Genomic DNA, 69302 nt, shown 5'->3' on the forward strand with positions numbered 1-69302 from the left:
TGTGTTCCTACAGCTCAGTATAGTGCCTGGCACACAGTTGCTTAATAAATGCATTATCTATCATCTGTCTTTTTATCATCTCTTTATGCATATCTCTCTGTCTCTGTCTGTCTGTCTCTGTCTGTCTCTCTGTCTCTCTGTCTCTCTCTCTCTGTCTCTCTCAAATTGTTCATACCCTGTTACTCAGTGTGATCACGGATGAAGTATACATCCCAAGGAGGTCAAGAACACAAAGTTCCCATGTAAACTAAACTATCCATAGCAGCAATTTTTATTGTCACAGCAAAAATCTGGAAAGAAAGTGTGTTCCCATTGACTGAAGAATAATTGAGCCAATTATAGCATATGCTTATAAAGGATTATATTCAGAGAACCATAGGAAGACTTGCATGAGCTGATGCATGGTGAAGAGACCAGAACCAAGAGAAAAATACACACAATCACTTCAATGATAGATATGAAAAGAAACATGCCAGAGGGTATCACCATTCAGATAAGGGCCATGACCAATCTTGACTCCAAAGCACTGGTGATGTAATATCTTCTCTTCTGCTTCGGGAAGGTAGTATCCTAGGGATGGTGAATGTTTTGCATGTTACTAAATATGATCGATGTGTTGGTATGTTTTGTTTAACTGTTTCTATTTGCTCTGAGGGCGGGTTCTATCCTTGTGAAAGGATACTAGACAGTAATGATGATGATGAAAAAGATAGAAGGCATCAATAAAACAGTTCTGAAAGGTTCTTTCAGTTAAGGCAGACACTAACATGACCCTCCCTCCATACAAGGCTTCAGAGACAGCAATAGTCTGTTCTGTTTTTGTATAATTATGGAAAAGGGGCAATGCTATGTCTGTGAAGGCTATGACTTACTTTCTTAACCAAAACAAAATGTTAAATTGACAAATTACATGTCTCTGAAGTGTTTTGTGCTCCAGATACTGAACATAGGGCTATTTTGATAGGAATTATGATTAGATGTGTAAAAAGCTTCTCTCATACAAACTTACTACTTAGAAATTCAGTGATTTGTGCACATCTAGTCAGCATTTCACAATGTTGCTATCTAAATATGAAGGGTTCAGGATTGGTTCCAGTTCATCATCGTGGACCCTTGGAAGTGCTTTTTTTTATTAGAGGTGATGGATTCAGCTGAACATTTACAGAGCACTAATAGAAGTGCTGAGTACTAAGGAGGGGCACAGAAAGGTGGAGCAGATGGTGCTTCCCCTCAAGGAAGCAAGAGATTTGTTGTTGTTCAGTTGTTTTAGTCCTATCTGACTCTTCGTGACTCCATTTGTGGTTTTCTGGGCAAAGACCCTGGATTGGTTTGCCATTTTCTTCTCGAGCTCATTTTACAGATGAGGAAATAGAGGCAAACAGGGTTAAGTGACTTGGCCAGGGTCACACAGCTAGTAAGTGTCTGAGAAAGATGAGTCTTCCTAACTCCAGGGTTGGCATTCTATCCACTGTACCACTTAGCCACTCCAAAAAAAAAGTCAGTCAGCCTAAAAATATTTATTAAATTCTTAAGTCCCAATCATTAAGCTAAGCTCTGGGAAGACAGAGAAAGGTAAAAACATGGTGTGAAAGTTTAATAGAACAAGACCAGTAATGTCAGAGATGTCAAAAATTAATAGACACTGACTGACATGCCGTAATTAATTGACAAATGAGGAACAGGGAACGTGCTAAGAATCAAGAGGAAGGAAAGAGCACTTTTCGCTGAACAGTTTGAGAAGACATTCTGGAAGGGGCTTTCTATAATTGAGAGTCTCCGTCTCCCGTGCCATCTTCTTTTGGCCTTCAAGGCATATGGAAACACATTTAATTTGGTATTAAGTCCAGAATAAAAAGAAAGAGTGAAAAATGTTGAAATTTTTAGAAAGGCTTCATGAATGAGAGGAACTTTAGCAGAGTTCTGAAGTACAGAGGAAACCCAGATGCAGTAAAGAGACACAAAGAAGTCATTAGAGATGAGGAGAAAGGCACAAGCCGTGTTTGAGGAACCATGAAAAAAGACACAATTTGAAGGAGAGTTTGTTTAGGGGCTATTGGAAGACAAGGCTGGAGAAGAAAATTTAGGACCAGATCATGTAGAGTTCAAATGCCAGGGTAAAGACTCTGGATTTTTATCTTGTATAAAACTGAGCCATTAATTTGTTTTTTTTTTTCCTGAGGGAATGACACCAATAGGGAAAGCAGAATTTTAAGAAAACAAGAGCTGCAGAAGCATACAGAGGAAAAGCCTGGAGGAAGTGAAGCCTGTTAGGAAGTCATTGCAATGAAGTGATAAAGGCCCACACCAAGGAGGTGGTGGGGGGGGAAAGGAAAGGACAGGTCTGATAGAGTCACTGGAAAAATAGACAAGCATTTCTGAATGTGGGGAATGAAGGGGAGGGAAGAGTCAGAAATGTCTGTGTAATTTTAAACTTGAATGTCTGCCAGGCTTGTGGTACCGTGAACAGAAATAGGGAAATCAGAAGAAGGAACTGGTTTGAGAGGGAAAATGCTAAACGCAATCTTAGTCACGTAGAGTTTGAAGTTATGGTGAGACATCCAGGAAGGAATACCCAGCCCACAATTCCTTAGAAGAGGCACTCTGGCTCAAGAGGAGGTCAGAGTGTGGGGAACAATGGACACAAAGTGTTTAAAGAGCTAGCCTCAGAGTTACGGAGATCTGGGTCCGAGTTCCACTCCTGACTCATACTGCTCTATGATCCAGGACAGGCCCTACACAATGCTCTAGGTTGCCCAAAAGGCACTGACCTGAATCAGTAGCAATAGTCAGAGTTCATCCTTGAGAATTCACAGGTCCAGCCCCTATTTTGCACAACAAGGTGCAGTATAAACTTGTTCAAGCGAAAAGACTGATGAGGAGGGAATGTAAAGAGAGCAAAGAAGGATGCCAGTGTAAATGTGGGAAACCTGCATGTTGGGGGGGGGTGAGGAATCTACAAAAGAGATAGAGAAAGATGTAGTGAGAAATGGGGAGGAGAACCAAGGGTTGGTGATGTCATGAAACCAAGGAAGGTGAGAGTTTCAAGAAGGAGTTGGTGTTCAGCTCTTTGAAGAGCTACTGACGGAGGGTAGTGATAATACCACCCCTTCCTAATTACTGGGGCCAAGGGGAAGATGAGACATGAATGGCTATGTTGTTACTCATCTGGAATCTAGAAAGACATTCTCCAGGGAAGGACTACAATGGGCTCAGAAAGAGAATGAGGAAACAAGAAAAAGTCTTCCATCTTGGCTGAATTCAGGATGTGCCTCTTTACAGAGTCCCACACTGGATGTAGGCACAAGGAGGGCACAATCAAAACCGGTGAAAGGATACTGCTTTTGAATCAGGTTGATGGCAGTATAGTGATATTAAAATTAGGAGAAAACAAAATGGAGACAGACAATGGGCAGAGCCTTCAGGGGGAGAGATAAAAGACTCTAGTCTAAGGCCAATTCAATAAAGTCAACTTAAAACCATGTCAGTCACATGAGTGGCTAGAGGAATCACATGAAACCAGCCAGAATAAAGAGGATGGATTAAGGGGAGAGATCAGCTTGCTAACCCTAACCCAGTACCTCAACATATCAAGGTTATAGAATGAGATAGGTATGTCAGTTGGCACAAATAGCCTGGAGCCCAAATGGGAAATTCTTAAGTAGATCAGAGAGAGAAGATTCCTTTTTATCCAAGGAGCTAGTGACCTGATGATATGCCCCTTTCCCATCTGCCCCTAGAGAAGTCTTGAAGAGACTGGAAGGAGCATCCTGCAAGGCCAGAGAGCTTCCTGAATCAGAGATAAAGGTTAGGGAAGTGGTTTCTAGAGGGTCTGAGTTAAAAAAAAAAAAAAAGCTTTGCCAAACTGAATCAACTGATGAGATCGAGAACTGACATATTATAGACTAATTTTAAGACATTTTTTTAATGGGGTCAGCCAGAAAGAAGGAAGCAAAATTAAGAATGCTCAAGACAGTTTCCTACCTTGCACATGGGAGACTCTAGACACCTTGTAACTTCGCTCTGTTATTAAAGATGATATTCCCTGTATGTTTCTCTGCAGTGCTTTGTGCTGAGCCCTTGAAAGAACCTAAGAAGAATGAGATGCTTCTCTAAGGGAAGAGGGAAAGAGTAGAGCCCTCCTGCTCTTCTGCAGCTGCACCAAAATTTAGGAAAATCCAAACTGTGAAGGGAGGTGGTGGCAGCTGGTACTTGGTTGAAGAGGGAGCAGTAGTTTAAGCAATTCCGAACTTGTTGACACAAGAAAAAGTCCTGTTGCCAGCTTAGGGTCATGGATGGCATTAATCAGTCCATAAGTGCCAGAGCTACAGATATCCAGAAGAGTAGGGGTCTTAGAAGAGCTATGGGAGTAGATGACCTTCACCACATGTCATTGATGACCTTCAAGAATATAGCTCAAGAATATAGTGTAATGATAGAGCGCATGACCTGGAGTCAGGAAAAATTGGTTCAAATCTGACCTGAGACGCTTACTAGCTGAGCGACCCTGGGCAAGTCACTCAGCCTCTGTCTGTCTCAGTTTCCTCACCTGTCAAATGGTGATAATAATAGCACCTTCCTCCTAGGTTATTGAAAAGATAAAAGTAAGATGATATTCGTAATGTACTTTGCAAACCTCAAAGCACCATATAAGAGGGAGGTCTTATTATTTTTAGTTTCAGAAAAACGTTAGGAGTAACAGATTTCAAGTAATTAAGAAGATAGTACACAAAGAGTCAGTGGCTATAAATATTTACCTCCAAGGGCTTTGGGCAGATTAGATTTTGCCATTATAAAGAGTTATGGAAAAGCGTTTTCCTGTGGAAAATTTTCTACCTTCTGGTAAACAATGAAGATACTCACAATTTATTTGTGATCAATTATCCATTAATATTTTATTCTTTTTTCAGAATATTCTAAGCCCCTCCTCCCTCCACTGAATCTCTGAGCTTCACTCACTTAATTGTACATTTGCTGTCTTTGGTCAGGATTTCAGTCATGTCTGACTCTTAGTGGGCCCATTTGAGGTTTTCTTGGCAAAGATACTGGAGTGGTTTGCCATTTCATTCTCTAGGACATTTTACAGATGAGGAAACTGAAGGAAATAGGGTTTAGTGACTTGCCCAGCATCACACAGATAGAAAGTGTCTGAGGTCAGATTTGAACTCAGAAAGATGAGCCTTCCTCACTCCAGGCCCAGGACTCTATCAACCATGTCATTTAGCTGCCCCTTGCTTTGCATATTTTCATTACACTCCCGACTTTGTATACCTTCATTCATTTCCTAACTCTGTACCACCCTCAGTTCAATGTTTGTCTTCTCCAAAGATCGTGAAGACTTCAGTCTTTCTATAACTAGGTGGACAAAGTCTTCCCTGCACTAAGACTCTGAGTCTGTAGCCAAATGTCTCTTCCCTAATGGACGTAAGAAATTAGGAATGTACTTGCTTAAGCAAGTATTAGGTTCAATCCTCAACAAATATAAAGGGAAAAGTATTAATTGAGGCAGCCAGCTGGCATAGTGGATGGAGTCAGGAAGACCTGAGTTCAGATCTGGCCTCAGACACTTGTTTGTTAGCTGTGTAATCCTGAGCAAGTTACCTAAGTTCTATTTGCCTCTGTTTCCTCAATTATGAAATGGTGGTCACAATAGCACCCACCTCCTAGGGTTGTTGTGAGGCTCAAATGTGATAATAATTGTCAAGCACTTAGCCCAGTGCCTGGCACATAGTAAGTGCTGTAATAATATAACAGACTGTCAGCTATTATTGAGTAACAGCCATGTGTAGACAGGCCCTGCCCTCAAGGACCTGACATTCCAATAGAGGGAGAACAGACTTACAGGGGAGTGGCGGCCAGAGAAGGGATTTTGTTCTAGGGATTCCTATAGATTATGAGTGGAGCCACAAGGCCTCTGATTATCATGCCCTTTCCAGAATTAATGGTTGTATTGATCAGATTATAGTTGCCAGAAGTGGAATGGGGAGTGTGAGGGACACACATGAAGGCCCTGGTCTCCTGGTCCATGGTTAGATGGGATTAGGAGCATGGTCTGTGGCCTTCTAGATATAGAGGGTCAGATGAGTCTTTGCTCACTTGCTTATTCATTTGAGAATTATTACCACTCAACTTAAGAAGGATAAATTCACTCTGCTTGGGGTGGGGGACAGGTGGAACATGTGCCCTGAAGGAGAGGAGAGGGAGTCAAAGGATTAGCAAATAGCAAGATGTTCTATAAGCCCTGGTTCCATGTGGCTGGATTGGATGTGAAGCACAGTGTGGGGCCAGCCATACATAATGGGTCTTCAATCGTATCTGTAGATAGAGATTTGTTCTGCTTGCTGTCAGAGAGAATAACTAGGAGTAATGGGCAAAATACACAAAAAGGTAAATTTTGCAATGACTGCTAGCCACAAGTGCAATGGGCTGCTTCAGCAGACAATGGGCTGCCCTTCAAGAGGAGACTTCCAAAAAAATGCTAGATGGACTCTTTGTGGATGGATCACAGAGAAGGTCTTCCCAGCCCAGGCTCTGTTCACAGCAGCAGCAGCTGCCACTGATATACTGATGCCCAAGAAGATCCAAACTGTCATTTACAAATGTCTTTTTAAAGAGAAAGTAATGATAACACCCTGAGCTGGCAGACCAGAATGTACCCAGCTTCCATGCTATGAAGGTCATGCAGACTTAGAAGTCTCAGGGCTGTATGAAGGATAGGTTGCCATGGAGACTCTTCTGCTGGTCCCTTAACAAAGAGGGCGTTGAGTACTTCTGGAGTTACCTTCACCCACAGCCTTAAGATTGTAGTCAGAAGCCATTCTGAGACAAGCAGACCAAGACCTTAAGGGCTGCAAGGTGAATGGCCTGGACCACCTACTCAGGGATATACTGACAGAGACACATAGAAACTAAGGGATGCTGGCCCCTTCTCCCTTTTCTAACAAGGCTGAGGCTGGTGCTGGCTCAGCAATAGCATTTCATTATAAAGGTGTACTTGGTCACAGATGGGGCAGCTAGGTGGTACAATGGATAGAATGCTGGGCCTAGAGTCGGTAGGACCTGAGTTCAAATCCAGCATCAGACACTTAATAGCTGTGTGACCCTGTGAAAGTCACTCATTCCGGGGGCAGCTAGATGGCACAGTGGATAGAGCACTGGCTCTGAAGTCAAGGGGACCTGAGTTCAAATCCAACCTCAGACCAAACACTTGACACTTACTAGCTGTGTGACCCTGGGCAAGTCACTTAACTCCAATTGCCTAAAAAAAAATAATAATAATAATTAAAAAAAGAAAACCACTCAATCCTATTTGCCTCAATTTCCTCTCCTGTAAAACGAGCTGGAGAAGGAAATGGCAAACCACTCCAGTGTTTCTGCCAAGAAAACCTCAAATGGGGTCACAAAGAGTCAGACATGACTGAACAGCATTTGAATTTAGTCATGGATGAGACCAATCTTGCCCCAAAAAACTGTATGAAAATCTATTCATGTTGAATAAAATTTGGGGGGAAAACCTATCACATAGAGAAGTTCTTATTCAGTTACTAGTTGAACCAGCTAGCCTCTGATGTTCCTTTTTTGCCAAAGAATTTAGTGATTTGATGTTCTCCATTATCATCAGGGGAGTGATGGTAAATGTTTAACAACCGGCTCTCTGGAACAAAAACTATATGCAGGAAAGACTTTAAGTTTAATATGCATTATTAACATTTTCTCCATCACTTCATTAAGTCTAGACAATCAACAGGATAACAAATCAAGCCCCAATTTGTAGCATCTGCCAACTCACGAGGTGTGAATGCTCACCCTGAAAATTTAACAATTGACCCTGAAGATCTGGTTCTAGTTGGCTCCAGCACACCTCAACCAAAAATAGTCACAAAGGGCAGTCAGGATGCATCACTGTGATAGGCAATCCATTGATGATGCTTAGGACCTTTGTATTTTCCTGTATGGTGAGTTACCAAAGAATCTAAAGATAAAGATGGTAGTACAGGAAGGAATGGACATTTGTGAACACATCACATTCAGTCACCCCCAGGGGGAAGTGGCTTCTGTCTGAGCAAATGCAGTTTAATTGGTTTGGGCCTCCCTACCTGGGCCCACAGTTTGAAACAAAATGAAAGAAAGCATTTTTCTGCCACCTAGGCAAGAAAGGCTGGGAAAGCAAAGACTGCCAAGGAAAGATAGCAGGGAGAAGAGGGTAGGAACAGCATCTGGTCTCTGGTAACATTACCAAAAATGTTTATTCCCTATAATTAGTCACAAACAAATACTTATTTCACCATTGTTTTCTGGGAACCTTTTTCCATTATAACAAAGGCTCCCAAAAGAAATCTGTTTTGAAAGGATTAAAAAGATGAGAACAAAATGGACTGAGTTGGGGGAGGAGAGTCTTGGAAGAGCACCTACTCCCACCTTTTCATTTTAGGGATGAAGAAACTAGGGCCCAGAGAAGTTAATGGACTTCTCTTGGGTTAAAAAGTGAATAAGTTGTAGAACTGGGATGAAAATCTAACTCTCTGAATCCACACCTTGGGCACTTTTCCCTGTTTCCACCATATAGCCTCATCTTAATTCACCTTAGTGTTTCTTGTGAGAATGCATAGCATGGATAGCGTCTGTCCTCTGCCAGATTGTGTGTGATATTTATGTCATGTATCCATGTATATTACATTTATGTTATGCATGTGTGTTTGTGTATACATTCCTTGGGAGGAAATCCTCCCTTTGCCCCAATTTTAAAGTGCTCAAATCTGCATCCTGTGAGTCAGAAGGTGAGCTCATATATTCCTTCATTTACACAGTCCTTCATTCCATAAACATTTATTGAGTACCTATTATAGGCAAGGCACTGTCCTAAGTACTGAGAAATGCCCAGAGATAACATAGTCACTCTTTACAATCTGGCAGAGGACAGAAAGCGTCCATGCTATTCATTCTCAAAAGAAATACTAAGGTGAATTAGAATTATTGAAAAATGTGAAGTGTTATGAAACTTTAGTAGAGGGAGAGATGATTCCAAATGGAGAAGATGAAGTAGGATTTCACCAAGAAAAGAACACTTGAATAGGATCTTTGAAAAGATTTCTTCACTCTGTGAAGATAAGGGAGAGAGTTTTCCAGGTCAAATGAATGTTGTGACAGAGACAAAAGAATGGAAGAGCAAAATTCTTGTTCTCAGAACGGTGGTTAAGTTAGTTTGACTAGAAATGAAGGAATAGTGTAAAACCATGCTGGAAAGATAGGTTGGTAGAACTTGCTTACAAAGCTAGGGAGTTGGACATTATTCTATAGTAACAGGGAAACACTGATGGTATTTGAACAGGCGGAATGACTCAATCAGCTCTTTGAATTAGGAAGATTAATCTGTTAGTAATGTGGATTAGAATAAAGAAGAATTAGAAGGAAAAGATGATGAGAGACTTTTTAAAAAGTTATAGGATGGGGGGGCAGCTAGGTGGCACAGTGGATAGAGCACTGGCCTTGGATTCAGGAGGACCTGAGTTCAAATCCGACCTCAGACACATAACACTTACTAGCTGTGTGACCCTGGGCAAGTCACTTAACCCCCATCGCCCAACCAAAAAAACAAACAAACAAACAAACAAACAAAAAAAAAAGTCATAGGATGGATTGTTCAGGATGTTGGATAGGAGGTGGAATTGAAACAAAGCATGACTGGGGCTTTCCTGAAATAGTATTCTAAGTGAGACAATCACCTTGCCAAGGGATCATAATGAAGTTAATAGCAGCTGAGTTCTTCAACACTCAATTGATTACCTCTACCTCTAGCAGTCTTGAAAAATCTTTCGGTTTCAGGAGACTTGGGTTCTCATTGTGACATGGACTTACTACTGGGAGATAGTAATTTCATCGATACATAAAAGGAGAGGAATTTTTAAGAGGGTGACTCCATTTGAGTAATGAAGAATCTCAGTTGGAAGAGATCATCTAATTTATTAGATTGTGAGCTCCTTAAGGACAGGAACTGTCTTTTGCCGCTTTTTGTAAGCCTAGCACTTAGCAAAGTGACTGGCTCATAGTAGATGCTTAATAAATGCTTATTGATTGGTAGGTTAATCCAAATCATACCTGAACAAGAATTCCTTTTGAAGCATTTCCAATGAGTCCCCATCAAGAGACATCTGTCCAGGATAGCTGCCTAAAGAGGAGAAAGATCACCCAGCTCCCACATACCTACTCCAGCAAAATCCTGAATTTCCCACTAGATGGAAAACCAATGAGAAACTACAGTATGTGACTTTTTTCTCTAAATAACTAAACAGAAAGTCTTCCAGAAGTCCATTAGGAATAGAAAAAGGGGCCCCCACCAACAAAGATAGTACCAGCTTCTCTCAGCACAACCAGAAATAGGACATGTGTTGCCTACAGGCTACAAAACAAAAAGAGTGAAGGATCCCAACTGAAAAAGCCTCAGGGTGAAAACCTTGGAAGTGCCAAAGCACGGAGAAAGCAAGCACCTGCAGCACTAATACCAGGGCAGCCCAGGTTAGCTCCTTAACTGTCTGTCCTGAGACACCAGAGAAGACATTGATCCAGCACTCTGAACCTCCAGGGTCACCTAACACTGGGAAATGGAGATCAAGGCAAGAACACTCCACCAATCACTCCACCCAAAAGTCCATGGGGAAAACAACCTCTCTCTAGCCTCAATTCAGGAACTAAAGCACAAGAGTTCGGTAAATCAAAGAAAACACAGGCTGGTATCCAACACATTATTGCCAATATAGAGGGCCCCTAAAAGGACAAGTGAATAACTCTACAAACTAAAACCAGAAGTTTTGAGGAAGAAATGAGTTTTTCACAAGGATTACATGAATACCTATGAAAAATGAAGCAAGATTTTTTTTAATTGGGAAAGGGGGACTGGAGGAAAGAATTGGAAAGGGAATAAGCAGCTGAGAACAAAAAGTGGTAAAACTTGTTCGAGAAATGGACTCTAAAAACTAGAATAGACCAACTAGAATAAAATAAATAAATGACTCCATTAGAGAGAAAGAATCATTGGAACAAAATGAAAGGTTTGAAAAAATCAACAAAGATGTAAGGTACCTGATAAGAAAAACAACTGACAGAAAATTTGTCAAGGAGAAATAATTCAAAAATAATTGGGCTCATTAAAAACCTTGTTGTTATTCTTTTAAAGGCTGGATACTACATTTAAAAAACATAATTAAAAACTACTCAGATTTATTAGAACCATAGGTCAAAATAAAGATAGAAAGAATCCACAAATAACTTCCTGAAGATCCTCAAGAATGTTATAGCCAAAATCCAGAGATCCTACATCAAAGGATAAATACTGCAATCCAGAGAAATGCAGGTCAAGTGCCAAGGCTCTATGGTCAGGCTCACACAAAACCTAGTCAATTCTACTATAAATGAGAGATCTTGTAATACAATATTCCAGTAGGTTTTTTTTTTCAGCCAAAGACAAGTTTTATTAAAGATCCGCCTTATTAGCCAGACTCTTAAGGAATCTGAGCACCTGTGAGCTATTGGCTGGGTTGTAAAAATCTGAGCAGTGGCTAGATTATAAGAATCTAAGCCAGAATACTTTATTCCAAGAGGAAAAAGATAGACTTGCAACCAACTTACCCCAAAAGTCTGAGTATCACCCAACAAGGAGAGTGTGTGTGGGGTGTGTGTGTGTGTGTGTATGTGTAGGGGGATCAAAAGTGGGGACAGAACAAATACGTAATGGAATAGAAGACTTTCAAGTATCTTTAATGGTAATATCAGAGCTGAGTAGAAGCTATTAAACACAAACACAAGTCCAAAGAAACCTAGATAGGAAATGATGAAAGAGAACCCTTAGTATGACCTGATGCATGTTGGTGTAAGCAGAACCAGAAGAATAATTTACACCAGTAACAATGTAAAACAACTTTGAAAGCCTTGCAAACTCTGAACATTGCAATGAGCAATCATGTCTCCAAAAGACCTTTGATGAAGGACTTCCCACCAAGAAATTAAAATATATAGCTTTGAATACATTAAACTGAAAAGTCTTTAAACAAACAAAATCAATGCCTTTAGCATGAAAGAGGAAACAGCCAATGGAGTGGGAGAGGGAATCTTTGTAGCTAATTTATCTGATAAAGATCCAATAGCTAAGATACATAAGAGATTGATGGAAATATATAAGAAAAAAGAGACTCATTCCCTAAAGACAAATGGCTAAAGAAGATGAATAGACAGTTTCCTAAAGAATAAGTGTTAAGCTATCAAAGCCTAGGCATGAAGTAAGAAGAGCATGATCTATGATGGTGATGGATGGATTTGGAATTCATTCCCCAATACCTTTCTTCAACTCATCTTAAGAAGTAATAGCCCACTCATTTCAGTAAACATAAAACCACATTAAGTCCACTTTTCTGACTTTCACAAATGATTCTTTGTTCAGACTTAGTATGTCTAAGATAAAATAGAATATTTAGAAGGGAAGTATTCTCCAAGATCATAAGGGAATCCAAACAAGTTAAAAATGGATTCTAAATACAGAAAATATCTTCAGAATCTTAGTGTTTGGACAGGATGTTGGCAACGAGACATCTTGATCACTTCATTTTCTGATAGACAGATGTTTATCTACGTTCTATATAAACTAAGAACTTGTTTCTTCTTGGTAAGGAAATTAAGGACAAAACTTACAGTTTCAGTTAGACCACAAGAAACCTGGGGCCTCTGGTTAAAAGGACTGGAGAAATTTTACTTCCCTTCTTTCAGAAACCCAAACTGGATCATATGTTTTTATGTGTGTGAAGCTTAATATAAGGAAAAACTATAGAGCCATCCAAAAGGGGAAATAGTTGCCATGAGAGTTAGTTTCCTTTCACCTGAAGTATTCAAGCGAGGACTAGATGATCACATGTCAAGCTTGTTATTCCTGTGTGGCCTAGACAAGATAGCCATGGAAGTTCCTTCCTCACTATTATGTAATTTGTTTTAAAAATTATTAAACATGTTCTAAGTAACCAAAACATTGAGAATTTGCCCCATGTTTTGTTTCCTCTAATTATTTTTGGGGGGGGTTGGCCTAATGAAGAGCATGGGTCTAGAGGATCTCTAGGATCCCTTTAAACATTCTACATTTCTACAATTGGCATTTTACGGTTCCATGAATGGGGTAAAAACTAAGTGAGCAGGGATTGGAAAGCAGAAAGTGCTATCTAGGTTAGAAGGTGTTTAGCAAGGGCATGACAGCAGCTGCTCAAACTGAAACTGGGAGTGGGAGGTGTGGTCTTCTGGAATGCTGGAGGGGAAGGTCAACACTGGGCTGTGGTATTGGAGGCACCCAGGAGAGCAAGGAGAGATGACTCAGACCTCGCAACAGGACAAACCATAGATCTCGGTTGGTAGGTCCATCAGGTTGGGGTCAGGATGAACAGTTACAGTCTCTAGGAAGAGCCACCTTTATTCCTGTGCATGGGATACCTATGCTAATCCTTACTTCTAGAAATGTTGCTGGGCTAACAAGTATTTCAAACAATAATTGTCAGAGACTAATAGTAATGACATAATATTTACATTCAGCTTTAATATTTTTAAAAAAAATTGACATGCCTTACCTCATTTGATCCTCACAACAATCACTTGAGGGTAGTATTATGCTCATTTTGCAAATGGGGAAACTGGGGCTCAGGGAAGCTACTTGCCAGCATCACACAGCTAATAATGCCAGAAACAGGATTCAGACTCATGCCATTCTGCCACCAAGTTTAGCATTCTTTTCACTACAGTATTGTCATGGTCTCAAAGAAGAAAGGCATCATGGTTTAGTAGTGGATAGAGGACCAGTTTTCAGATTAGAAGAACCTGACTTCAAGCCCTGCTTCTCACACATGCCAACTGTGTGACCATGGGCATTCATTTAACCTCTAAGTGTCTCAAACAACTTCCTGCTGACTTTATGTTACAAAGGGAATTTCCACAAAAGAGCTCCCCACTTCAAAGAAATTAGAAGTCTAGACCAAAATATCTCCATATCTTGTTGCATTTAGCAGAATCTTCTCTGTACCCTAGGAGAACAAGTTTCCCTCATTCTCATGGAAGCTCTAAATCTATGTTAATACATATATATTTTCTTGCAATGCATATAGATGTATATGTGTGTGTGAGTTTCAATAACTTAAAACTACCCTAAGACTTTTGGTACTCTGTATGTGGGTACACACATATACATCTATATGTATTGCATCTATAGACAAACACACATGTAAAATTTATATGTGTATAAGCAAAATTTAGAGCAAGAAGGGACCTTAAAGTTCCAACTTCCTCATTGGAAAGATGAGAAAACTGTGTCCAAAAGAGGTGAGATGACAAGGTCTTATAAGTGGTAAGTGACAGAGACAAAATTCAAAGCTTAATCTCATGACACTAAAACCATCCCTCTTTCCACTATACCATACGCTCTGTTTATTCTGTATACATATATATATATATATATATATATATATATATACCCATGGGGCCCATCATCTTCCCTGATAGAATGTAAGCTTCTTGAGAGTAGGGATCATTTTTGTCTTTGTACACCCAGTATCTAGTACAACAACTGACACGTGGTAGGTATTTAATAAGTGCTTGCTGACTGATTGAGATAGACACATGTTATATACATATAAAATTATATATATATATATACATGCATGTATATACTGATTGTATATTTCTAGACATCATAGCACCCATTCAAACCATCACACAACGTTCACTTTTCCTTTGGGGTTGCCATTTGAAAATTTCCTCATGGTTATACTTCTCAGAGGGCAGCCACAGGACCGCTGTAATTATAAAGAAACTTATAGGAGAGAATGCACTCTATAGCCTGATCTTTACAGATTTACATTTGACAGACTTTACACCGAGGTTATCAGTGTTATCAGAGTTAATCAGAGCATTATTGACTCCATTAGCGATTTCTTTGCTGGTGAGCTACATTTACTTGGAAACTTATTCATTTCCTGTGTTCTGTGTCGCTGACAGCCAGCCCACCATGCCCATGTTACACTGTCTCCCACCTTCACAAACCAACTTTGTTTCCCCAGAAAGGTTCTGTGGCTCATTCCATGTGAGCTGTCAAGAAAAATGTCCTCCAGGCTACCACTTTTCTTTCACCATATTATTTCAACTCTGTTTTAGAGGCCAGATGTTCTACAACCTCAGATGTTGCTGTGAGCTATTGAATTGTTTATGGGAGCTGGCCAGGCTCTGCACAATGTCTGCACACCCAATAAAGACTAAAGAAAATCACTCATTCCTTCATTTTGCAGTTAATCACTGTCCTCTGCTGGCAGCTCTGCGCAAGATTGTAGAAAATCATATACTCAGGTTGCTAGGGCCAGAAGACACCCTAGAATGTCTCTTGTCCAGCTTCCTCATTTTACAATGTCATTGCTGTTCAGTCATGTCTGACTCTCTGTGACCCCACTTGGGGTTTTCTTGGCAAAGACACTAACTACAGTGCTTTGCCATTTCCTTCTCCAGCTCATTTAAAGATGAGGAAATTGAGACAAATAGGGTTAAATGACTTGCCTAGGGTCACACATGTAGTAAATGTCTGAGGCCACATCGGAACTCAAGTCCTCCTGACTGCAGCCCAGCACTCTCTCCATTGTACCACCTATCTGCCCCATTTTATGAATAAGAAAAACTAAGCCCAAGAGAGGCTCAAGGACTTGCCCAAGGTCATGCAGCTACTTGGGGGCAGAGCCAACCTTAGAAGGTCGGTCCTACTGGACCTGTCTCTCTCCTTTTTGACTTTTCACGTACTTTATGCACATTTTGTGTAGAGAGTTATTTGGATTTTTCTGAATTTTCCTTTTTCTGGTGAGGAGAAGGTATCAAAAATGAATTCAATTAGAAAGGTGCCTAAAGATTCATCTCTGTGGAATTGCATGGGGCAAATGGGTCCTGTGTCATCATGGATCACAGGGTCATAGATTTAGAGCTGAAAGGGACCTTGGAGAGCCTTTGTCCAAATCCCTCGTTTCACTCATGAGGAAATTAAGGTTAGGCAAGTAGAAGGGTTTGTAATTAGCAGCCCCATGCAGAGGCACAAACCATTAAACTCTAATGAGAAAAACCTGTTACCTCAGGGTACAGAAAAGACACTGTTGCAATAATCAAGACATATATTGTAGCATATGCATTTATACACACAGACAACCACATGTTTTGCATACTATACATGTAAACATATGTATACATGTATACATAACATGTGCACAATACACACAAGTCCCAATGAACACACTTATTCAAATGCACATGCATGCACATAAATATACACACATATGTCCCCCCACACACAGAGACAAGTACATTCTTACATGTACCTATTACACAGTGATACACATTCATAACATCGCATCGAGGGGATTGAAAGAACTCTTCAAACCTTACCATACTATGTACTTCTCTGGTACTAGTATGTTCTTGTTATGTGGACATATGCACAAGGCGTGTAGTCACACACATGAAGAAGTGGAGCAGCAACCAGCCAAGCTTTGGTGAGGGGTGCTAGGAAGCCCAGATGTAGGAGGAAGATTCTTGCAGTGAACGTGCTTAGTATCTGCTTGTCGTGACCCTTTAATCCCGATGGAGCCAGCCTTTGCTTTTAGCCAGCATTTCTAGCTCTGGAAGCCAGCAGCAGTTTTTTTTAAGGGAGGTCACAGGTTTCCTAGTGGCTCTCCATTAAGTAGCCACGATTTCCTTCAAGACTCAACTGGAGTCCCACCTTCTGAAGGAAATCTGTCCCAGTCTCCCATGCTGCTGATGCCTTTCCCTCTCAGATGCCTCCCATCTACTCTGTCTATATCTTGTATATACCTTGGAGGAAGAGGAGAAAAGCCATTCCATCATGCACATCTCTTGCCTCTGGGGAAAAGGAAGAAAACATCTTTCCATGGTTCCCCAGCTCTTGTCTCCCTTGGAAAGAGGAGAAAGGCCATTTCATCATGCACAAGTTCTCTGCCTCTGGAATAAAAGAAGAAAACATCATTCTATGGTGCCAAGTGTCTTGCTTCCCCAGGGGAAGGAAAAAGACCTTCTATCAAGTATCAAAGTCTCCCACCTGGTATCTTGCCTTGGGGAAAGGAGAGCAACACTATTTCTTCAGCTCCCATAAGTCTCCACTTCCCATCTGCTGCTGTGCTTGGTTTGAACTCCATGAAATAAGATGCCCCTCCTAAGACAAGCAGATCTTTTGAAATGTCATCACCATGCTGTTCACTCAGTCTTGGATACTCAACCCTTTCCCCATTCCCTCAGCCTCCTTTCCTCTCTGATTGGAGGAACACTCAACTCCTCCCGAAGCTTTCCTTTAGAGAGGGCAAGATCTGGACCTTGTAGCTCACTGTCACTTTCTATCTGCAGGTCTGCTTGAAACTCCATGAAGCAAAATACCACCCCCTCAATAGAGTACCCCCTTATGCCCCCTTCCCTTCTTTCCATATTTCATTTCTGTGTTGTCTCTCTCATTAGATTGTAAGTTTCTCGAGTACAGGGACTGTCTTTTTTTTTTGTATCCCCAATACTCAGTACAATTCCTAGTACATAGTAGGCGCTTAACAAATGTTTATATAGATGAATTTAATTGAATTGTCCCCTCACTTGAAACACCTGAGGTCCTAAGGGGATTCTACCCTGAGGCCAAACCTCTATGAACAATGAAAACCTGCCTGAATTTATTCCTTAATGAGGAATGACAAATTCCCCCCCCCAAGTCATACCCTCCCCATCCCAATGATTCTGTAACCCTGGCTAACATCATTTAAACACCATTGTCTGTCCCTCAAGACAGGATCCCTTATTCTCATTCCCTTCAACCCAACCGTTCCCCCAATGTTCAACTAAAAGCCATCCACCCTTTCCAATGTGTTCTCTGGAATACCTGCTCACACACATATGCTGCTGAACAAAGCTGGAGAAAATCACTAAACTATGCTCACTGTGTCCACTATAAATTTATGTTATATTACTTCAGCTGAGCCCTCACCATGGCAAGGAACAAAAAGTTCTAGCTGGGGCTACCTCTCCTGATTCCCTAAACATGACCACAGAGTCAGAACTATCAAAACACACATAGGTACCTTAAATATAAATGAAGTGAGGAGTTTCCATAGCAATGGAGCTTAAGCCAGGTTTGGAGGTGCTGTGGATGAAACTCTGAGAGACAGAGTTCCAGGTATGATAAATCGATTTATTAGTAAGGCTGGCAAATCACCATAAATTAAGGTCAGTGGTTGCTGTCAGTGACCAAACACTCCCATTGAGCATCCCAGGCTCCCCTTAAATTCAGGTGCAAGTAGCACACAGGCCACTGGGGGGCGGGCAGAGAGCAGGCCAATTACTGGGAGCTTCCCAGAGCCTCCTTAAGCTGGTGGTTTCTATTCCAAGTAAATGTGACTGGCCCTTTTAACCTTCCCTATTGCTGAGTTTAAATAGTTTTTTTCCACATCTGTGGCAAATTGTAGCGTTTCTTTGCCCAACTATGGTGATACCAACTTTATTCCACATTTAAAGGTCAGTGGGACATTCTGCTGTTTTAAATTTCCATCCCACTTCCATTCATAAAATGTGGTTAATAGTTTAATTCTTTTGGATGCAAAAATTATAAGTTAATTAAAAATAAAACTTTTTAAAATAGTCAACAGGCCTTAAAATCCCTTGAGTTAATAGCTTCATGTCTCTGTGCCTCAGTTTCTTGATTTGTAAAATGAAGGTGTTGAAATAAATGACTTCTGAGGTCCCTTCCAGCTCTGGATTTATGATCCTATAAGCTTATTTTCTTATTTTGTAGGATCAAAGGGCTAGTTTTAGAGTTGGAATTTTCCTCATAGATAAGGGAAATAAGATTCAGATTGTTCAAGGGACTTGCTAAGGATCACAGAATTTAGGATTTGCAAGAATGTGGGAGGTAGTAGTGGGGGGTGCTGTGATTTTAGGTCCTCTGATTTCATCCTTAAGAGAAAATTTCTTTCCTGGGGATCTTTAGCTGCCAGGTTCAGTCACCAATGTAACATTGATCAGGACAGTAAGTCTTTAGAACAGACTGAGGAAGAAAGGGCACAGAATCATAGAATTTCATCCAGCCTAACTTGCACGGGGACAAAAATACCTTCAAGCACCTCCCCCTCCCCCAATAAGTGGACCTGCAGCCTTTGCTGGGAGGCCTTCAAGGCAGCCCATTCTATTTTTAAATTCTCCAATAAATAGGAAGGTTTGTTTTCCTTGACATCAACCCCAAACTAAGCTCTTCATAGCTTTCACCCATTGTTCCCAGGGTCTCCCTCTAGAGCCAAACACCACAAGTTTAGTCCTTCTTTCTTGGAGAAGCCCTCCAAATACCTGGACAAAATGATCATGTTCCCACTAAGGCTTCCCCCTTCCCAGAGTAAGCGTTCCCAGTTCTTCCATAGGATCTCCCAATGACAGAGTGACTTGTCCTTCGCCATACTGATCATGATGGAGAGCTGGACGGGACCTTACAGATGAGCTATCCAATTCCCTCTTTTAAAAGATGAAGAGGGGCAGCTAGGTGGCAGAGTGGATGGAGCTCCCGCCCTGGAGTCAGGAGGACCCGAGTTCAAATCCGACCTCAGACACATAACATTTACTAGCTGTGTGACTCTGGGCAAGTCGCTTAACCCCGATTACCTCATTAAAAAAAAGATGAAGAATGTGAGGCCCAGAGATATGAAGTTACTTGCCCAAGGTCACAGTTAGTTGTAACAGAAAACACAGAATTTAATTCAGATCCCAGCTCTGTTACTTCTTAACAAGATACTCTTAGGGAAGTCACTTTATCTCCCTGACCCTGAGATTCCACAACTATAATGTCCTGGGATTGGATTAGCTGATCTCTGAGGACCCTTCCGCCTCAAACACTCTGTGATTTCCCAGTTTATGATTTAGTCAGTAGATATTATAACCGTCCCCTGGATTTTTAGGGGAATCATGCACAGAAATATCAGTCTCAATTTGCACAAAACTCAGGAGAGAAAAAAATGACATCTTCCATCCCTTTCAGGGAAGACTTCATTAGTCATTAGCCAATTCTTTTCAGTTTTAAAATAATAACTATCTTGTAATAATAACCCAGATGAGATGGCGCACAGTGTTCTATTCAAGTATGGCGCACGAGGGAGAGTCGCTGTGCTGATATTGTCACCTCATTCTGTTGTCATCTTAGTATGTAGAGGAATGTTCAAGAGCTTCATTGCTAATGAGATAGTTCCTTGATTTCATATAAATGAAATTAATCCACTCGTCATTCCACATCAGGTTTCAATCAATAATGGAAATCACTGAATAATTTAAGAAGACAGGGTCCTTGCCTTGTCCCTGAAATACACTGTACTTAATTCAATTCAATTCAATTCGACAAATACCCATGGTAAATCTACTAGGAGCAGGGCACCCACCGCACTCGGTGTTAGGGATACAAAGAAAGATAAAAATACATCTTTGCCTGCAAGGAGCCTCTGTTCTCCTGGGGAGGAAGTTACAACTTAACTATAGTGAAATAACCACAAAGTCATTTAAAGAAGGAAAGAGTTTCAACATATGGGAGATGAGGTGCTGGCTCTGAAGCTAAGCAAAAAAGGGAGACAAGGACGCCGAGAGCTGAAGAAAAATCAAAAGTGCATTCTGCACACCGGACATAGCTTGGGTCGTTAACACGGTGGTGGGGAGTTCAGGAACAACAAGTAATTCAGTTTGTTTGAAATGCAAGTACAGAGTGTGGGAAAGATAGGGCAAGTCCAGATAGTGGAAGGCCTTGAAAATCAGACTAATGATGTGAAATTTTATCCTAGAGGTCAGGCAACTAATGAAGGGTTTTCAAGAATGGGATGATACAATGAGGCTTGTGTCTTAGGAAGACTATTTTGTCAGCTCTGTAGAGCAAGGATTGGAGAGGGGGCATGGAACTAGAAGGAGGGTAACTAATTAGGAGGCTAGGACAGTAGCTCAGATGAGAAGTGATGAGTTTCTAAGCCAGGGTGGTGGCTATGGAGGTGAAGAAAAGTGGACATATGTGAGGCACGCTACGGAAGGAAAATTGGCAAGACTTAGTAACTGATTATTTTTTAATGTTTTTATTCAATTTAATTTTAAATACAAAATGAGAAAAGAAAAAAAAACATTTCCATGGTCACAGCAGAACATGAGAGAAGATTCAATATAGAACAATAAATTTCCATTTCAAATGGTTTACTTTTTTAAAAACCTACATAATAAATACTATACCTTTTTTCAAAGCTGTTCAGCTTTTCTGTGCTTCCTTCTAAATTTCCTCATTCTCTGCTATATATCATTTTTATTTTTCTTTTTTCTCCCTCCATTCCCACCCAGCCCTACAGAAGGCTACAACTAAACACAAATGTACACACACACTCATATCTACTGTTTGGTTGGTGTCCTTCATTCTCAAAGAGGACTCAAATGATATCACTATGGTAGAGTCAGGTTACAGTGTGTCCAACTGTGGCTAATCAGACCAATTGGAGCTTAGAATGTTCTACCACAGGTCGGGCACAAATAGCCCAAGGGAACCTTTGGGGCGGATTCTATAAATCTGTGCAGCTCACATTTATTTTGAGCTACTTCAATTCTGCTTTGCTCGTAGAGCACAGCACCTTCTCTGATGAGTGCACCATGCTGGGCCATCCCGTGCCAGTTATCTCCCATGTCACACAATCAATTCCAAAGTTCTTAAGACAATCCTTCAGAGTGTCCTTGTATCACTTCTTCTGACCACCACGTGCACATTTGCCTTGTGTGGGTTCTCCATAAAATAGTCTTTTTGTCAAGTGTACATTTTGCATTCAAACAATGTGGCCAGCCCGTTAGCATTGCACTCCCTGAAGCAGAGTTTGAATGCCTGGCAGTTTAGCTCTAGAAAGCACCTCAGCGTCTGGTATCTCATCCTGCCAGATGATCTCCAGAATCTTCCTAAGACAATTCCAATGGAAGCGATTCAGCTTCCTGGCACGGCGCTGGTATACGGTCCAGTTTTCACAGGCATACGTCAATGAGGTCAGCACAATGGCTCTGTAGACCTTCAGTTTGGCAGTCAGTCTAATACCTCATCTCTCCCACCCTTTGCTTCAGAGTCTCCTAAACACTGAGGTTGCTTTAGCAATGCATGTGTCAACCTCATTAAGAATGTGTACACCCTGGAGTTGGATTTGAACTCAGGACTTCCTCACTGCAGATCCAGCTCTCTATTTACTTACTATGCCACCTAGCTTCAGTGGTTAAGTAAATGTTAGGAATATTGCCTGGCATACCATTAAGCACTTAATAAATGTTTATTAACTAATTATTGAAGACTAATGTTAATTTGGAGATCAAATAGATGTTCCCATAACTAACACTGCATTAATTTCTAGGAATCTGACTTACATTGTGAAGTTCTTGTGATGTCAAAATATAGATGTTTACAATACTAATCTTTGTAATTGTACTTAATATTTTGCTATCGTCAAGGTCCATTCTTCCAATGCTTCCAGCATTTGGCCATTGCTGTTGGGGTGCAGGTGATATGTGGAACATAAGTGTCTCCAAAGAATTAAAAGTGAATATCCCTCAGAAAGCCATGGAGAGGTTGGTGGTGGTCATGAGCAGGCTGCAACATGACCACCATAAGGAATTTTGAAGAACAGGAGTAAAAGAGGTCATTAGGGAGATGTATGCAAGGAAGGGCATATGGCCTCGCCACTTGACAAGAGTAAGGCATGACAAGTGATTGTCCCATCGATCCTTTTGTAGCCTCTGGATTTCAGGAGAAAACAAGGAAGGCTTCCAGCAATGGGGTCAACCCCATAGCAAATTAGGGAGGGAGCACACCCAAGAGGTGAACAGGACTTTCAAACATGGGGAATTTTTGACCTGCTTTGTTGGAGGGAACAATCACATCATTGAATTCCCATTTCCTTTTCATATGACCTTGGCACTGTACTAAGTTCTGGAAAGACAAAGACAAAATAAAATAATCCTGGCCATTGGAGAGCTTTCGTCTTATCAATAAAAACAACACATGCACATATACGTATAATAAAATATTTATATCTGTAGTCCTTTTTTGACTCTAACCTGGGCAGATTTTTGCTGAGGGACAGCCTTGGTAACGTCTGCTGTGCACATGCAAAGGGGACATGACCCTTAACTGGTTAAGAGAATGCTGAGCCGTACACTGTATGTAAAGAAATGACTTCCATTTTGTTGGAGTCAACTTGAAAGAGCACCTCAAGAGAGACGGCCGAGAGATAGGGGAGGCATGAATTTTTGAATAGCTAACAAAAGCCTTTAAAACCAAAGATAAGTGGGAAACCAGCCTTCATCATGTCCCTTGACTTCTAGCACTTATAACATTAAAGAGTTAAGGCTCTCCTTGTAAACTCCCTTGTTAAGACTATTCCTGCCTCCTTGGCTGCATGGAGGTTCTATCCTACCCCTAGCAAAAGAATCCATTCATTCTTCTGCATTCTAATCTGAATTCTATTTATTTGTATAAATGGGTCTAGTTGCAATTTGCTATTGGAAATAATCTTTTGCATAACCAGCTTTTGGTGGGAAGGGAATAAGCTTGGTAGATGTGAGATACCTTCAACCCTGCCCCTTGAGAGACAGGATTATAGCCCTACATTAAAGATATTTGAAAGTTGCAGATAGACATCATTCTAGTCCAATAACATCTTGGAGACTAGAGAAGACATTTCTCTGCCTCAGCGTCCCTAGCTCCTGCTTGTCCCCCATCCCAGCTTGACTGTTGACAATGCCATTCTAATTCTCCTCCTACTCTTTACCAAAGTGTCCAGACCTCAGATTCTATCTAGTCATGTTAGAGAAGTTATGTAGAAAAGAGGACAATGATTCCACTTTGGGACCTGTTGGGTTGGAGGTGCCGGTAATAACAAAAATCACTACTACACCAATAATCACTGACATCCACACAATGGTTTAAGGTTGGCAGGATCTGTTTATATTTTCTTCTTTGGGCATCCAGGTTGCCATGTGCAGTAGGCAGTTGGGAGCATAGGCTGGGTGCTCAGGGCAGAGACAGGAGCTTCACTGATCATTCTCTGGACCCCCATCTCACCTGGTTTAACTTCTCCCAAGCACTTAGGACATCTGACTTGGTAATATGTCAATGCATGTTTTCTCCCCTTCACTTCAGTTTCTATTGCAGCTATTTGTGCAGAGATTTTCTGTCCAGGCAGTCAGAACCATGTCTTAGTCCAGTTACTAACCCCTACTCCCACCCCCGCCCAGCCCCCCCCCGCCAACAGCCGATACCGTGACTTGCACACACAAGGAACTGGCTCTTGGTGGAATGGAACAGCTGAATTATCACTAGAGATTCTCCTCTAGCCACTTCAGATACTTGTTGAGTTCCCTTTGGCCTGCTTTAAAATTCATACTGAATGCCAGGATTCCATGGAACCCATCTTCCACATGTTCATGGACTACCTGGACCCCTGCAGCCCTAAGGCGGGAGACATACATGAGCCCATCATCTCTTAAGACATCATACTGACAGGTGAGGATATGGGTCAAGGGTAAACCCTGTAACTTAGAATCATCAGCTAAGAGGGGGGATGCCCTGACATCTAGAAATCCAGGGTACTTTTTTGCAAGGTCAGAGTGTCCATGAATTGGACTGGTATAGAGATGTCCTTTTTGAAACCTCTCAGGAAGCAGGGCACGCCAGTTGACAAACTTGAAGAGGTGGCTTGATTCCACAGATGTATGTTGGTTAGCGAGCATGGCTTCCCTTAGCGCCTTGTCCGAGGTGAAATACAGGCTCCACATCATAACCATGTCATATTTTTTCAGGATGGGCATATGGGCATTTTCTCGATATGATGGTAAATCCATATCAAGAGCCTGAAGAGCAGGATAAATTAAAGACTGAATCTTGACTTTGATCTTGACTTCTGGGTCATCTAGGAGCTGAAAAAGAAAGAGACAATACCTTACTTATTTAGAATTCATAGCAGATAGGACTTTAGTGGTCATTACACCCTTATCAATTAAGAGAGAGAGACACTAAGACTAAGGAAGGAAAAGCAACTTGGTCATGATCATAATATTCCGTCTCTTACCACCAAGCCTTGGCATGGATGGTTCCCAACATCCCATAAGGGATGTCTGCGAGACACTCTTCCTCACCTCTACTTCTTGGGAATTTTAGCTTCCTTCAAGATACTGCTAGAGACCCTCCTCCCCAATAACTGTTTTCTCCTTCTTGCAATTCTTTTGAATCAATTTTCATATACTTTGTATTTGCCTATCTGTGCAGCTCTCATTTGTTTCTCTGAGTGTTGAATGTAAGCTCTTTGAGGCCAGAGATTTTTAAAATCTTTGTCTTTGTAGCCCCAGCAAGCCTAGTACAATGCCTTGCAAGAACTCAGTGAATGACTGTTTGATTGATGTGGAATGAAGTGAGTTAACCTATCTGGCAAGGTGGCCCAGCTGGCCCATGAACCATTCACTGCCTCCATGATTGTAAGGCCCTATTTTGGAGCCTATGTCAATTAATTTTATTATATCAAAATATGTTTTCAAAAGAAGATATTTATGAAATCAAAGTTTATTTTAAGACAAACCATATCTAGTTAGAGGCATAAAGAATCTAGGGGACAAAGGGAATAAATTAAATCTGCAGGGCTTTGTTACACCTTTTCCTTTGCTTGGTAGGAAATGCGGCAATCCTCAAGAATTAATTACTGGCTATTTGAATGAATGAATGACAGAATGATACCGAATTTATTAAGCATTTATTTACTATGTGCCAAGCGCTATGGTGCACTGGGGATATAGATACAGAAATAAAGACAGACAGTCCATTCAATCAGTTACCTGGGCAAAAATTGTTTGTGTCAGTTTGTCCAATAAGGTATCATTTCCAAGATATAAAAGGATATGATTCAAATTTACAAGACTAAGAGACATCCTCCAGTAAATAATTGATCGAAGGATATATATATATATATATATATATATATATATATATATATATATATATGTCTATAGACAGGGAATTTCCAAAAGAAGAAAGCCAACATGTAAATAACTATATAAAAATTTGTTCCAAAACACTGATAGAGAAATGTGAATTAAATCAACCTGAGGTTCTACCTTACACCCTTCAGACTGACAAAGTTGACGAAGAAGGAACATGACAAATGTTGACAAGACTGCATGAAAACAGGCCCATTGATATACTGTTGGTGTAGCTGTGGATTTCTCCTGCTATGGTGAAAAGCAATTTGGAACTATTCCCTAAAAATCAGGAGCTCTGTTTGCCCAGAGACACTAATGCTAGGCCTGTATTCTAAGAAGATCAAAGAAAGAGACCTTTAAGTACAAAGTTTTTAAATGAAAAAAATTAAATCTTTTTTAAAAGGCCAATCCTGAGGTCAAGAAGTTTATATTCTAATGGAGTGGATGACACAGATAGACATACTGTGGATGAGGAGGGGTACTTTTTATTTGGAAAGTGGCAGTGACAACAGAGCTAAGATAATAGAGTGGAGTAAGCTCTGCTCCACAAACTTCTCCAAATAGGTCTAGAAAATGCACCAACTTAAATCCTAATGGTGAAAACCAGAAAAAGTCACAATGAGTTTGCAAAGGGAGACAGGAAGAGAGGTCTGCTGACAATGAGGTGGGGTCAGCCCAGGATCATGCTTGGCTCTAAGCACTCCAGTGCCCAGAGAGAGGCTGTGTGCCAGGGCAGAAGGAGGTTCCAGATCCAGAGCAGACCACCCCAAGACCCATACTGGGGCCTTGCAACTAGGACAGATAGGAACTGGCAGCTTTGTCACCCACTCTCCAGTCCTAGGCTGAAGATTGAGGGCAAAGGAAGAAGGTGACCTGCACACAGGCATGGCATCCCCAGGCAGGAAAGCCCTGGGCCACATATGAAGAAAGGAGGAAGTTCGGAAGCCAGCAATAGCAGCAGTTGTGACAGGCAGGAAGGCATGACTCAAACTCCAGGAGCAAAGCAGGGCCTCCCTTCCAAAGTTTAACCCAGTCTGCAGAGGAATCACCAGGGTAGGAATTCCAGATCAAAGGGAAGCATACAATTGTGCTGCTCTAAGACAATGGAGCTTTCCAGCTGACTGAGAGGGTGGAGTCCAGCAGCTGTATCTGCTCATGCTTAGACCCAAACCTGGGTCAGAAAGTTGCAGAGCTCAGAACAGGGGGCAGCAATCAGACTTTGCCCTTGATCAGTCCATTTTGGGAGCACCGAAGGCTTGCAAGCTTCCAACCTGTCACTGAGATCCTACAAAAGCAGAACACTCAATACCCCAAGAAAGCAGCATCAGGAGGCAGCCCAGATGTTCCCTCCAGAAGTACTGTAGAGGGGCAGCTAGGTGGCACAGTGGATCAAGCACCAGCCCTGGATTCAGGTGGACCTGAGTTCAAATTCGGCCTCAGAAACATAACACTTACTAGCTATGTGACCCCGGGCAAGTCACTTAACCCCATTGCCTAGCCAAAACAAAACAAAACAAACAAACAAACAAACAAAACGAACAGAAATGCTGTAGAGCAAAGCCTTGACATCAAGTCCAGAGTCAGGAGATAAGCTGAAAGAATGGGCAAACAAAGAAAGACGCCCCCCCCACCACAAGGAGCTCAGAGCCAATGGTGGCAGGGACACTCGAGACACAAATGGAGAAGAGAAAGACCCTAAAACATCTACAGGCAAAGCCTCAGACAAATTCACAACTAGAATTCCTAGAAGAGATGAAACAAAAGCTTTGGGTTTTTTTTATAATGGAATAAAATGGCTTGAGGAAAATTGGAAAAGAAATGAGAGCTATGAAGAAAATTGGGAAAGAAGTTAACAGCTTGGCACAAGAGATACAAAACCTCACCCAAATAACAAACTCCCCGAAAATTCAAATGGACCAAATAGAAGCCAATGAATTTTGACGCAAAAAAAAAAAGTCAACAGGCAGGGAAAAAATAGAAGAAAACATAAGGCATCTCATAACAAAAACAACTGATGAAAGAGAAAAAAACTAAAGAATCATTAGACTATCTGAATGCCACAACCAAAAACACAGCTAAGACATCATATTTCAAGAAATCTTAAAAAGAAAACTGTCCAGATATTTTAGAACCAGAGGGCAAAGTGGAAACTGAAAGAATCTACAGGTTACCCCAAAATGAAAACTCCCAGCAATATCACAATCAAAATCCAAAGCTTTGAGGTTAAAGAAAAAATACAGCAAACTACCCAAAAGAAAGAATACAAGTGCTGAAGAGTCACAGTCAGGATCACACAAGCTTTAACAACCACCAGTATAAAGGAGCAGAGAATTTGGAATATGTACATTCCCAGAACCTACAAAGCCGAGTATGATGTTACCAGGGGTGGGGGAAATGGATCTTTAATGAGAGTGCTTGTTCTAAGGACCTTTTAAGTGCTCTTGATGAGAGATGCAGAGAAACTTTGAAGTTCAAACACATAAAGAAAAACATAAAAAGGTATACATGAATGAATAATAAAAAAGGACTACATAAGGATAAACTGCTTACATTCACATATGGGGAAATGATACATGTGTTCTCCCCTCCCCTCGATCCCTAGCATTATCAGGGTTAACAGAAGGAGTCCTATTAGATAAAGCCTAGGGATGGTTCTGCTATGTCTTGATCATCTTAAAAAAAAGAATAGAAAGAAGAGGAAAAGGAGGGTGGGATGGGGGAGGGAAAGGAAGGTTAGGGAAAATTATCTCATATAATGGGCAGCTAGATGGTGCAGTGAATAGAGTGCCAGGCCTGGATTCAGGAAGACTCATCTTCCTGAGTTCAAATCTGGCCTCAGACATTCACTATCCATGTGACCCTGGGTAAGTCACTTAACCCTGTGTGCCTCAGTTCCTCATCAGTAAAATGAGCTGGAGAAGGAAATGGCAAACCACTCCAGTATCTTTGCCAAGAAAATGTTCAGTATTGGTGAGCTGTGGTCTGTGGGGTCACAAAGAGTCAGACAGGGTTGCACAACAAGATTTAGAGAGCAATTAGTCCTAAGCAAAATAAAATCTAAGGACGTACAAAAATATTTATAGCTCTTTTAGAGGTAGCAAAATATAAAAATCTAAGAGGATACCCATGAATTGGTAATGGATAAACAAGTTATTTCACATAAATATAATGGAATATTATCATTCTAAACTTACAGGCATAAACATCAACAAAGATTCTGATGATGAATAATGAAACATACTATTTGCCTCCAGATAGAGAGTTGAAGAACTCAGAGTGCAGAATGAGACAATTTTTTGTGGACGTGGCCAATGTGAAAATGTGGTTTGATTTGATGTTTGTAATGGGGGAAGAAAGAAAATAACTTACATCTTTCTTATAAAAGAAAGAAACAGCAGCGGCAAGTGAAATCATAGGGGAGCCACTTGATAGGCCCTTTCCAAAAGTGAAGCTAGAATTTATTTGATGATGTCTCAAGAACCGGAAGGAGTAACAGGGATGACCCAACTCATCTGAGTTGACAAACTCAGTGGGGAAGGACAGTGGCAAGAGATGTTCAAGCTGGAGGCCATCATGCTAATATGCTTCTTTTACAAATGAGGAAGCAAAGGCCTACATTGTTTGGGAGACTTGCCAAGCCACAGAGATTAGGATCTATCAGAGTAGAGAATTTGTCTTGGGGTCTTCTGATTTTACCTTGTTTCCCTAATGGTCTTCAATCACCAGTCTGTTACTACTCAGGACAGTGAGTTTTTAGAACAAATCCAGGTAAAGAATATTTACAATCATAGAATATTATCTAGCCCAGCCTACTCCAGGACAAAAATCCTTCCCAGGACATCTGCATTGAGGGGCCCTCCAGCCTTTGCTGGAAGGCTCTTGAAGGAGCCCATAACACCTTTAGGTAGTTCCAATGAATAAGAAGCTTTTTTAAAGCCTAAATTGGCCTCTGAAGCTTCCACTCTGCTTCTAGCTCTGCCCTGGAGGCCAAAACACTGAGTGTATTCCCTGGCCATGGAACAACCATGGACAGATACTTGAGTAAACTATCATGCTTTGTTTGTGTTCACTAAGTCTCCTCCCAATGTCTTCTTCCAAGTGATTCCCATAGGACAAGGGTGAATGGCCCTTCAATATCCTGGTCGTCTTCCTTGGGGTTCTGTTCTCCTTATCTGTATCCTTGCTATAATACGGTACCCAGAAATGAACACAGTCTTCCAGTTGTCATCTGAGCAGGGAAAGAGTCCGATGAAAGGATCACACCCCCTCTCCTGGATTCTCTGCCTCCTTTAATGTAGCTAAAGTGGAATCTCATTCACTTCTTTGGTTGCCAGAGCACATTGGAAAGTGAAGTGATTCAGCAATCAATTTTCTGGTCCTCTCTTTTCCTCATAGGCTGAATTTGCTTCTGAATGGCTCACCTGTGCCAAGCACATGTTCTCTAGAGAGTGCTAGTGGGGCGCAGCAAAGAGGCCCCTGGACTTGGAGTGAGATGTCCTGAGTTTGAGTGATAAGTGCGCGTGATGTGGGTCTGGAAGACACTTTGGAGATAAGCTCATCATAACTTCAGCAATTTACAGCTCTAAGAGGTTTGAGGTTATTCTACTAATCCCATCTCTGCTTTTCATAGATGGGGAAACCGAAGCTCAGAAAATGAAGTGATTTGTTCAAGGTTAGAGTCGTTGAATGTCAGAAAAATCCAAATTTGAACTCAAGTCCCTTCTCTGTGCTCACCCAACCTACATTCTCCATGGAGGAAGAAGAGGAGATATGACAGTAACAGCTAAGTTAATTATAAGATGATCTGTGCAGTGAAAAACTCTAGGAACCATGGGGATTAGAAAAGGCTTCCTGGAGTTTTTGGAACTGAAACTGAATGAAGAAGGAAGACAAGGAAGCAGACAGCTGAAGATGAGGAGAGAGTATATTCTACACCTTGGGAAGGGCCTGGGGTCACTATGTGGAAATGGGGCTCTCTCAAGGAGTGCAATGAGCCTGATGTGTTTGGGATTGAAGCATAGGCAGTGGGAAGGAGAGGTCAGACCCAGATGACAGAAAGCATTAAAGATCAGATTGAGCTAGTTTGTCCTAAAGGTACTAGGGAACCAATGATGGATTTTGAGCAGAGGAGGGACACTGTCCGATATGGGTCTTCAGAATATAATTTTGTCAACTCTATATAATTTTGTCAGCATGGATTTGAGAGGGGAAGAAACTGAAAGGAGAGTAACCAATTAGGAAGCTGTGACAGTAGCTCAGGTGAGAAGTGATGAGTGCCTAAGTCATTGGGTGGTGGCTACGGGAGTGGAGAAATGAGGACATATGTGAAACATGCTATGGAAGAAGAATTGGCGAGACTTACTAACCGATTAATTGTGAGAGGTCAACATGGACAAAGTGCCAGAGGTGACACAGTTATAGAATGGGACAGTTTCAGAGGAGGAAGATAAGATTTCAACTTTGGACACACTGAAGTGTTGAGAGGACACACAAGTGGAGATTTCCAGCAGGTAGCAGAGAAAAACACCCGGAATTCTAGAGAGAGATTAAGGCTGGACTAAAGATTTCAGTGGTGCATTGGTGTAGTGGTGATACCAGATGAAGGCAGAAAAAAGGAGACGGGGGAGGGGAAGGGAAGAGAGAAGAGGAAAGAAGAGGAGGGGAGGGGAGAGCAAAGTATTGAGGGTCAATCATGATTGTAGGAAGAGATGTCCTAGAAACCAGCTCAAACCCAAGAATTGTTCAATTTTAATGAGCATTTGCACCTCAGAAATTTGCAAACACTACAAATCAAGGTGTGATTTACTGTTTTGTTGATCGTCTAGATTTAAGAAAGTCCAGATGGATGTTAATAATGCAGATTATACTTAGAGGAACGCTGCCTGTATTTTCAATGTTCTAGTTATTAAACATTTACCAGCACAACCCTGATTAGAAGGTAGCAAAATGGATGAAGAATTAACAAAGCAGACTAAGGTGTGGTCAAAAAGTCAGGAGAATCAAAGTGCAATTATAACCAAAGGGCAATGTTTGCAATTTGATTAGTACATGCTCCAATCTACAGGCCTAAGACTTGGCTATGCAAACCTGTTTGGAAAATCTCAATAAACTTATAACAGGCTGGTGAAAGTTATCTCCTCCCCTCAACAGGAAAACATTAGCCTCTTTCAGAAAGACAATGATATCTTTATTCAAGTACATTGAGAAAATAAGCTTGGCAGCACCAAGAAGGATGGATTGGAGAGAGGAAGGCTGGAGGCTGAGATATGAGAAGGGAAGGGATAGCAATAGTCCAAATGGAAGTCAATGAAGGACTGGCCTAGAGTGGTGGTAGGGAATTAAGGGAGGAGGAGCTGGGTGGGAGAGATGAGGAGGCAGAATCAGCAAAACTGGGCAACTGCTTGGATGGGGATGAAGGAGAAAAGAGAGCCAAGCCTGATCTGGAAGTTTCTAAGCTGATGGGCATCCAGGGATGGCGGAAGCCCGGGCAGACTTGAAGAAAAGAGGACAATGATTCCACTTTGGGACCTGTTGGGTTGGAGGTGCCGGTAATAACAAAAATCACTACTATACCAACAATCGCTGACATCCACACAATGGTTTAAGGTTGGCAGGATCTGTTTATATTTTCTTCTTTGGGCATCCAGGTTGCCATGTGCAGTAGGCAGTTGGGAGCATAGGCTGGGTGCTCAGGGCAGAGACAGGAGCTTCACTGATCATTCTCTGGACCCCCATCTCACCTGGTTTAACTTCTCCCAAGCACTTAGGACATTTGACTTGGTAATATGTCAATGCATGTTGGCACGAGGAGCAACTCTGAATGACTTAGCTAGTCGCAAAAATACAACAATTCAAGAAAATCCCAAAGGATTCATGATGAAAAATGCTATCCACCTCTAGAGAAAGAACTGACTGAATGTGGATCAAAGTATACTATTTTTCTCTTCCTTACTTCCTTCTTTCCTTCCTTCCTTCCTTCCTTCCTTCCTTCCTTCCTTCCTTCCTTCCTTTCTTTCTTTCTTTCTTTCTTTCTTTCTTTCTTTCTTTCTTTCTTTCTTCCTTCCTTCTTTCCTTCCTTTCTTTCTTTCTTCTTTCCTTCCTTCTCAAGTTTTCATACACAAAATGATTAATATGGAAATATGTTTTATATGACTGCACATGCATAGTTTATATCAGGTTGCACACCATCTCAGGGAGTGGGAAAGGGAGGAAGGGAGGAACAGAATCTGGAACCTAAAATATTTTTTAATTAATGTTAAAATTATTTTTACATGTAATTGGGAGGAAAATATTATTTGAGAGAAAGAAAGAAAAGAAAGGCTAGTTAGGCATGCCTTTTTTTCCCTTACTATATTGATCCTGTATCAATCACTACTTTCTTTATTAAATGTTTATAAACCCTGCATTTTATAATCTCTTCCAGAATATCTCTGGGGGTTGATGTCAAGCTATTGGGCCTTTAGTTTTTGGAGCTCACTATTTCCTACTTTTCTGCCTTTGAAAAATTGGGATATTCATTGGCACCTCGCCCCCTTCTCCCTCTGTCTAACAGTTCTGTCATTCACTAGAGTTCCTCAGAGATCACTGAGAACTGTTCAACAATCACATCCTAAGTGCTTTCTGCACTGTATGAGGAAATTGGCAAAGAAATTTGAAATGACTGTTTGATTTGTTGTTTGTTCATTTCAGAAAAAGAATACTACTCATAACACCAACAGAAGAAACTTGGGCTCATTGAAAGTAGCTAGATACTTTTTGACTATTTTTCCAGTTCTGTCTTGAGGTTCACTTCTTTTTTTTTTTTAACTTTAAATTTATTAGTTTTTAACATTTAATTTTAAAAAGTTTTTGAGTTCTGAATTCTCTTCCTCTCTCCCACTTTTCCCCTACCCATTGAGAGGCAAGAAATGTGATATCAATTATATACGTGAAATCATGCAAAACATATTTCCATATTAGCCATATTGGGAAAAAAAGCAAGGTAAATAAGGAAAGTGAAAAAAGTATGCTTCAATTTGCATTCAGACATTTCTTTCTTCGAAGGTACATAGCATTTTTCATCATAAGTCATTCAGAATTGTCTTGGACCATTGCATTGATCAGAATAGCTAAGTCATTAACAGCTTGTTGTCATTACAATATTGCTGTCACTCTATACAATGATCCCCTGGTTCTGTTCACTTACTTTGCATCAGTTCATATAACTCTTTCCAGGTTTTTCTGGAATCACCCTCCTTGTTATTTCTATTTTTTTTTGTAAATAGTATTTTATTTTTCCAATTACATATAAAGATAATTTTCAACATTCATTTGTAATAAGATTTTTGGTTTCAAATTTTTTCTCCCTCCTGCTCTCCCATTCCCCCCTCCCCAAGATGGCAAAGAATCTGATATAGGTTATATATGTTCAATCATATAAACATATTTCCACATTAGTCATGTTGTGAAAGAAGAAACCAAATAAAAGGAAAAAACCACAAAAAAGTTAAAATAGCATATTCCAATCTGTATTTAGACTCCATAGTTCTTTCTCTGGATGTAGATAGCATTTTGCATCATGAGACTTTTGGAATCATCTTGGATCATTGTACTACTAAGAAGAGCTAAGTCAATCATAGTTGATCATTGCACAATGTTGCTGTTACTGTGTATAATTTTCTCCTGGTTCTGCTCACTTCACTCAGCATCAGTTCATATAAGTCTTTCCAGGTTTCTTTTGAAATCTACCTGCTCATCATTTCTTATAGCACAATAGTATTTGATAACATTAATATACCACAACTTGTTCAGCCATTCCCCAATTGATGGGTATCCCCTCAATTTCCAGTTCTTTACCACCACAAAAAGAACTGCTATAAATATTTTTGTACATGCAGGTCCTTCTCTCTTTTTTATGATCTCTTTGGGATACAGACCTAATGGTAGTATTGCTGGATCAAAGGGTATGCACAGTTTTATAGCCCTTTGGGCATAGTTCCAAATTGCTCTCCAGAATGGTTGGATCAGTTCACAACTCCACCAACAATGCATTAGTGTCTCAATTTTCTCACATGTTCTCCAACATTCATAATTTTCCTTTTCTGTCATATTAGCCAACCTGATAGATGTGAAGTGGTATCTAAGAGTTGTTTTAATTTGCATTTTTCTAATCAATAGTGATTTAGAGCATTTTTTCACAAAACTACAGATAACTTTAATTTCTTCATCTGAAAACTGCCTATTCATATCTTTTGACCATTTATCAGGTGGGGAATGACTTGTATTTTTATAAATTTGACTCAGTTCTTTATATATTTGAGAAATGAGGCCTTTATCAAAAACACTGACTGTAAAAATTGTTTCCCATATTTCTGCTTTCCTTCTAATCTTGGTTGCATTGGTTTGTTTGTGCAAAACTTCTTGAATTTAATATAATCAAAATTATTCATTTTGTATTTTATAATGCTTTCTATCTCTTGTTTGGTCATAAATTCTTCCCTTCTCCATAGATCTTACAGGTAAATTATCCCTTGCTTTCCTAATTTGCTTATGATATCACCCATTATATCTAAATTGTGGTCCCATGTTCACCTTATCTTGGTATATAGTGTGAAATGTTGTTCCATACCTAGTTTCTGCCATACTACTTTTCAGTTTTCCCAACAGTTTGTGTCAAATAGTGAGTTCTTATTCCAGAAGCTGAAGTCTTTGGGTTTGTCAAATAGTAGATTACTTTGATCATTTACTACTGTGCCTTGTGTACCTAATCTATTCCACTGATCCACCACTCTATTTCTTAGCCAGTATCAAATACTTTTGATGATTGCTGCTTTAAAATATAGTTTTAGATCTGGTACAGATAGGACACCTTCCTTGCATTTTTTTCATTAATTCCCTTGATATTCTTGACCTTTTGTTCTTCCAGATGAATTTCATTATTATTTTTTCTGGATCTATAAAATAATTTCTGGTAGTTTGATTGTATGGCATTCAATAGGTAAATTAATTTAGGTAGAATTGTCATTTTTATTATATTATCTCAACCTCCCCATGGGCAATTGATATTTTCCAATTATTTACATCTAACTTTATTTGTGTAAAAAGTGTTTTGTAATTGTGTTCCTATAGTTCCTGGGTTTGTCTTGGCAGGGAGACTCCCAAATATTTTATATTGTCTACAGTTATTTTTAAATTGGAATTTCTCTATTTCTTGCTGCTGGGCTTTGTTAATAATATATAGAAATGCCAACGATTGTATATGGGTTTATTTTATAACTTGTCACTTTGCTAAGGTTGTTTATTATTTCAAGTGGTTTTTTACTTGATTCTCTAAGTATATCATCACATCATCTGCAAAGAGTGATAGCTTTGTTTCTTCTTTGCCTATTCTAATACCTTCAACTTCTTTTTCTTCTCTTATTGCTAAAGCTAACATTTCTAGTACCACATTGAACAACAGTGATGATAATGGACATCCCCATTACATATAGTGCTTGCCGAAGATTTTAGGTAGATGCTACTTATTATTTTAAGGAAGATTCCATTTATTCCTATGCTCTCTAGTGTTTTTAATAGGAATGGGTGTTGTATTTTGTCAAAAGTTTTTTTCCGCATCTATTGAGATAATCATGTGGTTTCTGTTAGTTTTGTTGTTCATATGATCAATTATGCTGATAGTTTTCCTAATATTGAACCAGCTCTGCATTCCTGGTGTAAATCCTACCTGGTCATACAACATCAGCAAGCATTATCTGTAGTGGTGATAAGCTAGAAGCTTTCCCATTAAGACCAGGGGTGAAACAAGGATGCCCATTATCACCACTATTATTCAATATTGTACTAGAAATGTTAACTTGAGTAATAAGAGAAGAAAAAGAAATTGAAGAAATTAGACTAGGCAAAAACTATCACTCTCTGCAGATGATATGATGGTATACTTAGAGAATTCTAGAGAATCCACTTAAAAACTACTTGAAATAATTAACAACTTTAGGAAAGTTGCAGGATATAAAATAAACCCACATAAATCATCAGCACTTCTGATTTATATAGTATTAGAATTAATTGTTCTTTAAATGCTTGGTAGAACTCACTTGTAAATCCATCTGGCCCTGAAGATTTTTTCTTAGACTTGTTCAATTTCTTTCTCTAAAATGGTGTTATTTGAATATTTTATTTCTTCTTGTGTTAATCTGGGCAATTGTAATTTTTGTAAATATTCATCCAGTTCACTTAGATTGTCAGATTTATTGGCATACAGTTGGGCAAAATAGCTCCTAATTATTGTTTTAACTTCTTCTTCATTGGTGGTGAATTTGCCCTTTTCATTTTTGATACTGGTGATGTAGTTTTCTTCTTTCTTTTTAAAAATCAAATGAACTAAGGGTTTATCTATTTTATTATTTTTTCATAAAACCAGCTTCTAGTTTCATTTATTAGTTCAATAGCTTTCTTACTTTCAATTTTATTAATCTGTCCTTTGATTTTGAGAATTTGTAATTTGATATTTAATTGGCAATTTTTAATTTGTTCTTCTTCTAGCTTTTTTAATTGCATGCCCAATTCAATGATCTGTTCTTTCTCTATTTTATTCATATAAGCATTTAGAAATATAAAATTTCCTATAAGTACTGCTTTGGTTTCATTCCATAAATTTTTGTATGTTGTCTTATTATTGCTATTCTCTTTGATAAAATTATTTATTGTTTCTATGATTTGTTGTTTGATCCATTCATTCTTTAGGATTATGTTGTTTAGTTTCCAACTAATTTTTAATCTATCTTTCCATTGTCCTTTTTTACATGTAATTTTTATTGCATTATGATCTGAAAATGATGCATTTAATATTTCCATCTTTCTGAATTTGATTGTGAGGTTTTTATCCTTCAATACATGGTTAATTTACGTGTAGGTGACATGTACCACTGACAAAAAGGTATATTCTTTTCTATCTCCATTCAGTTTTCTCCAGAGGTCTATCATATCTAACATTTCTAAAATTCTATTTACCTCCTTAAGTTCTTTCTTGTTTATTTTGTGGTTAGATTTATCTAGTTCTGAGAGGGGGGGGTTGAGGTCCCCCATTAGTATAGTTTTGCTGTCTATTTCTTCTTGTAACTCCCTTAGCTTCTCCTCTAAGAATTTGGATGCTATACATCTTGGTGCATATATGTTTAGTATTGATTCATTGTCTATGGTACCTTTTAGCAAGATGTAGTTTCCTTCTGACCATCACCTCCCTCAATCTGCCCTCCCTTCTATCAGCCCCCCTGCCTTTTTCTTTTTCCTTTCTCCTCCTACTTCCCTCTACCCAACTGAGTGTGTATGTTACTCCCTCTTGGAGCCAAATCTGATGAGATAAGGTTCAAACAATGCTCACCCCCTACCTTCTTTCTCTCTACTGTAGTAGGTCTTTTATGCCTCTTCATGTGATATAATTTATTCCATTCTGCTTTCCCCTTTCCTCTTCTCCCAGTGCAATCCTTTTTTTACCTTTTAATTTGTTAATATCACCACATCAAAGTCAATTTATACTCACACCCTCTGTCTATGTATACTCCTTCTAACTGCCCTAATAGAGATACCTTTCTTAAGAGTTATAGGTATCATCTTCCCATATAGGGATGTCAAAAATTTAACTTTATTGAATACCATGTTGTTGTTGCTTTTTTCTTTCTTGCTTTTATCCTTTTTATCCTTCTCCTGAGTCTTGTATTTGAAGATTAAATTTTCTGTTCAGCTATGGTCTTTTCATCAGGAAAGTTTGAAATTCACCTATTTCATTGAATGTCCCATCTTTTCCCTTGAAAATTTATGCTCAATTTTGCTGGGTAGTTGATTCTTGACTGTAATCCAAGCTCCTTTGCCTTCTTGAATATCATATTCCAAGCCCTCCAATCCTTCAATGTAGAATCTGCTAAGTCCTGTGTAACCCTGACTGTGGCTCCACAATATTTGAATTGTTTCTTTCTGACTGTTTGCAGTATTTTCTCTTTGGCCTAATAATTCTGAAATTTGGCTACAATATTCCCTGGAGTTTTCATTTGCAGATTTCTTTCAGGAGGTGATTGGTGGATTCTTTCAATGATTATTTTATCTTCTGATTCTACAATATCAAGGCAGTTTTCCTTGATACTTTCTTGAAAGATGCTCTCCACAAGCTTTTTCTTTTTTTGATCATGGCTTCCAGACAATCCAATAATTCTTAAATTATCAATCCTGGATCTATTTTCCAGGTCAGTTTTTTTTGCAATGAGGTATTTTATATTTTCTTCTATTTTTTTCATTCATTTGATTTTGTTTGACTGATTCTTGATGTCTCATAGAGTCATTAGCTTTCACTTTCCCAATTCTACTTTTTAAGCAATTATTTTCTTCAGTGACCTTTTGTACCTCCTTTTGCATTTGGCCAATTCTGCTTTCAAAGGAGTTGGTTTTTTTCAGTGGATTTCTTTTTACATTTGGTAAATTCCAATTTTTAAGGAATTGTTTTCTTCAGTCAATTTTTGTGCTTCCTTTTCCAAGCTGTTGGTTCTTTTTTCATAATTGTCTTGCATAACTCTCATTTCTTTTCCCAGTTATTCTTCTACCTCTCTTACTTGATTTTAAAATCTTTTTTGAGCTCTTCCAAGAGGACTTTTGGGGCTTGGGACCAATTCATCTTCCTCTTTGAGGCTTTGTATGTAGGCATTTTGACATTGCTGTCCTCTTCTGAGTTTGTGTTTTGATCTTCCCTCTGCCATCATAGCTTTCTATGGTCTAGGCTCTTATTTGTTTTTTGCCCATTTAAAAAAAAATGAGCTCTGCTCCTGGGGCACAAGGGGCACTGTCTCAAGCTCCTTGCACTGGGGACCAGGGGCCTGGTCACTGGTTATCTGCGCCAGGACCTCTGGAGCTGGTGGCTTGCCCACTGCACTAGGGTGACCTGGCCTACCTGTAATGCCCTAGATTCTGGGGCTGGCAGTTTACCTGCTGCACTGGGGCTGGAGGCTTCATAGCTGGTCTGCTGTGCCACTGGCCTGCTGAGCCAGAACAGCTAGGCCTCAGGTGCTGATCTGTGCTGTGGCTAAGAGCCTCCTACTGGCTTGCCCAGGCACTGCCTATACTGGGTTGTGCTCCCCTTTTACCCAAGTTAGACAGACCTTTCCTGAAGCACTTCTAAGTTACCTTGGGCTGGAAAATTGTTTCATTCCATCATTTTTGTGGATTCTGTCACTCCGAAATTCTTTTAGAGGCTTAATTTAACATTGTTTCTGATGGAAACTGAGGAGGACCCAAGCAACTTCCTAGCTTCTCTCCACCATTTTGTCTCAGCCTCTCAATTCTCTCAATGATATTTCTTCTTTCCTTTTTTGTCCTAATATTATTCTCCTTTATAAGTAAATCAGAAGCAACATAAAAGTGGTTGATTATCTTCTTGTCACACAGGGCTGTAGGGAAATGTCCATCTCTGATTTGTCTCTGTCTCTCTGTTTCTACATCTCCATCTGTCTATCCCTCTTTGTGTGTGGGTCTCCTCCCAGTAATCAGTTTAAGGAGGTCACCTCAAGGACAATGTACTGGGCCAGCACAGACTCCTTGTGACAAGAATAACTAACACAGGTTTCGCATCCAAGGCAAAGTAGGGCTGTCATAGAAAGAGATTATCTAAACTGAGTTCACATAAGAATTTAACAAGCATTATTACTGAGGGATGCAAAGAACCCTGATATAGGAAAAAGTGTGGATTACATACATAGAATCCAATAAGAAAGTGGAAGGAGGGAATCTCCATTCCTGAACATCTAGGGAACCAGTTCCTTGCGGACATTCAAGGGTGTGCTAAGCTCATAAAATATTTCTTTACATTTCAATATTCCAAGCTTGACTCCATCTTTTGAAATTAATCCATAAATTCATAAATATAAAGCTAGAAAATAGATCAGATAGATGAGGAAACTGAGGCCCAGAATGTTAAAGTGATTCACGAAGGTCACACAGGTAGTACACATCAGAGTTGAGTTTGATCCAAGGTCCCATGACTCCATGGAGTGGAATCACCCACCACCACAATGTCTCCTGTGCTTGGATCAATGATGGTTTTCCCCTCAATGCAGCCTCTGGATCCTCATTTTTCCATGAAGCAGAAGTACTACTTCTTTCTTAGAATACCCATTGCTTAAGGTTTCTTTGTGTTTACATTTTTCTCTGTCATGTCTGTTTTCCAACCACCTGACCTTGATTATGGCTCCCTCCCACCTCCTTAGAATATTTTTCTTTCTCAGTTCCTTCTTGCATATTCCACTTTCTCATCATATGTGGGAACTCATCATTTTTAGTAAGGTATGGAACAAAATTTCTGTGGCTTTTCAACTTCTTAAACAGGAAAATCAGCTTTCATTTGACCACACTCATAGTGAGAACCTCTAGCAGAAAGACAAATATAACACAATCTCGGGAAGTCAGTGAACTGGTTCCATTGGGTTTCATACCTTTGGGGATGGAAGGGTTAGTGTTTGGGGTTTCAAAGATCATGAGGAATTCTTTTTATCATCCAGTTGGTTGTGCCACTGAACTAAAAGCTCATTCCTATTATGATGCATGGGCAGAGCATTCTAAAACCGCTGACCTCCATGGTATTGCCATATCATTTTAGAAAGAAAAGAAGTCAATCTAACAGGAGGAAGGGATACATTAAAAAAAAATAGATTCATTCTCCCTGATTATTCCTATAACATTCTTAGGGTGAAATAATTTTTAAAAATTTATGATACAAACATGACATTGAAAAGGACATTAAATAAAAAAACCATAGAAATATTGATCTAATACCTTCTGAGTGGCGGCTGCAGCTAAATTCCCACCAGCACTGTCTCCAGCAATACAGATACGAGCAGGGTCCACACCATACTCTTCAAGGACTTTCTTCCTCAAGAACCACCTTAAGGCATCATATACATCTTCAAATTGAGTTGGAAAGTGATACTGGGGGGATAATCTGTAGCTTTTTAGAGAAAAACAAAATATTTATTGAATAATATGAGTTCTAGATAAATACTAAAGGCATATGCTATATGGGATTTCTTTTTTTTTTTACTTAAAAGCAAAATTATGTATATGTGGGTTTTTAAATAGTTTTTTGAATCATTTGTATAAAGAAAAAACTTTGCTTCCATATTGCATATTGAAATATGGTCTTTAAAAGCTGAGTTTTTGCAATCTTTACCCATACACCTCAGATCATGAAACATGCAGGATCACGAATGATGATTATTTAACAAGTGGGAAGGTGATGGTGCATTTAGCTTTGAAATGGGTCAGATAGGACATGGCCCTTCCATGGTTTGCTCTCACACTTTTGGTGGTTGTCCTTTTCATTGACCTATCTGTTTGCCCCCTTGACTTTATCTCTTCTCCCCCTCCCTCCACCCATTGTGCTAGTACCACAGTGAGTAGATGGCTAATGTTTCATATAATATTTGACGATAAATTAATTGAGGGATGATGGTTATTTATGTATTAAGTCCAAACAATTACACCCTGCCATAGCCTTATCCAAGATTTCTGAAAGGCAATGAATCTATGGGATGAAGAGTCAGAAGATCTGGGTTCAAGCACTGTCTCTAACCCATACTGGCTGTGACCTTGGGCTACTTTTGTAAAGAGAGTTTCCTGACTGAAATTACAAGCCCGGGGGGAAAAACTGATTTGTTCTTTTTAAAATTTTTATAAAAACTCTAAATAAACCATCTTTTCATCATATAAAGTTTCTCATACAAATAATGTTCAGTTTTTGTTTGTTTTACCATTGAACATATTATGGAAAACAAATAAATTTGATTATGCACCTACAGACATGAAACAATTGGAATACTTTGCAAGGACCTGTCCAATAAAAAAAAAAAGTTGATTTAATTTTTAAAAGCTTACCTTTATCATTTTGGGCTAATTTAATTTGCTTTAGTCATCATGAGAGCTACTTGAAACTTTTCAGTTATATAATCATTTTATTCATAGGTCTCAGAGTCATTCCAAATCTAAGCTGATTTCAGGTTGCCATTTCCTCACACAGCAATCAGTTCCTGGATTGTGGATAGAACATAACTGGAAGAGGCCTTAGAAATGCCATCTAGCCCAATTTTCTCATTTTATAGTTGAGGAAGTGGAACCCCAAATAATAGAAGGGATTTGCCAATCTCTACCTCAAGGACTCATTGAAATCATCTACTAAATATTGAGAAGTCTCTTTCCACCTCATAGGTCTGTCAAGTCATGGTGGATAAACAGGTTTTGGCTAATTCAGGGAATTTATCTGCTCCTTACACATACTCTTCCACCTTCCCTATCCCCTCTTCCTTGATTGACAGCAGAAAGTCTCATTCTTAGTCCTCCTACACTCTAAGCCACCAGTTGTTGAGTTAAATTGAATTAGATTGGATTCAAGCCACCACTTGGTGGCTCTCGGCCCTTTACCCTGACCTTTCTCAAGCTGGTGGATCTTTTCCCTGCTGGAACATCTGATAAGTGATATGACCCTATCTGGCAGTCTAGTCCTTATCTGTGGCCATTAAGTGGCTTACCCAAGATAGGTGACTTCCTGACTCCAACCCCCCCCCCCAAGATCCCCAATCCACACACCACACTGCCTTGGAAGCAACTGAGAGGTGTTAAAAACAAAACATAGCCGTGGAAGGTGATGTACCCTTTGCCTTAACAGATCTGGCCCCAAACTTAAATCATTCTTACTTAGTTGATACGACCACAGCATCAAGTTTGTTGACCACCCGTCTTGCTAAATTATCATAGGGCATCCAACCTAAAATACAAGACATCACATCAAGTCAATTAGAACTGACAAGGAAAAAGGTGCCTGCTTCTCTCACAAAAATCCTATAGTTATTTCCTGATATTCATAGATCACTCTAGAGGGAATTGCATGGGCTATCAGTATTGATCTGTCTAGAGAGAAAAATGAAATACGTCAGTCAAATGGAACACACTCTCCCTACACATGTACACGTTTCCACAATACACAAGGCACAAGGTTGTCTGAAATTTTAAAGATACAAGGTTGATAAAGGAGAATTATTGAACTTGGAACCGGGTTGCAAAGTGCTAAAGGAGGGGTAAAATACAAGTGAAAATGGTCAGTCCCCTGTGAACCAGGAGAAGAAGAGATGGAGTACGCTATTTTCTCTTCACAGACAAAATAATGTTCCTTTGCTTCACAGGCCACCCTATGACGTGAAACCTCAGTGGAGCAGAACTGATGGGATTTTGGTTCAAGAAGAGGCCAGACTAATGTTTATCTCTCTCTCAGAGGTACCTGGGCATTTGATACAGGCTTCAAATCAATCTTTCCCTTCTAAGAAGCTTTAAAGATTTCTGAATAAACTTTCCCAAAAGTTAACATCATTCTGTTTCTGATTTTGAAGGCAATGATATATGCCTCTGAGACTTCTACAGTTATGATAGGAAATGACTTTGGAGGAAATAAAATCCCAGAATTCAAGTTGGATGGGACCCCAGCAGCCATCTAGGCCAACCCATCCCCGAATAGAACCCTAGCATAACATAGCCAACAAGTGGTCCTCCGGTCTCTGATCAAAGACCTTCGAAAGGGGGAAGCCAGCACCTCTCCAGGCAGCCCTTTCCATTTTCGGACTACTCTGGTTGGTAAGAAATTTATTCCTGACAACAGACCCACACTTTTCTCTTTGGGTTTTGACTCACTGCTCCTACTTCTTCCCCTTGGGGCTGAAAGGAACAAGACTAATACAGCCTCTAGGGGAGAGCTCTTCAAATATCCGACGTTAGCTGTCACATACCCCTCTGAAGGAAGAGGTAGGTTTTCCTGACTCAGGACCAACACTCTCACCACCGCACTACTTATCAACAAAGTTATTGTACCACCTGTTGGATATTCTCAAATACTAAAGAAGATGTCACCTCCTTGCTATCCCCTTCAAGGGATATCTCCTTCAACAATGCTATTTGCCACCCATCCAAGAGAGCTCATCCTGGAAAATGCTTCCCTATGTCCTTCCATAAATTCATCACCAGGGATCAGCCAATGTGCCAGAGGCATCTTGAGGGCAGCATGGAACACATGGGCCCTCCATTATGCTTTGTCCTTGCCATGGCACCAGCCCATCCTTTCTCATTCCACATTTTTCTTTGATGACATGCTTTATTCTAGGTACTCTTCATAATCCCTATCTTGTTACTTATTATAGCCAGCTCCTACCCACTATGTACCTGAGGGATATTCATTTTGTATTCTTCAGAGAAGGTAACTTCCATGACTCATACAACCCATGAAATAAAATTACTGAAGACACAATGGTCTGCACTCAAGGAGTTTATATTCAACATGAAACAAGCCATTCCTGTGCTTTGTTTTTTGAAAATTAGATATGTGGGTGCTTTAAAAATAAAATGAGATGTTATAAAAATACAATGGGATAGAATAAAGATAGAATGCAGACCTTACTAGAGGTAGGACTGCCTAATAGTGCAGAGAATTAACCTCAGAGTCAGGAAGAACTGAGTTCAAATCCTCTCTCTGACACATACTGTGTGACCCTGGGTAAGCTATTTAACCCCTCAGTATCCCCAGGAAATTTTAAGACTTTAAATTCACGAAACAGAGCAGGTACCAGTCTCTGTTGGGAGAGAAGGTTTCATTACCAGGGCTTCCCATACCAACACAATCATAGGTCCACTGACTCAAATGGGGGAAGCCTATTGACTTTCAAATTATAAGCTCCCTATTCTTTTTGTCTTTTTTTCTCCCTATTATTTTTGCAAGTGGTATGATCACTCATATTTCTATAGTGCTTTACAGTCTATACACCTTGTTTTAGTCCTATAAGCTGTGTGAGGTAAGCAAAGCAGGCATTATTTTCTCTGTGTTACAGATAGAAAGCTTAGGCTTGGAAACATTAAGCAGGTGGCTTGTAATAATATAGCTTCTGCAAGTATAGGCCTTCACCTTGGGATCTTAGACTCAGAGTTTGGAGGAGTCTTACAGGTCTTTGAGTCCAATCCTCCCATTGTACAGTGAGAAAAGGGAGGCCCAGAAAAACAAAGATTTATGAGGGAATTGTATAGCATTGTTCAAATACCAGAACAGCTATTGTTATGAGAGGGCAAAGCCAAAAGCAATGGGTAAAAGTCTCAAAGAAGCCAAATTAGGCACAATGTCAGGAAAAAGCCATCCTCTTAATGAGAGTTAGCCCAGGAGAATGGCCTGCCCTGGAGGGGCGGGTTCTCCCTCCAAGGAGGTCTCTAAGCAGAGGCTGGACAACCACAGGTCAGAAATGCCTATGTGGGGATTACTTTCATGTAGAGGTTGGCCCAGATGGCCACTAGGGCCCTTAAAACTCTCCAATTCTGTGGATCCTTGGGGAGAATCAGCAGAGGGGCCAGGTCTGAAAGGACCCCTCATGCTAAGGCCACAAAACTAGGGATGATTCTCTGGGTGATCCCAGGAGGTTTCAGGGGGCTCTGCTGCAAGATCTACACAGTTTGTTGCTCTCTTTCCTTCTGGTAAAGCTTCTTTTTAACTTGCAGTCAGAATCCTTGCTAATGCAAGTTGGTGCCTGATAGGTGGGCTGCAACATGGGCCAGGTTTGTGGATGTGGACTTCGATGGAGACTGATGGGATGCACTGGAAACACAGCTGGGCTGCTTTGTGATGTCAGGCTTAGAGGGTTCTTCAGGCTGAGACCTCTGACTCTAAAACTGTACATCTGTAGAGAATAGAGAAAGAACAGCAGAAGGTACACATGCTGTTGGTGTGTCCTTAGAACGTACACACACTGTTGGCATGTCCTTGGAATGTACACACACCTTTGGTATGTCCTTAGAATGTATGCATGCTGTTGGTGTGTCCTTAGAATGTACACACGCTGTTGGTGTGTACTTAGAATGTACATACAGTGTTGGTTTTTTGTTCTTTTTTAAAATCACATTTAAATGTTTACTTTTTTACGATTATGTGTAAAAAGTTTTTAATTCTTTTTTTCAAATTTTGAGTTCCAAATTCTCTTCCTCCCCATCCCATTGAGAAGGCAAGCAATTTGATTTAGGTTATACATGTGTAGTCATGCAAAAAAACATTTCCATGTAAGTCATTCTGTGAAAAAAAATACAGACCAAAAAAAAGAAAAAAAGAAAAAGAAAGAAAGAAAAAGCATCTTTGATCTGCATTCAGGCTCTACCACTTCTTTCTTTCTACCACCTTTCTCTGGAGATTGACAGCACTTTTCATCATAAGTCCTACAGAACTGTCTTGGATCACTATATTGCTAAAAATAGTTAAGTTATTCATAGTAGAGCCTCATCCATTATTGCTGTTACTGTGTACAATGTTCTCCTGGTTCTGCTCACCTCACTTTGCATCAGTTCATGTAAATCATTCCAGGTTTTTCTGAGAGTATCCTGCTCATCATTCCTTAAAGCACAAAAGTATTCCATCACAAGCATATACAACAACTTGTTCAGCCATTCCCCAGCTGATGGGCATCAATTTCCAATTCTTTGCCACCACTGAAAGAGCTGCTATAAATATTCTTGTACACATAGATCCTTTTCCTTCTTGCTTTTTATCTCTTTGAGAGATAGACCTAGTAGTGGTAGCCCCTTGGGCATGGTTCCAAATTGCTTTCCAGAATGGTGGAATCAGAATACAACTTCACCAATAGTACATTAGTGTTTTAATTTTCTCACATCTCCTCCAACATTTGTCATCTTTCTTTTCTATCATATTAGTTCATCTGACAGATGTGAGGTAGTAGCTCAGAGATGTTTTAATTTTCATTTCACTCATCAATAGTGATTTAGAGCATTTTATATGATTACTTTGATTACTTTGTCTGAAAACTGCCTGTTCATATCCTTTGACCATTTATTAATTGAGAAATAGCTCTTATTTCTATGAATTTGACCCAGTTCTCTATATGTTTGAGAGAAACTCACTGTAAAATTTTTTTTCACAGTAATGATTACCAATTATATATTTCCCTCCATCCCATTTCCCCTGTTTATCCTATTTTCTTTCCCATTTTACCCTGTCCATTCTCAAAAGTGTTTTGCTTCTGACTTTTACCTCCCCCAAACTGCCCTACCTTCTATCAGCTCTCCCTCCCTTCTCTATCCCCTTCCCTTCCTACTTTTCTTTATTGCAAGATAGATTTCTACACCCAATTGAATGTGTATATTATTCCTTCTTTGAGCCAATTCTGATGAGAGTAAGGTTCATGTGCTCCCCTCCATGCTTTCCCCATTTTCCCCTCCTCTGTAAAATCTCTTTCAGGCCTTTTTTATGTCAGATAATTTAACCCATTCTAATGTTCCATTTCCCTTTCTCCTCGTGCATTCTTCTTTCTCATCCCTTAATTTTTTAGATAAGCATATCATCACATTCAACTTACACCCTGCTTTTTATCTATGCATATTTTTTCTAATTGCCCTAATAACGAGAAAGTTTTTAGGAGTTATAAATATTATTTTCCCATGTAGGAATATAAACAATTTAACATTATCTAATCCCTTATGGTTTTTCTTTTCTGTTTACCTTTTTCTGCTTCTTTTGCATCTTGTATTTGAAAGTCAAATTTTCTATTCAGTTCTTGTCTTTTCATCAGGAATGCTTAAAAGGCCTCTATTTCATTGAATATCCCTTTTTTTCCCCTGAAGAATTATGTTCAGTTTTTTCTGTGTAGGTGATTCTTGGTTGCAGTCCAAGCTCTTTTGCCCTCCAGGGTATCATACTCCAAGCCCTATGATCCTTTAATGTAGAAACTGCTAAATATTGTGTTATCCTGACAGTGGTTCCACAATATTTGAATTGTGTCTTTTTGGCTTCTTGCAGTATTTTCACCTTGATCTAGGAGGCCTGGGATTTGGCTATAATATTCCTGGGGGTTTTTATTTTGGATTTCTTTCAGGAGGTGATTGGTAGATTCTTTCAATTCCTATTTTACCCTCTGGTTCTAGAATATCAGGGCAGTTTTTCTTGATAATTTCTTGAAAGATGATGCCTAGACTCTTTTTTTTTGATCATGACAATAATCCTTAAATTATCTCTCCTGGATCTATTTTCCAGGTCAGTTGTTTTTCCAATGATATATTTCACATTTTCTTCTATTTTTTTCACTTTTTTTATAGTTTCTTGATGTCTCATAAAGTCATTAGTTTCCATTTGTCCAAGTCTAACTTTTAAGGAATTTATTTTCTTCAGTGAGCTTTTGTACTTCCTTTTCCATTTGGCCAATTCTACTTTTTTAAGAAGTCCTCCTCTTCAGTGAATTTTTGTATATCTTTTTTTTCCATTTGGCCAGTTCTGCTTTTCAAGGCATTCTTCTCTTCATTAGATTTTTGTGCCTCTTTTACCATTTGGCCTATTATGTTTTGTAAGGTGTTATTTTCTTTAGTATTTTTTTGTGCCTCAACCAAGATGTTGACTCTTTTTTTCATTATTTTCTTGCATCACTCTCATTTCTCTTCCCAATTTTTCCTTTACCTCTCTTACTCAATTCTTAAAATCTTTTTTAAGCTCTTCCATATTCTGAGACCAATTCATATTTTTCTTCGAGGCCTTGGATGCAGGAATTTTGACTTTGTTGTCTTCCTCTCAGTGTGTATTTTAATCTTCCTTTTCACCATAGTAACTTTCTACGGTCAGAATTTTTTCTGTTGTTTGCTCATTTTCCAACCTATTTCTTGACTTTTATCTCTATGCTAAAGGAAGGCTCTGCTTCCCAAGTGCAGGGGAAACTGTCCCGAGCTTCAGATATTTTTGTACAACTGTTTTCAAAGGTAATTCTGGGGACCTGTAAGTTTTTTATTCTTCCAAAGTGGTATGATCTAGGGAGAGGTGCATTTACTACTCTCCTGTATCGCGGGCTGGTTTGTGAGCTATCACAGGCACTCTTTTAACCCTAGAACGGTGAACAGGGTCCCTGCTCTTCTGTGGTCACAACTTCTGCTGTTCTGGCGCTCCCCCTTGTACTGGGACTAAGGCCCAGAACTGTGACCCAGATCCAAGTATAAGCAGTGTAACAGAGTCCTGCCCCTGGACCCCCATAATCTCCTTCTGACTTGTTGTCTGATCCCATTATCATCCGTGGGCAGAGAGGTCTGGAAACCACCAATGCTGCCATGCCACTGATTCAGCTGCCCCCAAGGCCAGCTCCTGGTTTGAGGGCCAGTCTGCACTGGTGTGCCTGCACTGGACTACATTCCACTCCTACCTTGGTGCAACAGACCTTTTCTGCCAACCTGGTGCAAAGTTGTTTAGGGCTGAAAAATTGTTTCATTCTATCTTTTTGTGTGTTCTGCAGTTCTAAAACTTGCTTATTACTTAAAGGTATTTGGAGGGGCTTAGGGGAGAGTGCAGGTGAGTTCGTGCCTTCACTCCACCATCTTGGCACCCCTCCTATTGGTATGTTCTTAGCACTGTTCAGGGAAAAGGGTTCCAATCACAGAATTCTAGGTCTGTAACGGGAAAGGTCGTCTGAGGCCATCATGTCCACTCCCCTCTTTTTACAGATGAGGAAACAGAGGCTCATAAAAAGTGACTGCTCAAGGTCACAGAGGAAGTAAATGGCACAGCCAGACTTTGAACTAAGGTCTTCGGACTCCAATCTTTCCCTCCAGCACCGGGGGGCCAGGTATCTCATAGGCAGTGGGACATTTTACAAAGGAGACGAGCCTCAGAGTCAATCTCTCAAGAGCCCATAGGCCACTCTCTACTGTTTACATGTTACAGAAGAGTTGATGGTTTACATTTATACTACCACAACAGGGATTCCCCGCTGCGATGAATTCACAAATCCAGAAAAACCAGTTATCTCACCTACACCCATAAAGCAGGAGGAAGGGAGGGAACAGGGAGGGAAATAAGCATTTGTTACTACTTATTCTAAAATCTACAATGTGCCAGACAGTGTGCTGAACTTTTTACAAAAATTATCTCATTTGATCCTCACAACAACCCTGGGAGGTAGTTGCTATTATCATCTCCATTTTACGGTTGAGGAAACTGAGGCAGACAGAGGTTAAGTGACTTGCCCAGGGTCACAAAGTAAGTAAGTGTCAGAGGTGGGATTCCTGACTCCAGGTCCAGTCCTCTATACATTGTGCCACCAGCTACCTTTAAAGATCTAAAAGACCATCTCTTTATTCTAATTTTGTATTCACCAAAGAAACATAATCAGTGATTTGGTATACCCAGCGTACATACCTTTTAGAAGCTAGTGTCCTCTGCAAATGACCAATACTGGTTATCTTAACTTGTAAATTAATAAAATGGCATTCTGGTTAAACCCCATCAAAGCCTAGGAAGTTTTGAGTAACTAGCTGTGTCCTGTCCTCCCCTCGTCCCTCTTCTTCTCAGTCCCTGTCCTCCCTTCTTCTCCGTTCTCCTCCCCTGTCCTCCCCTTCTTTCTTCTCTCCTGCCCCATCCTCCTCTCTCTTCCTGTTCTCCCCTCCTCTTTCCTCTCATCTCCTCTCTGCTCAGTTTGGCTCTGCTCTATTATCTCCTAACTACAAAATACTCTGATAAATGTCAAAGGTGGACTGAAATGTGTCAGCCTCTCCAAGATTCAGTTCCCTAAGAAAAGTACTTACTAGCATCTCCTGTGGTCCAGCCACCACCATGAATATAAAACATGGCTCTTCTCATCGTAGACGATTTTTGCTTTGGCTCAAAGACTCGGACTGGAACTTTATTGAACAGAGTATCAGTCACTGTGACATTTGCATCTGATGTAGGTGGTACTTGGAAGAAGTACCAAACTGGTGGAAGTCCCAGTATCTCCAAAATCCCTGACTGACATTGAAGAAACACAATGAAAAGTGCAGTTGTGAATTCCATACACACACAAGAGTATGCCTCCCTATTACTACTGTACCCCAAAAGGCCACTGACAATAGTTACATTATTGAACTTTCATGTATTCGGAGTATTTTATATACATTGTCTCATCTGACCCTCACAATGATTCTGGGTGGTCAGTGCTACCATTACTCCTCATTTAATAGGCAAGAAGATTGAGGCTCATTGAGGTTACATGACTTACCTGGCAGACACATAGCCGTTAAGTCTCAGAGATGAGGTCTGGACCCATGTCTTCCTGATGCCAAGGCCAGAACTATATCCATAACTAAATACACTAGCAGGATTTTAGTTGGACAGCTGAATCTGCCTTGGCAATCCCAGAAGGGTTTCAGTTTTTTTTATCTAAAAGATTTGCCAGACTAGAAGAAAAGACAGGCATGATGATGCCAGGGCTGCTCAAGATAAATAGCAACTATGTGCATTAAATTTTTGACCAGAACAAAAAAGAAAAGAAGCCCAGCCAGGTCCTCTGATGCTTTCTGTTATGAGACTACCCGTTTTCCCCATCTATCCACTAGGTTTATATCTTGTCTGTATCTAATCGTTTAGCTGAAGACTCCAACATTAAAATTGGGGAATCGTTGAGGATGGCCTTTTCTTGCATCCCCAGCACTTAGCACAGTGCCTGGCACATAGTAGGTGCCTAATAAATGAAATTTCATCGATGATTGATTATCTGATGTCAGCACTCTGGAATTGTATTAGCTGATGTTCTATCTGTCTTGGTAGCTTCCAGGACTAACACAGCTCCTTGAGTTGTTACCCTCAGTTCTGTACCTGAGCTTAAATTAACTTTAGTATTTGCATGTGTCCATACACACACACACACACACACCTCATCCCATGACAGAATTTCCACTGAATTCCAGAACCTACTTATGGTGTCAGTGAAGTTCCCATAGCCAGAATTCACCTTCCAAACATCCATCAGCCTTTTCTCCAGCCTTTTAAGCTGCTTCACTCTACAAGTCATCAGGTCTAACCCTACTCCAGGGTCTTTTTCTCATTTAACAGGAAATAAGTATGGAACACCTAAATCAGATAACCTTTGCCTTGGCCTGGCCATGGGTTCCGAATACTGGTCCTCTTGGTGAGTCCAACCAGATGATCCAGGTTCCAATTCAATTTGACAAACAATTATTAAGCACTATGCAAGACACCATGCTAGCCACAGAAAATGCAAAGAATGAAATAAAATAATCTGTGACCTCAAGGGGTCTACGTTCTACCAGGGTATAGTGTGGGTATGGAGATAAGTAAATGTAAAGGAATTTGAGGAGGGAGAACAATAGGTTGGAAGGACTGTGGATGGAGATCTAGGAAGCTTTAAGGAAGAAATGGCCCATGAGCAGAACCTTGGAAGGGTAAGAATTTCAAAAGGCAAAGTTGAGGCAAGTAATCACTACAAGCATGAAGGATGGTATCTGCAAATAGCATGTCCCAGATGGAATGTCACCTTCTAGGGACAGCTAATGGTAATCCACTTTGACTAGAATCAAGAGTGCCTAAAGGCAAGTCTTATGAAATAAGGCTGAAAAAGTCTGATGAAGTCAGACTGTGGATGACCCCAAAAAAACTAATTTGTATTTTATCTTAGAGAAACAAGGAAAACCCTGGAAATTTTTGAGCAGAGGGCTGACATGATAAGGCTTAGGCTTTGAAAAGACTATGTCAACATCGATGAGGAAGGAGGAAAGAAGAGAGTCAAGCTAGGAGACCCTGACAACCATCTGGAGGTGAAGAAGACCTGAATATAGGCCATGATTCCACGAGTAAAGAAAAGAAGGATTAATTTAAGAGACATCATTGAGATATAATCAGCAATGGTGTGGCAATTGATTGGACGCAGACTCCAAGGGAGTCTCCAAGAGAGAAGAAAGAGCCAACAATGTCTCGTGTGTTTAGAAGGAAAAATTGATGGGCTCCATTTTGAGAATGTTGTGTTTGGAGTATAAAATGAACATTGGTGATAGGCATCCAGGTGGAGATGAGTAGTGGAGAAGGCAGGACAAAGTCAGGAGAGGGATTAGGGTGAGAAATGTAAATTTGGGAGTCCCCTTCCGTCCTGACCTCTGGGGCCTCTTTCCAGATTTATGCCTTGGTTGACTCCCTAGATGGCATATTCCTAACCACTGTAACTACAGATAGCCCAGCCTCTGGCTTAATTCCCTGAAGTCCCAATCCTGTCTTGTTACTAATCTAGATAGCCAGTATTGATCTTTGCTCTGTCTCTTTCTATTATCTAGATTCCTGACCTCTGACCATGCTTTCCATAAACCTCTGCTTAGCGGCATGAATGCCCTAAACCCTACCTGCTTCTGGACCACACATAGCTACCAAAATCTGTTTTGAAAGTGCAAAATAAATTGATAGAAATGGTTGATCAAATGATCATTAAGATTTCTAAAATTCAATCTCAGCCCTTATCAAATCTCTCAACTTTATAATTTAATTTTCTTCCTGAAAACAAACTGGCAACTGGATTGATATTTTTTTCTTTTTTCTAAGTTCTTTTGTGTGTAACCTGTTGATTTACAGATAGAGATAACTTACAGGTGCCTCTGGGTTACACCTGGCCTGAAAGTGGACTGTCTATGGGCTGTCTATGGACTGTCTATGGGATCAATCGAAATGAACCGATTTTTTTTTTCTCTGTCTTGGTCCTGATGTATAAGTCCGACCATGTCACTTCTTCTCTCAAATCCTTTGGTATCTCCTGTGAACCATATGAAAAAGTACAAGATCCTCAACCTGGCACTTAAGGCCTTCCACGATTTTTCCAACCTTCCAACATTTTGGATAAGTCAGGGAAAGCCAGGGGCTAGAAGCAGGCATAGTGTTGTTGCAGCTGTTATTCACAACGTTATTCTGTTAATTTTATTGATTATGTTAATGAGAACTCACATTTCAATATGCTGGAAAGGTTGCAAAGTAGTTTTCCTCTGATTATGGAACTATGGAGAGAATCCCTTATTATCCCCATTTTATAGCATAAAAAAACAAGGCCCAGGAACTTGTGGGTGGTCCCACATGGGGGACCCCTGCTGTGTATGAGCAACTAAGTGGCAGATTTGCGATTCAGGGCCAGCTCTGACTATGAATCCAGCACTTTTCCCATAAAATTATACTAACATCAGTATTTTTTTTCAAGTGATGCCATTTATAGTTGCCCATGAGTCCTGGGTAATCAAGGAACAGTCATCTCTTTACACATGTGACTCCTCAGCTAAATGCCTTGAAAAAGTCATCTGTATGCAAAAAAAAACCAAAAAAAACCTTTTGACAAAATCCAATACCAGTTTCTGTTCAAAATACTAGAAAGCATAGCAATATATAAAATTGATCTTTCTTTGTTACGGTAAATATATCTATTGAAAATGAACAGCCTACATTTCATGGAAAAGGCAAAAATGAACAGCCTTTCCATTAAGGGCAGGGAGAAAGCAAGCATATTCATCACCATCATTACTACTTAACGTAGTGTTCAAAGTTGTAGCTTTACAGCAATAGCACAAGAAAAAAATCAAGAGAATAAACACAGCTATAGAGGAAAGAAAATCATCTTTTGTAGATGATGTGATCTACTTAAAGAAGTCTCAAGAGTTAAATAAAAAATAATTGAAATAATAACCTCGGCAAAGTTGCAGGGCGTCAGATAATTCCACATGAATCATTAGCATACCTGTAAAGCGTTAGAAGGAAGAGAGAGAAAAAGAAATTCCATTTATAGTAACTACAGTTAGAAAAAATATTTGGAAGTATATCTGAAAGACACAGAGAAGCGATTTGAAAATAACTACAAAACACTCCACAGAAATAAAGTCAGACCTAAATAGTTGGAGAAATATTAATTTTGCATATTTGGGCCATGACAATATAATAAAAATGATAATGCTATTTAAATTAATTTACTGGTTCAATATGATAATAATCAAACTATCAAAGGATTACTTTATAGAGCTAAAATAATATATTTATATTTATAGAGTTAAAAATAACAATAAAATTCATCTGGAGGACCAGAATATTAAGAAAAATAATGAGAATAAAGTAGAAAGGAAGAAGGCTAGAGTTCAAACTATTCTACAGAATGATTTGGTACTGATTTAAAAAAAGAGAGATGGGGGGCACCTAGGTGGCGAAGTGGATACAGTTCCGGCCTTGGAGTCAAGAGGACCTGAGTTCAAATCTGACCTCAGGCACTTGACACTTAACTAGCTGTGTGACCCTGGGCAAGTCACTTAACCCCCATTGCCTCACCAAAAAAAAAAAAACAAAAAAAAAAAGAGAGAGAGAGATAGATCGATAAGTGGAACAAATTAGGTATTCAACATAGAGAAGCAAGTGAATCTGGTTGCCACATATTGGAAAACCACAAAAAGCCTAGCTGCTGGGGTGAGAACTCACTATTCAACCGAAATTACTAGGAGCAAATCAAACATCCTGGTCATGGAGGGAAGATTAAAAGAAAAGAAAAGAGTTGGGTTAAAGAGTGCCCATCTATTGGGGAATGGCTGAACAAATTGTAGCATATGAATGGAAAGGAATATTCTTCAAGCAATGATGAAAGCGCTGGTTTCAAGGAAACCCAGGAAGACTTGTATGAACTGGTGCAAAGTGAAGTGAGCAGAACCAGGAGGATGGTGTATACGAAGACAATGCCTCTGTAAGGAACAACGGCTTAGAGAGACTTAAGAACTTGGATTCCAGAAGACCATGGTTTAAGTACACTCCACATCTGCTAAGAGAAAAAGCAGATGGAGCCCTGATGCAGAATAAGACAAACATTTAGAGAAATGCCCACTGGAGAAATTGGTTTTGCCTGACTATTCCAAGTTGATTTTTTTTTCAAATTAGGGTCTTATGGGAAGGAGAGGGGAGCTAGGGAGAGTCAGATATTTAAAAAGAAAAGCAAGAGGTACGTAACAAATATTTACAGTTTTATGTGCGGTCCTTCATGTCCAGTCTACTTTGGCACGCGGAAACTTCATTTCATTTGGTGTTGTTTGGAATATTTTTTAAACAGGAAAAAATCCATCCGTATGCACTTTCTCTCTTCCTGTCCTGTTCGTGTCTTCTAAACCCTCTGCAAATTGGCTTCTACCTTCATCATTCAAACGAAGTCGCCCTTTCTAAACTTAGCGGTGAGCTCTAAGCTGCCAAATCCTCCTGGCCTTCTCAGTGCTCATCCTTTCTGATGTCTCTGCAGTACTTGACGCTGTTAGCACCTGTTCGTGGGTACTATCTCCTGTGGAGTTTTCATGAATGATTCTCTTCTGGTTGGTCCTCTCCCTGTTCAAAATTCCTCAGTCTCCTTTGCTGATCCTTTATCCCTGTCACAACTGGCAATTCTTAGTTTCTTTTGAGGTCCTTTCTTCTTCCCTCTTGGCGTTCCTCTGGATACTGCCTCACTTGATGATCTTCTCAGTCCCAGTGGATTTAATGATTATTTCTAGATAGATAATTCCCAGATCTCTTATCTCCAGTCCTGGTTTCTCAACTGAGCCGCAGTCCCTTGTCACCCATCGCCTTTCAGATATTTCAAATTTAGTATCCCATAAACATCTCGAACATGACTTGTCCAGAGCAGAACACATTGTCCCCACCCCAAAACAAAAACAAAAACTACCCTCTTCTGAACTTCTGTATTACTGAGTCATCAACCTGCCAGTCACTTAGGCCTGCAATTTCCATGGCATCCTCAATTCCTCATTTTCACTCACCCTACTTACACAATCCCTTGCCAAATCTTGCTATTTTATTTTCAAAACCTCTTGAGCATACATCTCCTTCTCTTCCCTGCCTCCAGCCTTTCATGTACCTAATCTACCTCCTATTTTGCCAAATTTTCCCAAATTGAGTAAACTTCCCAATTATGTAATTTCCTGAGCATGTCCTTTCCCCTTTTCAACAAACTTCAGCTACCCCCTATTACTACAGGATCAAATATAAAGGCTTTTGGCACGTACAACTCTTCACAACCTGACCCCTGCCTCCTTTTCAGTCTCTACTGCCCTTCACACAATCTATAATCCAGCTTGGCTGATCTTCTCCCTCTTCCTTTCCTACAACACTCCATCTACCATATTTATGCTTTTGCACAGGCGTGTCCCCATTTCCAAAATGTTCTCCTTCATCTCTTCCGCTTCTCTGAGTCCCTGGATGGCTTGAAGATTTAGCCCAAATGCTACCTTCTTTAGGAGGCCCTCGCCATTCTCCCTTCCCTATCCCTCCATAGAGCAGGCTAGAGCTTTCCCCTTTGACTTATCTTCCTTTGACTATCTTCTATCTTCTATGAACATAGCTGTTTGCATGTTGCCTCCCCCTTCTGATTACACGTTTCAGAAGGGTATGGACTGTCACTGCTTTTCTTGCTGGTGAGAAGCACTGAGTCGCACACCTATTAAGCATTTAATAATTCCTTGTTTAGTAACTGCCTGGGATCCAAGGTTACTGCTTAAAGTGTGCGGTAGGTGGGGCACTGCCCAGTTCACTAAATCCAGCATCTGAGAAGGAGTGTTGACTGTTGTTGTCCGGTCATTTTGGTCATGTCCAACTCTCCATGACTCCATTTGGGGTTTTATTGGCAAAGATACTGGAATGGTTTGCCATTTCCTTCTCTAGTTCATTTTACAGATAAAGAAACTGAGGCAAACGGGGTGAAGTGATTTGCCCAGGGTCACCCAGCTAGTTAGTGTCTGAGACCAGATCTGAGCTCAGGTCTTTTTTAATCCAGGCCCCACACTCTATTCCCTAAGCCATTCGGATGCCTCCACTTTATCTTTAGGCGATACCTGAGACCAGAACAAGGTGTCTGCTATCAAGTATAATCTACCCCACCAACATCTCTACAACCCAACAAGCTGGTGCTCAATGCCTATTATGGCAGAACAAATTTCTAGGCACAAGGGAATCTAAAGACAAAAATTAATTGGCTCTCGCCCTTAAGGAACTAAAAGGTTTTATCAGGAGGAAACAATGTATGCAAATCAAAATATGAAAATGTGGGGGCAGCTAGGTGTGGATAGAGCACCAGCCCTGAAGTCAGGAGCACCTGAGTTCAAATCCGACCTCAGACCAGACACTTGACGCTTACTAGCTGTGTGAGCCTGGGCAAGTCACTTAACTCTAACTGCCTAAAAAGGGGAAAAAAATTTAATTTAATTTAAAAAAAACATGAAAATGTGAACAGGAGAGTTTGAGGAAGGAAAAAGCACAAATAATGAAGGAGATCATGAAAATCATCCTCTGATAGCTATGTGATAGGAAGACAGATAAAGTAGATGTTTAGATAGATAGATAGAAAAATAGACTGATTAGCAGGCAGACAGACAAAAGAACAGACTGAACGTTTATTAATTGCTTACTGTGTGCCAGACCCTGTGCTAAGCACTGGGGATATATTGCAAGCAATGAAGACAATTCCTGCCTTCAAGGAGCTTACCATTCTAAAGAGGAAAGAAAACATATAAAAAGGGCCTGGAAAAGGGAAGACTATAAAGAAGAGGGAAGGTATGTTTGGCACCATTGTTGGAGCTGGTAGCCAGGAAGAGAGGTGGAGGCTTGGTTCTGGACAAGATAAGAAAACCATTCATAACTATATAACCACACATGAGTTTCCAAAGTGAGTGATACCACCCCCTGCAAGGTGCTGGAACAATGGGGAGGGCAGTAGTATCCTCAGGTGTAATTGGGGGGCATTGAATAAAAACAAGGAGGCAATAATAATAAAGGGGATAAATAAATTAAGGGGGCAAAATAAGGGGGCGTAAGGAAAGAAGAGAAGAGAAGAAAATTTTGAAAAACCATAAACAGTTTGTACATGTTTCATCTGTCATGTAACAGTGTTAAAGTCGTAGTAGTTAACATTATTTTCCAAATAAATATACAAAATGCAAGTTATAACTGATCAGCCGTCAAGTCCACTGACAGGTCTGAACAAGCAAGTAATGCCAGGTGAGTATGTTGCACATTGTTGGGAAGACCAGCATGTAATTGGCAGGAATACGTGCATGTAATAATCTGTATTGATACTATATGGTCACATGACGAAATTTGATGTGTCATCAAAATTTCAATGCAGGGGAAAATCCCCACAAATTTACAATAAATTATTAAATATGTGTCATTTTAAAAAAAATATTTTTTGAAATGATGAAAATTTCAAAAAAAAGAACCATTAAAAAGTTAGAGATTTCCAAGGAAATACTGAGTACTTTTTTTTTTTAAGGGAGCCATAGGCCAAATAAGTTTGGGAACCTCTGCACTAAATTGTCTGTCTTGGATAGGAATCTCAAATGAGATCGTTCTGAAATATTCTACCTTTAAAAAAAAAAGAAAATATTTTAACACTGGCAAACATAAGAGCTCCAGGTCCCTGGGAAGCGTTCCCATCTTCCTTCTTGGCAGTGTCTCACTCTAACACCCAGAGCCAACCAAATTCTCCACTTACCAGGTGCATCTGAAACCTAAGGAAGGCCCAGGTCATCATCAGTTTCCATGGTTGTTCGATATTATCTGGGAGAGGAGTGTACACAAAGTAGGAAAGAAGGGCACAAGAAATCAGCAGGTACAGAGATTTCTTTGCCATGTTGCTGCTGCCAGGGCGGCTGCTGCTGGGGCTGGGGCTCCTCCTCCTCCTCCTCCTCCTTCTTCCTGGCACTTGCCCTACTCAGCAGCCAACGCTACTAGGCTGAGTCTCCGCCCAGAAGGAGGGTTATTTGAGCTGCCCCCAGGCACAGTCCAAGCAAGGTCCGCTGTGAGATTAACAAAAGAGAAGAGTATAGGCCCAGACTCCCAGCGAAGAATTGCAAGTGGGCACTGAGAAGACTAACACCCTGGCTCGCTCTGGACCACACAGCCCTTCCCTGGTTCTTTTGGGGTCAGTTTGGGCCAGAGCACGGCTAGAGCCAGCCTACCACCAGGCACTCACTGAGAACCTGCAGTGTGCAGAGGGCTGCAAGGAAGCCAGCAGAGGGAATAAGTGGGACGCCTGGCCAGGGCCCCCAAAGGGCTTCAGATAAAGTGAGGAGGGGACTGTGAGAGAGTTCCAGAATAGATTGGTGGTGCAATCTGGATCTGACCAGAAATCTCCTCTAGAATGTTCCTGAGAGCAGCCTAAAGACCTTTGCTCCTGGGAAGCCGCTGCCTGTTGGGGGGGGGGGGGTAGCCCATTACCCAGGGGAGAGCAGAAACTGTTAGGAAACCTTTCCCGGGATCAATCTGCAGTCTGCTTATCTGACCTGCTTACCATAGTAACAGTAAAAACAGAATTAGCTAACATTTATAAAGTGTTTTAAAATTTAAAAAAGTGTTTGACTTATATTATTTCATTTGCTGCTCACAACAGCCTGGGGGAGGAGGGAGATAGGTGCTACTGTGTCCTCATTTTAAGACAAAGTTAAGTGATTTGCCTAGGATCACCCAGCTAGGAAGGGTCTAAGGCCAAACTTGAACGCAGGTCTTCCTGACTCCGGGTGTATGTTCTGTAAAAATCATGATAATAGCTGCCATTTATGAAGTATTATATGATTTGTAAAATGTACCATATGCACTACCTTGCTTGATCCTCATGAAAACACACTGAGCTTGGTGTTATATGTAACATGATCTCCATTTTTCCAGCTGAGATGAGAGTACAAGAAGTTAAATCTACCTATGTCATGTAGGAGGAGGAGGTGGCGGGGTGGTCTTTCCTGACTCCAAGGCACTCCTTCATTGCTCTATAAAAGGTAGACTTTTCAGACGATGCCCTTCTCAATCTAGCCTCAGATCTTATGTTGCAAAATGTCAGTGTGTCTGCTGTCTCAGCCATTGGTTTATGGTCAATCTATTCCAGGTTTATCATTCTCTGTGACCTTGAGATCCAAACTTTGCTCATCTCATTGGGTGACTGACATGGACCCGTGGGTCATGAGATTAACAGACAGGGAAGCCAGGCTGTTCAAGGGGACATTATTGTGTACTATAGTCTGCAAGCTTAAGCGCCAGACTGGCAATGGAGAAGGACATCATGAGCCAGGTACTGACAGCGCTGAGAAGAGAGACGGGCCAGGGTTATAGAGATGGCCACAGTGGACCTCAAGGGACAGAAGACCGTAGAGTGGGAGGGGGGGCACAGAGAGGGATCTGTAAATATCAGTGGGGAGCAAAGGGCAAGCCAACTGCCCTTCTTGGCCCCTGTGTGGGGAAGGAGCAATCCACACTGGAGAGGGCGGCCAGGGATAAGCACAGTGCTGTTTCCTGGAGGGACCAAAGTGATACTAACAAAATGTCACTTGAGCTCCAAGGAAGAAACCTGTAACAGGTGATTTATTGGATCCTTATTTTATCTCATTCAGTAGTAATCAATTTGATATGATTCCATAGGGGTGGTAAGTATAAATTCTGATAGTAAGCCTCAGAGCTGCGAGCTACACATTCAAAGTTCACTTGCTCAATCATAGAAAGCTAACCAGAGGACCTCCAACATTGTTTTTCCTTGTTATGGTGCCAAGCCCAGAGTGACGAAGGTGATTCAATTGCATGAAGTCCCTCAGCTATTACATGAATCCCCTCCATCTCTTGTCATCCCTCTATTGCACAACATAAGGGAATGTCCATGAGCCTGGAGTCAATGAGTGACCTTGGTTGCCAGACTGTGGCCTGCTCTTCTACCAGCTCATTGGCCCATGTAGATGTTTTGATATCCACTGATCAGCCCGATCTCATGAATCTGCATATTGATGTGGTAGACCTCTTGAAAGGTCAAGATAGGTCTATTAAGGTCTGCTCACTAGCCTGTTTGTCAACCAGTGAGATTCTCTATTTTGTGCAGACCCTTGCAAAGAGCCAAGGGCAAGGTCTATCAACCAAGGAGATTCTGTATTTTTGGTCTGCTTCACCTGTATTGTCCAGGTATGAAGAACTATAAAACTAAGGCCCTGGAGGAAGTGGTCTTCTCAGATCATGAGGAAGATCTGAGGTCCACTTCATTAGAGGGGGCCATGGATCCTTTAATAAAGTACCATTGGCTCAGAGCTCTGCCTCAGTGATTTTTCTTGCAGATTGGGCAATTATAATCCCCACAAACCTTAACTGTGGGGAATCTGGGAAGGCTTGAGGTAGAGGTGACTTTGATCTGAGTCTTTAGGATAGGGGTCTGTCAGCGATTTCAACAAATAGAGATGGGAGAGATGGAGTCTTCCAGGGATAAGAAATAGCAGGAGAGGCTGAGTTGAATCTGAGGAAAAGTAAGCAGTACAGTTTGTCTGGAATCTCCAAAGGGGATTCAGATAAGGCTGGAAAAGTAATAATTTTGAAAAGGAGGCCTTGAATGTCAGGCTCAGGACTTGAAGTTTGATTATTAGGCAGCAGGAAGCTTTTCAAGATTTCTGAGCCAGAGAATGAACTGACTAAGACATTGAGAGCCTTGCTCTGTGGAGCTGTGGAGAATGGATTGAAAGAAAGATCAGAAAAAGGCAGTAATTAGGGTGTTGTAATAGTCCTGGAGAGAAAAAAGCATTTATGTAGCACCTACTATGCACCAGGCATTGGACTAAGAATTCCTTACAAGCACTTTATCTAACCCCCACCAACCCGGGAAAGGAGGTACTATGATTACCCCCATTTTACAGTGGAGGAAACTGAGGCATACAGAGGTTTCAAAGCAACTTGCCCAGGGTCACACAGCTAGTACATATCTGAGGCTGGATTAGAACTCAGATATTCTTGAGTCTAAACCCAGAGCCACCATCTGCTTGTAATAAGGGCTTGAATTAGAGCAGGGTTCTTAACCCGGGCTCCAAAGACCCTCCTCCTCCCCACTCCACATCCACTCCCAGGCTTCCATAGACAGATCTCAGGATCTCCATAGACTTGGACAGGATAAAAAAGTGAATTGCTGTGTTTCATCATAATTAGTATCCTTTGTAATCCCATGTGTTTTATTTCATGCATTTCAAACAAAATTCTCACAAGGGGCCATAGGTTTCCCCAGACCGCCTAATAAAGGAGTCTACCAATAAAGGTAAACAATTCTTGAACCAGAGACAAGTGGTATAGCCGTCATAATATTGGATTGGGACTTCAAACCTGGGTTTGAATCAGCCACTTACTAGGTATGAAACCTTACATAGGACACTTAACCCCAATAAAGTTTCACTGTCGAGAGTAACTGGTGGCTTGACAGATAGAATTCTATACCTGGTGCCAGGAAGTCCTACTTACTACCTGGGTGACACTGAGCAAATCACTTAACCTCTGCTTGCCTCAGTTTCCCCAACTCTAAAATGGGGGATAACAATTGTACCTACCTTCCTGGATTGTTGTGAGGACCAACTTTGTGAAGTGTATGGCTGTTGTTCAGTCATTTCAGTCATGTCTGACTTTGTGACCCCATTTGGGGTTTTCTTGGCAAACATACTGGAGTGGTTGGCCATTTCGTTCTCCGGCTCACTTGACGGATGAGAAAACTCATTATGTGCATGCAGAAATAATACGCACATGTGAATATGGCTCCAGACAAAAGAAAACCCCTAGTGAAACAGAAAACAGACGAAACAAGGCCAAGTCCCCACTGTGGTAACTCTGCCTGTGTGCTTCAAAGGGAATTCTCTGTCTATGGCTTCGGTTACACAGACCAGATTAAAGGCACCCTGCCCATTCCTCTTTGTTGGTAAAGGGTGAGATTGGGGGAGACAATGACAAAGGGAAATGAAAGTTAAGGCTTGAGAAGGAGAAGTCTGGAGAAATTGTCACAGGAATTCACAGGAATTACAGGTCACAGGAATTACTCGGGAAAGCTCATAACCTCCTGAACAATGACCAAGTGACCACTGGCTCTTCTAACGGGGCCGGGCAACTCTCAGAGAGACTTCCATTCAGAGACTAACGGGCCAGCTTCTGGGGAAGAGAGGCACAGCCCATTGCTGGAATGGAGCCAGGCAGCTGCTGGGCCAGCCCCTCCCACAAGCCAAATATGACCTTTGCCACAGGACACAGGACAGCTCATGGAGATCTGGCTTGGGGTGACCTTTGTGTGGATCAACTCAGAGCCCCCATAGAATAAAGGCAAGTCAAAGTGAATTGATTAAAAGCCTACCATGAGCAGGTACTGTGTGAAGGAAACACAAAAAAGGCAGGGGTCAGTCCTGGCCTCAAGGAGCATGCATTCCAATGGGGGTCCATGGGCAAGCAACTATGTGGTTAGAGTGCTTTGTGGATGGGAGCTCTAGTTATCACCGAGTGTTTGACTTTGACCTCGTTTATCTGGATTTTCCTTGTTAACTCAGTGAAGGGATTGGATTAGATGACTTCTGAAGCTCCTCCTCATTTCCATTCTTACAGGATGCCACGGGGACAAGAAAGACTAAGGGAAGGAGTCAGTCAATCAGTTAGTAAGCATTTATTAAGCACCAACCATGTACCAAGCATCATGCTAAGTACTGGGGATAGAAAGAAAGCCCCACCACCACCAAAAGGCATCCGTTCTCTCAAGAAGCTCAGTCTAACAAAGGAGACAACTAGTTCATACAAGGTATAGGAAAATAAGTTGGAAATAATCAATAGAGGGATGGTGCTGGACTTAAGGATTGGGAATGGAAAAGGCTTCCTGGGGTAGATGGAATTTCAGCTGGGACTTCAAGGAAGACAGGAAGTGCTGATGGGGAGGGAGGGCATTCTAGGCCTGGGGACAACCAGGGGAAAATGTTCAAGGATTCAGGTTGAGAAAAGGCCATTGGATTTTATAATTAAGTGCTCACTGGTAAGCTTGGAGAGAACAGTTTCAGTTGGATGACGAGGTCGGGAGCCAGTCTGCGACGAGTTCAGAAGAGAGTGAGAGGGGAGGAAGCAGACTCCCCCTGCAGACTTCTCAAGGGGTCTAACCAGAAGGGGAAGGACAGATATGGGACAAAACATAGAATGACTGGCCCACAGTGAATACAACATGCACATGTATATACATGTGTGTGTACACACCCATAGAAGTTTAGAGAGGTCTTATAAACTGCTCCTACTTGTCTATGAGCACTTAAAGACTTGATTCTTGTTTTTTTTCTTGGTTTATTCTAGTTATGCCTGTGACCCTTTAATTATCAAGAATAAAAATAGTAAGGATACTCTGATCTAGGTCTGATCAATAAAGGACCTGTTTTCTTGGTCCTTCTGATGGTCAGGCTCCAACTAGAAACCTGATGCTACAATAGCACAGTTTGAGGAGCCATCTGCTGGTCTGTGACTGATAGGCAGCCCCCAAAGGTTCTGTCCCCTGCTTCTCTCTACTGCCATCCGCTCACTTGAATATGCATTTACAGGAAGGAAGGAAAGAAATAAGTATTGCTGAAGGGCCTAATATGTGCCCAGCACTGTGCTAAGTGTTTTGCAAATATTATTTCATTTAATGATAGTAATTAACATTTATATAGCGTTACTGTGCTTTATAGTAATTATTTCATTTGATCTTCACAACTCTGGGAGGTAGGTACTATTGTTATCCCCATTTTACAGTTAAGGAAACTCAGGCAGACAGAGGTAAAATGACTAGCCTAGGATCACATGCCTTCTCTACTCCCTCCCCTTCCCCCAGCGTATACACATCAGATCCTATCCCCTGCTGGTGACGTTATCACCACTGCCATATTCCCTGTTTTCCATGCAAATCCACTTGGGAGGAAAAGCTTAAAGGTCCAAGTAAATTGGTGAACCTGGCAAACTTGTTAAATTTCCTACCAGGAACCCAAATGACTAAACTTCTTTGCCTATATATGAACCCAGGCAGAAAAGTCTAGACATAATTGTGTTAACTCCTTGCTTCTAGACAAATTAGCCGTCTTCCAAGGCGATTCTGGCAACTGTCATTAGATGATCTTGGAACCCCTTTATACTCTTAAAAATTATTGAGGATCCCCCAAAGAGCTCTTATTTCTATGGATTATAGTTATTGCTAGTTACTATATTAGAAATCAAATTATCTTAATATTATAAAAATAGTTTTGACCTCGCAGGACCCCAAAAATATCTTGAGAACTCTCAGGTGTCCCCAGACCACATTTTGAGAACCACTGGCTCAGTGTACAATTCTATGTGGTTTCTAGAAAGACTGGAAAGACTGGATCTACTCACACCTGCCCTAGACTCTTCTCTGAGCTACAACCTTGAATCACCCACTATGTACTGACTATTTCCCAGGAGTTGACTCATAGGCATCTCAAACTCAACATATACACTCCCTTCTATCTCTAATGAGATAGAAGGCACTATCACTTTGTAGTCAGGTTTACAACCTCGGAGCCATCTTTGACTATTTACTCTTCCTCACCCTCAGTATCTAATCATTTCCAAATCTCGTGATTCTAGCTCCTTTACGTCTCTCCCACCCATCCTCTTCTTTTCACTCATGAGGCCTCATCCTAGTTCATGCCTACATCACCTCCCACCTAAAATACATCAATAGTCTCCTCATTGGTGTCCCAGCTTCCAGTTTCTCCACTCTCCAAGCTATACTGCCTACACTTACCAAAGTGATATCTATTCCTAAAGCACAGGTCTGATCATATCAATCCCTCATCCCAGCTCACAAAGCTCTAGCAGTCATTTATCACCTTCGGATCAAATACAAAATGTAGCTTGCCCTTGGCTCTCCACAATCTGGCCCCTGCCAATCCGTCCAGGATTGTCACACATTACTCCCCTTAAATCACTCTTTGGTCCAGTCAAAGTGGCCTATTGGCTGCCTCTCATACACAATATTCTCTGTGCCTTTATACTGGCTGTCCCCCAGCTGGAACTGGAACTCACATGCCTGGAACTCACATCCTCCTTAATCACTAAACATGTATGAAAGCACCTACTATGTCCCGGCATTGTGCTATGTGCTGGGGATACAAAAAGAGGCAAAAGACAGTCTCTATCCTGAAAGAGTTTACAATCTAATGGGAGAGACAATAGACAAACACATATAGACAACATGAGCTACATACAGAATTAATAAGAAGTAAATTTTAACGGGAAGGCACTAAAATTAAGCAGGGGTAGGAAAAGCTGCCTCTAGAAAATGGGATTTTAGTTGGAACTTGAAGGTAACAAAGCAAGCCAGGAGGTAGAGATGAGGAAGGAGAGAATTCCAGGCATGGGGGACAGAGAAAGTGCCAGGAGGTGAGAGATAGAGTGACTTGTTCATAGAACAATGCAGAAGCTAGATCCCTGGATCAATGAGTGCCTATCAAGGAGTAAGGTGGGAGAAGACTGGAAAGACGGAAGGGAGCTGGGTTATGAAGGGCTTTGAACACCAAGCAGAGCATTTGTCTTTGATCCTGGAGGCAATAGGGAGCCATTGGAAATTATTTGGGGGGGGGCAGTGTTTAAGGAGAATCACTTTAGTGATTGAGTGGAGGATGGACTGAAGTGGGGAGACTCTTGGGGCAGGCAGACCCACTAGCAGCTATTTCAGTGGTCCTGATGTGAAGTGAGGAAGGTCTGCACTAGAATGGAGAGCAGTGTCAGAGTAGAGAAGGAGAGAAGGAGAGATGATGAAGAGGTGAAATCTACTGGCTTGGCAAAAGTTTGGATGGGGGGGGAATGAGAGCTAGTGAGGAATCTAGGATGACTTCCAGGTTGTGAGTCTGGGGTGTTGCTCTCAGGAGTAACAGGGAAGGTAGCAGGAGGGGGAAGGTTTATGGGGGAAGATAATGAGTTCCATTTGGGGCATTTTGAGTTTAAGATGACTACTGGACATCCAGTTGAAGGTGTTTCCAAGACAGTTAAAGACGCAAGATTGGAGGTTGGCAAAGAGTTTAGGGTCAGAACAGATAGAGTTGAGCATCATCAGCAGAGAAACGGTTATTGGATTCTTGGAAAATGATGAGATGATCACCAAGTAAAGGAGAATAGAGGGAGAAGAGAAGATGGCCCAGGCCAGAACCCTAAGGGACATCTACAGATAGAAGACAGATCTTAAGTGACGTCCAGCAAAGGGAGACACTTAGCTTTGGACAGTGTGGAGAGGGAACTGGGTGGTCAGAGACCTGATATAAGACAGGTGTTGAGGAAACTCTCAGAATGAGGTTGGTGGTCTGTTCCTAGAGGGGTTGATGTTTGCACTCGGATTAATAAAAGCTGGTTGCCACATTGAGAGCATCAGTCTAATTGGTGCTTCCATCGCACTAGGTAGCATACATAATGGCAAATTGTATTTGAGTGCACATTGGGTATTACGCCTCCAACCTTTGGATTTTTAAGGGGAAATTTGGTCCATAATCTCAAAACACACTTTGTTTCAATGAATGGCTGGCCTAGAGGGCACGACCCTCCCTTGTTATACGCCGCCCCTCACTCTGAACTTCTGAAGCATCACTGCTTCAGATATATATGTGTGTGTGTGTGTGTGTGTGTGTGTGTGTGTGTGTGTGTGTGTGTGTGT

The 69302-nt window shown here is 40.7% G+C and overlaps 1 protein-coding gene across 1 annotated transcript; it reads right to left on the reverse strand.

The window, feature by feature from the left end:
* Nucleotides 1–23993: 23993 nt before the first annotated feature.
* Nucleotides 23994–60553, reverse strand: LOC114053126 (arylacetamide deacetylase-like). Its single transcript, XM_027876030.1, has 5 exons — nt 60357–60553; nt 51634–51835; nt 43744–43813; nt 41830–42001; nt 23994–24987 (listed from the first exon to the last, which is right to left on the reverse strand). Exons 1-5 carry the CDS (start codon nt 60492–60494, stop codon nt 24388–24390), a joined length of 1182 nt encoding a protein of 393 aa, XP_027731831.1. The 5' UTR covers nt 60495–60553; the 3' UTR covers nt 23994–24387.
* Nucleotides 60554–69302: the final 8749 nt, after the last annotated feature.

Source organism: Vombatus ursinus, unplaced genomic scaffold, assembly GCF_900497805.2.
Source record: "Vombatus ursinus unplaced genomic scaffold, bare-nosed wombat genome assembly UNPS02014810.1, whole genome shotgun sequence".
In the NCBI taxonomy this organism is placed as follows: Eukaryota; Metazoa; Chordata; class Mammalia; order Diprotodontia; family Vombatidae; genus Vombatus; species Vombatus ursinus.

Bases quoted from the DNA above. Each gene is read 5' to 3' on its own strand.
- LOC114053126 (XM_027876030.1), bottom strand. From the start codon at position 60,494: ATGGCAAAGAAATCTCTGTACCTGCTGATTTCTTGTGCCCTTCTTTCC. The intron at 51,836-60,356 runs GTAAGTGGAGAA...CTTCAATGTCAG, and splicing joins TTAGGTTTCAGATGCACCTG to TCAGGGATTTTGGAGATACT. The intron at 42,002-43,743 runs GTAAGAATGATT...TTCTCTAAAAAG, and splicing joins GCTGTGGTCGTATCAACTAA to CTACAGATTATCCCCCCAGT.